The 66293-nt window shown below is 47.2% G+C and overlaps 5 protein-coding genes across 8 annotated transcripts in view; 2 read left to right on the top strand and 3 right to left on the bottom strand.

Moving 5' to 3' along the window:
• The window catches only part of tmprss3a (transmembrane serine protease 3a), a 16959-nt gene extending 15681 nt beyond the window's left edge, over positions 1–1278 (bottom strand). The window contains exons 1-2 of the mRNA XM_086221005.1: positions 1186–1278; positions 661–895 (exon numbers count right to left, since the gene is read on the bottom strand). Coding sequence (XP_086077131.1) covers positions 661–694 — 34 coding nt within the window. The 5' untranslated portion in view covers positions 695–895; positions 1186–1278. The remainder of the gene's footprint in view (positions 1–660; positions 896–1185) is intronic.
• Positions 1279–6139: 4861 nt separating this feature from the next.
• LOC147252640 (fibroblast growth factor 6-like) lies at positions 6140–10551 on the bottom strand. Its single transcript, XM_086219444.1, has 4 exons — positions 10380–10551; positions 7124–7255; positions 6943–7046; positions 6140–6316 (listed from the first exon to the last, which is right to left on the bottom strand). Exons 1-4 carry the CDS (start codon positions 10549–10551, stop codon positions 6140–6142), a joined length of 585 nt encoding a protein of 194 aa, XP_086075570.1.
• A 2180-nt stretch (positions 10552–12731) lies between these two features.
• On the bottom strand, positions 12732–34380 carry ccdc93 (CCC complex scaffolding subunit CCDC93). Of its 2 annotated transcripts, XM_086220997.1 has the most exons (24): positions 34227–34380; positions 33756–33869; positions 32540–32634; positions 28828–28939; positions 28544–28642; positions 27889–27945; positions 27692–27792; positions 27197–27214; positions 26846–26882; positions 26453–26551; positions 24835–24885; positions 24610–24696; positions 23710–23826; positions 22491–22553; positions 21580–21653; positions 19835–19916; positions 19010–19084; positions 18350–18421; positions 17298–17406; positions 17130–17212; positions 17014–17051; positions 16818–16902; positions 14657–14770; positions 12732–13780 (listed from the first exon to the last, which is right to left on the bottom strand). In XM_086220997.1, exons 1-24 carry the CDS (start codon positions 34311–34313, stop codon positions 13724–13726), a joined length of 1926 nt encoding a protein of 641 aa, XP_086077123.1. In that variant the 5' UTR covers positions 34314–34380; the 3' UTR covers positions 12732–13723. The 2 variants fall into 2 exon arrangements, with proteins under 2 accessions (XP_086077123.1, XP_086077124.1); XM_086220998.1 differs by lacking the exon at positions 27197–27214.
• A 1261-nt stretch (positions 34381–35641) lies between these two features.
• Positions 35642–38844, top strand: LOC147252638 (U3 small nucleolar RNA-associated protein 14 homolog A). The gene has a single exon (XM_086219417.1). The coding sequence runs from the start codon at positions 35695–35697 to the stop codon at positions 38269–38271; it is 2577 nt and encodes an 858-aa protein (XP_086075543.1). The 5' UTR covers positions 35642–35694; the 3' UTR covers positions 38272–38844.
• Positions 38845–45952: 7108 nt separating this feature from the next.
• insig2 (insulin induced gene 2) lies at positions 45953–59357 on the top strand. Of its 3 annotated transcripts, XM_086220994.1 has the most exons (8): positions 45953–46046; positions 46154–46321; positions 48252–48464; positions 49639–49811; positions 55054–55178; positions 55461–55627; positions 57062–57161; positions 57292–59357. In XM_086220994.1, the coding sequence occupies exons 3-8, from the start codon at positions 48343–48345 to the stop codon at positions 57331–57333; spliced, it is 729 nt and encodes a 242-aa protein (XP_086077120.1). In that variant the 5' UTR covers positions 45953–46046; positions 46154–46321; positions 48252–48342; the 3' UTR covers positions 57334–59357. The 3 variants fall into 3 exon arrangements, with proteins under 3 accessions (XP_086077120.1, XP_086077122.1, XP_086077121.1); XM_086220996.1 differs by lacking the exons at positions 45953–46046; positions 46154–46321 and adding an exon at positions 47497–47713; XM_086220995.1 differs by lacking the exons at positions 45953–46046; positions 46154–46321 and adding an exon at positions 47497–47737.
• Positions 59358–66293: the final 6936 nt, after the last annotated feature.

Below are 66293 nucleotides of genomic sequence, written 5' to 3'. Positions count from 1 at the left end.
GTACATTTACCGCATCGCTTTCAAACGACTGACCTGCATCACGTAAAGCAGTATTAATATACAGTATTAATACACAGTATTCAAATTAAAAGAGCAAAACTGCCAAACTGGTTTGTTTTGCTCAGAGCTTCGTGAAAAGGCCAAACGGAGCCGAGCTTTTACGTTGGCACTGGGAGACCTTCAGCAAACGTGGAGGAAAAAGAGGAGTTGTGCACAATTTGAACAAATTCAACTTAGATTTCAATGCAATCTCTCACTGCCTTCGGTAAAAGCAGGATCACGACGGCTCTGAGCTCCGTGAGCCGGGAACATTCCCTCTGAGGGGGAGGGGAAGACATCCATAGAACCAGAGACTAGAACACGGAACGTCATCTGGAGCCACCGCAGCGCCGTTCTTCTCACAGCAGAGCTTGCATTCTTATCATCTCGTGTTTCAAGCAGATGCTCCTCTAAGTACCTGTGAGTACCTGTGAGTACCTGTGAGTACCACACACCTCCATCAAAACGATGAAGTAAAATACAACTGACCCGCAGCAAGTTGTCCTTCATGAGCGTGATGTTCGGTTTGAGCTGGATCTGTTAGGTCTGGTGGATGTCAAGGCGGAGGCTCTACTTAGTGTTTGAAGAACATATAAATCCATGACACCAGGCAAACCTCACCGTTGATGAAGGGCTGCACCTTGGTGATTGGCATGGTGGGGCTGGGCGCGGCTGGAGGTCGGGGGTCGTCAGGTTTGGTGGGATCCTCCTCTGAATGTGAATCAGCAGCGAAGCTGCCCAGAGGGCTGACGTTGACTGTGTTGGGAGTCTGGACAGTGGGGAGGTCGTCCTCCGTCACCGAGACCACCTCTATCTTGGAGGGGTCCGGTTGCTCAGGTGCCTCCGACTTCACCTCCTAAGAAAGAGGAGGGAACTTGTGTCACAAACAGCTGTGGGATGATTAACTCATGAACACTTGCAGAACAGACAGAGATGAAAGCAAAAGAAATCAGGGCCTGGCATCTGAATTTTCCATTTAAAAAACAAACACAGGGCCTGCAGACGCTGCCCAGGTGGCCCTTTTCCTGTTTGCCAGTCTGCTTTCTGCTGTCTCCACGGGGGAGTGTCTTCACTCTCAGCTGTTCGCTCTGCTGAGTCGTGGAAAACTTGAACATGAAATCAATAAAAGACAACTTAGAGATTTACGTCCTTCTGGTGTTTTCTGTCCCTCTGAAACCACAGGGGTTCTCTGGCTCCAGCTCTCCAGGAATGAAATGAAACAATTGATTCATGTGGGTAGCTTGCTAGCAGGGAGTCACACTAATGCTAGCAGTGATTCACACTAATGCTAGCAGTGAGTCACACTAATACTAGAAGTGAGTCACTGCTTATGCTAGCAGTGAGTCATGCTAATACTAGCCGTAAGTCATGCTAATGCTAGCAGTGAGTCACCCTAATGCTAGCAGTGAGTCACGCTAATACTAGCAGTGAGTCACCCGATTGCAGCAGTGAGTGACGCTAATACTAGCAGTGAGTGACGCTAATGCTACCAGTGAGTCACCCTAATATTAGCAGTGAGTCACGCTTATGCTAGCACTGAGTCACGCTTATGCTAGCAGTGAGTCACCCTAATGCTAGCAGTAAGTCACACTCATGCTAGCAGTGAGTCAAGGTAATACTAGCCGTGAGTCATGCTAATGCTAGCAGTGAGTCAGCCTAATGCTAGCAGTGAGTCACGATCATGCTAGCAGTGAGTTACGCTAATACTAGCAGTGAGTCACCCGATTGCAGCAGTGAGTGACGCTAATACTAGCAGTGAGTCACGCTAATGCTAGCTGTGAGTCACCCTAATGCTAGCAGTGAGTCACGCTTATGCTAGCAGTGAGTCACACTTATGCTAGCAGTGAGTCACACTAATGCTAGCAGTGAGTCACACCAATGCTAGCAGGGAGTCACACCAATGCTAGCAGCGAGTCACACTAATGCTAGCAGGGAGTCACACTAATGCTAGCAAGGAGTCAGACTAATGCTAGCAGTGAGTCACAGTAATGCCAGCAGGGAGTCACTCTAATGCTAGCAGTGATTCACACTCATGCTAGCAGTGAGTTACGCTAATACTAACAGTGAGTCACCCGATTGCAGCAGTGAGTCACACTAATGCTAGCAGGGTGTCACACTAATGCTAGCAGTGAGTCACGCTAATTCTAGCAGTGAGTCACGCTAATACTAGCAGTGAGTCACACTAATGCTGGCAGTGAGTCACCCTAATGCTAGCAGTGAGTCTCACTAATGCTAGCAGGGTGTCACGCTAATGCTAGCAGTGAGTCACGCTAATACTAGCAGTGAGTCACACTAATGCTAGCAGTGAGTCACCCTAATGCTAGCAGTGAGTCTCACTAATGCTAGCAGTGATTCACACTAATGCTGGCAGTGAGTCACCCTAATGCTAGCAGTGAGTCTCACTAATGCTGGCAGTGAGTCACCCTAATGCTAGCAGTGAGTCTCACTAATGCTAGCAGGGTGTCACGCTAATGCTAGCAGTGAGTCACGCTAATACTAGCAGTGAGTCACGCTAATACTAGCAGTGAGTCACACTAATGCTAGCAGTGAGTCACCCTAATGCTAGCAGTGAGTCACCCTAATGCTAGCAGTGAGTCTCACTAATGCTAGCAGTACTTGCTAGCAGTGAGCGCAGGTTCAATTAAGTTTTGGTTTCTCCCACAACAACAGAGGTCTTCTCTCGTGTTTGACTGCTGTAGGAAACCTCTGTGCTGGTGGAGAACATCTAGATGATTTGCTGATGTGGGGCTCCTTTTAACCGTAGCTAGCCAGCCAGCTACTTTCTTTGCTTCACCACCTGCCTGGAACGGGGCGCTGGACACTGATGGTCCACGGCGAAGAACAGCTGTAGGTGGGTTCAACATGAAATGAAATGTGGGGTTCTGCATTTATGGTCCTTGTTTATGTCCCAGCCCTTCAACTTCCTCCACACTGGTGCTAGCTGACCAGTCTCACTCCACCGTGACATCCAATGCTGGCATTGGTTGCTCCCTCTGCAATGCTGCAATGTTCACACTAAATTATGAAGGGACACAAAACGTAATTCAGTCTGTCAGGCTGAGATCAAACTTCTCCCCCAAAACAAGAAATCCTCTGAATAAATCAATAAAACATATTGTGGACCCACACATGTACAAGCTTCTCCGGTTCATTTTAAATACCAAGCACCCACACGGACAATTTACAACATCAACAGGACTTTCCATCGTGACCCAGAAACCTGCACAAACGTGAGGCTGAAGCGATCCCAGCGTCCACCCCGTCCAGCTGGACCGTGCAGCACACGTGCTCTGTTGGTTTATGTGTCAAATGTCACCCTTTTCCTTCCCCGTTAGAACGGTTTTGAAGATTTTTTTTTTTAACTCTATACGAGGTTCTTGTCATAGTTGTATAAGTTGCACCCCCCTGTGAGTGCTGGCAAACACACACTACCCACAGCTGCTTTGAATTGACCCTCAGATTCATCCAACCTTCACTGTTTCATTTGGGCCCGCAAAAGTTCTGTTAACCAACAAAAATATTAGAAAATATTGGAAATTACATCGACATTTGAGTCTGTTTTTCCCATCTTAAAGTAAACAGCTGATACCACCACTGAACCAGTGACGTGAAGCTCATGCTCATCGTTACAAAGCTCGTCAGGTTGGACACTCACGGTTGGAGGAGTTGATGGTTCAGTCGCAGACGTCTTGGCGGCCGAATCTGCAAGAAAGAGAGAAAACCCGATGAGGTGATCAGGAGCAGGTCAGCGGAGGACAGAGGAGACTGAAATAAAGGTAGCAGATGATGAAGATGAGGAGAGATGAACACCCGGAGATCCTCAGGAAAAGGCAGGTCGGCTCTTTTCCTGGGTCGTGTCCAACCTACTGGTCTCCACTGGGCTCTTCGTCATCATGCCATTGTCCACAGGCAGTTCTGCTTTGTCCTGGACGTCTCGGCCTCTCTTTCTCCTGTCCTTCCTCCTGGTCTCTGCCTTAATGACTGCCCTCCTGCTGTGCCTGCACTTTGGCACAAAGAGACACCTGAGCAGGTGAGTGCTGCCACTCGGAGTGGGGATCGAGTGACCCTGCACCTCCCATGCCGTGGGTAGGATTACATTCTTGCGTGTCCCCAAAGTGTCCGGGGAATGGTTGGGGAGGGGGGAGGGGCCTGCTGCTCACAGAGGATTCACTGTCCACCTCCTAACTATTTAATTCTGCGTTTCGTGTCGTCTTTTTGAAGTCCAAACAGCTGCCGCCAGCCTCTCAGGCACAGGCTGCTCTTGCAGGGACTGCTGAGTTAGCGTTTTAAAGCAGTGAAAGATCGCACCTGAGCCGGAGCTCCCCCGCAGCCGCCATTCCTGTTTGGCCTCATATTCAAATACCACAGAACGAAATCTGTTCATGCCCTTGGAACTTGAGGTTCTTTTAATTTAGATTCACCTCTATGTTTCCCTAACAGTGTGTGTGTGTTTGTGTGTGCGTGTGTGTGTGTGTGTGTGTGTGTGTGTGTGTGTGTGTGTGTGTGTAAGTCTGAATCTAGACCTAGTTCTGCTCTCACTGATATTTTTTTTTTTTGCCAAAATTTTGTGGAAGGTTTGTGGGAATAAATACAACGAGGTTATGAAAATAGCTACTTTACTGAATATGTTTGAAAATTAAATAAACACACATATGAACAAAATAAAGAGATTTGACTTAAAATAAATCTGTAAATGAAGTCTGGCGTTCATCGAATCATCAGCAAGGATCAAGAGACAGCTCACGCCTTCACGGGACGACATGAACACCACGTTACTGCCAAGACGCCATCATTCTGGTGAACTACATCCAAACAAGTCGACTATCAGGCCTAATAGTAGCAATAATAATACAAATAGTAATAATAATAATAACAATAATGATCACAATAATATCATCATCACTTGATCTCTTAGGTGATGTTCATATCTGGAGGAACTCAAAACTCCCCCGGGTGTCTTTGCAGTGATGGATGTCCTCTGATGTACTCAAATCACAACAGGGGTGTAGGACTGAAGGAGGGGTGCCAGACTGTGCAGGACCCCAAGGTTCTGGGGCCCTCAGAGGATGCTTGGTTCAGGGTCCAGGATGAGGTTTAAGGGAGTGTGAACGCTCTGCTCGTCTGTCATGGGTGAGTCCCTGTTCCTGTCCCTCCTCCGTCCAGAGCTCCTCACCCAGTGACAGGTGAGGTGACAGGTGAGTCCCCAGCTTGATCCCAGAATGGGATCCTTGGTGTGCGCTGGTATTTCTGGACTTTGATCCACTTCACCTTTTGCATCACATCACAAACAAGCAGCTGAGTTTACTGTATTTGAGTCAAAATCTTAATTTGAGACACTTGTGACCCCAGCGCCCGCCGCCACACCGCCTCCAGTGCGTGCCGTTCCACCCACGGCACCTGGAAAGCTGTGACCGTCCCACTAACACGGCTGAAACTGAATGAGACTTCATCAAATGTTTCCGCAAGGGCACAATCATTCGAGCTTCGTGGCACAGCAGGATCGTGACAGGTGAGCGATGATTAAATAACTAAATAAATAAAAATGACCTCACATACGCCATCAGGTAGGTGGGGCTTAAACAGGGCAGCCAACAGAATCACACTGATGTTAGAAGCTCCAACATCAGTGTGATTATGATCGTTCTATTCCTATAAAAAACATCAATAACACTGAAATATGAATCGACAGATGATTTGAAGTGAGCCAAATGTTCTCCATGAGAACACACTTCAAAGGGTAGAACCACACAAACATCCATCATCCATCATCCATGTTCCCCCTCTTCTCCTGTTGAGGGTGGTGGGGGTGGAGCCTATCCCAGCAGCCTTCCCCCTGGACAGGTCACCAGTCCATGGCAGGGCCAACACATAGAGACAGACGACCATTGGCTCTCCCAGCCACGCCTACGTGGATAAACGTGGACTGACAGTTGAGCTGATTGTCCCCCCAATGCTGCAGAGATGGTTCCTGGATTTGTCTCTTGGAGTGACAGTCCCATCTTGCTGGTCTCTGGTCTGCTGGTTATTATCCAGGTCCCAGATCCTGGTGCAGTGAGACAGGCTCTGTTCTCATTTTGGATCCAGTGCTGAGAAGCTGTGATCACGGGGTCCTCCGGGGCAGGAAGTGGGTGCAGGACTGGTGTCGGCCCACGCTGCTGCCCCTCTTCAGTTCTCCCTTGTGGGAGAGAGCCAGATAGAAGCCCTGATGAGAGGAGTAGGTGGTGTAGTGGTTCTCCTCCAGGTTCTCCTTCAACAGGCAGTCGTCGGTGAACGTGTCCTGGAGCACACAGCGAGGGAGAGAACCGGTATGATCAATGTGTGTGTGTGTGTGTGTTGAGAGAAAAGTCTTTCATGGTCACTCTTAGAGCTGAGCAGACACTGGCTGATCTCAATGCAGCACAAACTGGAGTTCTAGCAGCACCGCTCAAAAACGAGCGTGGAAGAAGCTGATTTGAGTGGATTTTGCCTTGAAACTACGACACATTCATGATTGACAATTTGTGAAGAATCCAAAAGGTTTCCCTGCAACGACAATGACAGTTTTCAAACGTTTAACACGCTGGAGTAGGACGCGACTCTCATCCCTCAGTTTGGTCTCTAAATTGGCTCTTAATTCCCAAACATGGAAGACAATAAACCTGAATTCGTAGTCCTCAAAGTTCTGAACTCAAATCACTTAGAAAAGCGTTTGTTTTGTTTGATGGCGCATAAAAACCAGAACAAACGGAACTGATAGAAACTCCGGAGCGAGGAGGAGCTGAACGAGTCAACACCTCAGACAACACTCGCGCTGTTACGTCATCGTGACCGAGTTTGCCAAGTTGAATTTAAGCGGTGCTCATTTTCTCTCCTATCGTGTGTTGACGGTGTGTTCCAGCGCGGTGACGCAGCTGCGCTACGTACGGCTGCATACGCCACTCCGTCGCCGCTCATGCAGAGGTACAAGCCGGTCTTGACGCCTCTGATTCCCACCACGCCGCGTTTCATCGCGAACACCTGCAGCCAACCTGGAGGAGACGCACACATGAAGAAACACCGTCAGAATCCAGAGAGAGGGGACGCGCGCGCTGCGGGCGGGACTCACAGAACTCAGTGGGTTTGTGGACGCCCCCCAGCGAGCCGCCGGGCAGGATCTGCAGGTGGAAGCCGATCCCCACGCGACAGTAGAGCAGCAGTTTTTGTTTGACCCCTTCTCTCCCCGGAGGAGGACTGGAACCTGATGACAGGGGTGAGAGGTGACGGGCAGACATGGCATCTGTCATGAAAACCGAAAACAAGTGAGCGCCAACTTTGGTCTCAGCACAGCAGCTGCAGGGGGGCGGACGAGTCGGCAGGCCAGGTTTAAATCTCGGAGCTCATTTTCCTTTCCTGTCACTTTAAACCGATAATCCATCCATCATCCATCCATCATCCATCCATCCATCATCCATCCATCCATCATCCATCCATCCATCATCCATCCATCATCCATCCATCCATCATCCATCCATCATCCATCCATCCATCATCCATCCATCCATCCATCCATCCATCATCCATCATCCATCCATCATCCATCCATCATCCATCATCCATCCATCATCCATCCATCCATCCATCCATCCATCCATCATCCATCCATCATCCATCATCCATCCATCATCCATCCATCCATCATCCATCCATCATCCATCCATCCATCATCCATCCTTCATCCATCCATCCATCATCCATCCATCCATCCATCATCCATCCTTCATCCATCCATCCATCATCCATCCATCATCCATCCATCCATCATCCATCCATCATCCATCCATCCATCATCCATCCATCATCCATCCATCATCCATCCATCATCCATCCTTCATCCATCCATCCATCATCCATCCATCATCCATCCATCCATCATCCATCCATCATCCATCCATCCATCCTTCATCCATCCATCCATCATCCATCCATCCATCATCCATCCTTCATCCATCCATCCATCATCCATCCATCATCCATCATCCATCCATCATCCATCCATCATCCATCCATCCATCATCCATCCATCCATCCATCATCCATCCATCATCCATCCATCATCCATCCATCCATCATCCATCCATCATCCATCATCCATCCATCATCCATCATCCATCCATCATCCATCCTTCATCCATCATCCATCCTTCATCCATCATCCATCCATCCATCATCCATCCATCATCCATCCATCATCCATCCATCCATCCATCCATCATCCACCCATCATCCATCCATCCATCATCCATCCATCATCCATCCATCCATCATCCACCAATCATCCATCCATCCATCATCCATCCATCCATCATCCACCCATCATCCATCCATCCATCATCCATCCATCATCCATCCATCCATCATCCACCCATCATCCATCCATCCATCATCCATCCATCATCCATCCATCCATCATCCACCCATCATCCATCCATCCATCATCCATCATCCATCCATCATCCATCCATCATCCATCCACCCATCATCCATCCATCATCCATCCATCATCCATCCATCCATCCATCCATCCATCCATCCATCCATCATCCATCCATCCACCCATCATCCATCCATCCATCCATCATCCATCCATCCATCCATCATCCATCCATCCATCATCCATCCATCATCCATCCATCCATCATCCATCATCCATCCATCCATCCATCATCCATCCATCATCCATCCATCATACATCCATCATCTATCCATCATCCATCCATCATCCATCCATCATCCATCCATCCATCATCCATCCATCATCCATCATACATCATAAATCCATCATACATCCATCATACATCCATCCATCATCATCCATCATACATCCATCATCCATCCATCATACATCCATCATCCATCCATCCATCATCATCCATCATCCATCCATCATACATCCATCATCCATCCATCCATCATACATCCATCATCCATCATCATACATCCATCATCCATCCATCCATCATCATCCATCATCCATCCATCATACATCCATCATACATCCATCATACATCATCCATCCATCCATCATCCATACATCCTTCATCCATCCATGCATCATCCATCCATACATCCATCCATCATCCATTTTCTACTGCATATCTGTTAAGGGTGGTGGGGGGTGGAGCCTATCCCAGCTGGCATTGGGTGAGAGGCGGGGTTCACCCTGGACGGGTCACCAGTCCATCACAGGGCCATCAGGAGCAATTAGGTGTGGGCGGCATGGCTCAGGGGTAGAGTGGCCGTCTAGCATCCAAAGGGTCGCTGGTTTGAACCCCGACCCTGGTGACCATGTCCAAGTGTCCTTGAGCAAGATACTGGACCCATAATTGCTCCTGATGAGTAGGTTGGTGCCTTGCATGGCAGCCTCCACCATCAGTGTGTGAGTGTGAGTGTGAACGGGTGAATGAGATGACAAAAGAGCTTTGAGTGCCGCTAAGGCAGAGAAGCGCTGTATAAAATTGCGTCCATTTACCACTTCGGTTCAGTATCTTGCTCATGGACACTTGGACATGGTCACTGGGGGAAGTGGGGATTGAACCAGGGACCCTTTGCTTACTGGATGGCCGCTCCACCTCTGAGCCTCCTTTTTGAGATGTTTTTGAATGTCATTTTTCAGTGGTCACTTGGGACTGATCCACCATCCACGCTTCAGGGCCTCATTTTCTGTTGCTGTCTTAAAATTTCGGCGGCACGGTGGAGCAGTGGTCCTCACTGTGGCCCCCAGCTGGAGCACAGGGTCTTTCTGGGTGAGTCTCCATGTTCTCCCTGTTCCTGCTGGGTTCTCTCTGGTACTCCAGCTTCCTCCACAGTCCAAAGACATCAAGAGGGACCAGGTTAATCCAGACTCGAAATTGACCGTAGGCGTTGCTGTGAGAGCCAATGGTTGTCTGTCTCTATGTGTTGGCCCTGCCATGGACTGGTGACCTGTCCAGGGGGAACCCTGCCTCTCACCCAATGTCAGCTGGATAGGCTCCACCCCCCGCCACCCTTAACAGGAATAAGTGGAAGAAAATGGATGGATGAACTTAAAATTTCAATTTGAAATACGAACCAGACGGATTTGTTTTATTTGCTACAGAATCCCGTGTGACCTCCCCCAGGGTCACAACATGTCGTATTTATCACTCTCTCTTTTAATGTTCACGACTCTGCACTGACATCATAGGAAAATGAAACGAGACTTTGTTCACTCAATATTTGACGATACGATGCTCTGATCCAAAGACGTGAGAGGGTGTGAGAGTCTCCCTGCCAGCCGTATCGGTGCGAGTGAAGACTCAGAGGACATGCAGACGCGTTCATCAGGAGTAAAGCAAAACGCTCACCTTTTCCTTTCAGCTGGGCGTCCCTCACGTGCAGCTTCCAGAGGACTCGGAGCCGAGTGCTCTGGTCCTCAGTTGGAAGCGCTGGCTGGAGTTTCTTGGCTTCCACCTGCTGATCAGACACGGTTAACGTGAGGAGGAGCAGGAGGCCCGGCAGCAGCAGGGAGACACTCATGGTGGAGCCCGGTTATCTGACAGGAGAGCGATCATGTCCACGGGTCCCAGCTCTGGGTCCTGCAGCTCTTCCTCTTGAGCTCCACTGAGAGACTCCCTTCCCTGCTCACTTCTCCCTCCTCCTCCTCTTATCTCCTTCTCGTCTCTCTAAGCTGAAGCAGGGACACAGAGATACTCAAGAGTTACTATCAGTGACGCAGCAGGAACATCCAGCTGTGTGCTGGCGTTCTCTGGAGCTGCTGCAGGGAGGAGCAGGTTTCTCCTCACACTCCTCCAGGTTCTCCTGCTCTGACTGGTCCTCTTCAGATAAACTCAGACGATCAGGCCCAGAGACGCCGAGCAGCCAGAGCTGACATTTCACTGTCTGTGTGTTCCCTGCGTACATGAACTTGTTTTGAAATCAGCCAATCAGACGTGTGACGGCTGAAACATGCAAACTGTCGGTTTGGTATCACAATCACTGCGATTAGAGAGGCGGCTGATAGACGAGCCCAAAACACAGCCCTACAAATGCGGGCTCAGAGATAGAGGGCCCGCAACGTCGGCTCGGTCACGTTGTGGTCAGTTGTTGGTTGTGGTTGTTGTTGTTGTTTTTTTAAGCTCTTCAGTGTGACAGAAGCTGTCAGGCTGGGCCTCTGAACCCCAGCTTGCGGGCACGTTTTGAGATCAACGTCTGTATCCTAAGTCCATGGGGGTTTCTGCCTTACCTGAACAATCGTGCTCAGGGTTGTGTGTCGAATCATTTTGTGCGAAGGTGTGTTTATGTTTTTAGGCAACGCATCGTGACATCACTGCAGAAAACAACCAAAAATGTCCGTGGTTGCCCTGATCAGTGCCGGTAAATACCAGCCAGGGAGTTCACCCAGGACGGATTCCCTCGCTGTCTTTCTCACTGAAGACAAAGGTTTTGGTTTTTTTCCAGTGCAAAAGAGGTAAACGTTTTTATATCTTCATCACCAGAAAACCCTTTTTTATTTTTAAATTTTCATTTTTTCATAAATAGCTTAGCGAGTAAAAGCTTGTCCACCCAGGTCACGGTGCTGTGCGTCCAGCAGCCACCAGTGCAACATCGTCTTCGTCCGTCCGGGTTTCATCAACGGGATTTCTCTGGAGCATCGCCAGGAATTTTCTTCAAATTTGGCTCAAATGGATCCCCTGAACAGCTCCTGGTGGTCGAAGGTCAAAGTCACTGACAGACACACACGGCAGCGCGGCCCACAGATGCGGGTTTCTAGTTTGCTGCAGGAAACTGTTTGTTTTTCATGCTGCTGGAACGTGAGCGACGGCTTCAGCTTGAACCCACGTGGCTGAAGAAACGCTTCCAGACCAACCCGGCCTCAGTGTCACAACACTGGAGCTGATGCTTGTCCTTGGTCTCTGTTTACCTCAGTTTACCGCCGCTCCCTCCCTGTTCACGCATCAAACATCACAGACGTTTCCCTCACGTTTGACATCACTTCTTAGTTTCATATTTGAGCGATGAGTAACAATCACTTAGGCATAATTAACGCTTGTGAGCCTCTTGTGAAGTGTTGAGTAACTGTTCTCCCATCCATCTTTGCTGTAACTGGTTAAGGATTACTAGACGGTTAACCACGTTAACTAATGTGTCGATGGTGGCAATGTGTACCACCTTCTCTCTGTTCATTCTGCGGCAGCAGCTCAACGCCACATCCTGGCGCCTGAGCCTCAAACCACAGCGCCGGGCAGCAGAAGTGAGGCACTCCCCCGAGTTTTTATTTACTTCACAAACTGAACAGCTAAACGTTCATTTAAGCAATTTGCTGATTGTTTTACTGAGTTTCCTCAACTAAAGGCAGCCGTGACGCTGGTGACCACGCTGGTGACCACGCTGGTGACCACGCTGGTGACCACGCTGGTGACATCAGTGCGAACCCCTGTCACGGCCTCTGAAGGACCTCCCCTCTGAAGCGGGAGATAGTTGTCGCTGACAAAGCTTTTATACGGGACGGAAAGTTTCGCAGGACTCAAACAGGTTCCGTTCCCAGCACCGCTGGGAATTTTGCCTGCTGTGCACACGACACAGATCTGAGCTGTCCTGGTGACACACAGGACGTTTCCTTCACAGACTGATGGCGTGCTGACACCCGGGTGACTTCTGATAGCAGCTGACGGTGCACACGCTATCACAGATGAGTCAAGTCACAGGCACTTCCAAAGTTATTCAAGAGATTATTATTTATTTGTGATTCATACACAGTCACGTGGTGAGAGAGGTGAAATCAGACATGAGGCGGGTTCATGAGTGCAGTGTCACCGGCAGGCACGTCCATGTCCACACATTTAACTCAGCAGCCTGCAGAGACGCCAGGGCTTCACGTCGATGCCGGAGGTTTGACCGGCTTTAGAGAAAAGTCATGTAAACGTCTCTGAGTATTGCAACAAAGCTTTCATACTTGGCTTAAATGGAAATGTTTGTAGATAGAAAGAGGAAAAAAAAAGGCAGTGACGTGTCGAGTGTGACAAACGTCACTGGAGAGCGAGTGCTTGTGCGTCTGTCATGAAACACGCATTCATTTTCTGTCTCAGAAAATTCACTTCCGGTTTGCGCGAGATCAGACAGACTTGAGGACTCAAATGTTTAGTAGGCACTTAAGATTAGAACGTTTAGCCATGGCCGTGTTTGAGACACAGGAGCTAACAGTGTCCAACACAACGTGTTCCAGGGACGCCACGTCCCCCTGCAACCACCAGCACCTCCACCAGTCCAACTCAAGAACCACGTCACTGAAACTGGATCCTGAAAGCTTCCGTTGCTTTTACGAACATCCGCAGGCGGCCATATTGGATCATTGATCGAGTCACGTTCTTGAGATTTAGAGGATCGTTACAGGACTTCTACATTCGATCTACTGTAAAACTCAAAAGACTCTCCAGAGGAATTTGGAATTTAGAAAACTGATTCTTGCGGTTGTCACACTGCAGCTGACATTCATGACGGGGGACGTGGAATCCTGGCAGCTTCATGTCAGTCTCAGAGGCTTTCCTGTGTTGCAGCAGCTGCGTGTGGCACAGAGTGAATGTGATGTTCGGCTCATGAGCGCATGGAGGTTCAAAAATGTCTCAGTCACAAAGGATGGAATGTCCATGCTGAGCGATGAATGCAGAGCGACGACTTCCTTTTCCCGGCACACAGCTCGCCAGCGTGGCGGCTACGAGGCTCCTTTCGCTCGCAGCTTGGACAGCAGCATCTCGTTCTTACGGCACTCCTGGTGAGAAACAAACACCACTGAGCTCAACAAGTGACTCCCAAGGAAGACCTGCTGGCTGTTTGACTCTGCTCATAGGTGGGATTATTCTGGGAACGCCCACTGACCAGTGCTGCAGTCAACAGTGGAGCTAAACTACCATCACACCAACTCTTCGTTTTTAATGCCGTGATATGAGTCACTAGTTAGCATGTTTGATAGGTGCTAATGTAGCTGAATCAGGACGCTGTCAGCGCTGGATTTGCAGCGTTATTCCAGAATTGAACATTCCAATGCATTAATCACACCATTGAAGAAAGAAGGCATTTATTTAGCCGTGACCTGAAGAGTGAGTGGCAGCAGCACATGAAGGCCGATAGAAGGCGTCACATCCGAGCCGCGGTGCTGCACAGTTGAGCGGCGTCTTCATGCTAAGTTGCTAACTAGGTTGTGAATAGTAACAGTGCGGTGGTGGAGTCGGCTTCATGCTGGCTTCATGCTCGAAAGTTGATCAACAACGTTTGCAGTTTAGCCTCCTGTGTGGCTCTCAGGCTCGTCAGGCAATCTGCTGCGTTCGCTAGCTAGCTAACCAGCAAGTCCCCTGCCTTTCGGAAGCTAATATGTGACATTAACAGAGCATTATTGCCGTCTCACATGGGAGTGACACGGCAACTCTTAAGCCCTTGTGTGTGTGTGTGAGCTTTTGGTTGAACAAGGGCGTAGTAACCAATTAGTAGACCAGTCCAACAGGAGACTACAGCTTTAGTTGGTCGTGCCTGTAACCCAACTAAGATCATCAACCAAAGGAGATCAGCATCCGTCACTAAGAAAGAAAAACCTGCTTGTGTGTGTGTGTGTGTGTGTGTGTGTGTGTGTGTGTGCGCGCGCTTCTCTTACCTCTTTAAAGTCCTTGACAGTTTTGAAATACAACCTCTGCTTATCGAGCAGCTCCAGGTACTCGTCGTTCAGCTGATCTCTCCTCATTTTATTCTCCTGCTTCTTCTTCTCCATCTGCAGACGAGACGTCACACGAACACTGGCAGCTTATTTTATTACAGACGTGTTGTCGGTGTTCTGACCAAACATTACCTGATATTCCTGATTCCCAGCCCAGTGAGGACCGGAACCACCAGCCCACGGGACAGAGAACAGGAAATATTCAAACATTCTTCTTTCTTCAGAAGGACGTTTGAGATTCACTCTGGATTTACGTGTGTGTGGCAGCGTGTTCACACACTCATCTGCTGGGAACTGTTGTGTGTTCAGCTCCAATTACTGTGCAGACTCGATCCCTCCAGCAGGGTTTGTGACAGGAGTGTGAACCAACTGATCCAGATGCAGTTCAGACTGCAGGCGAATCAGATTAGTCTCTGAAACCTGATGGTTGCCTGATCGTGCACCGATGACCTATACCCAGTTTTACCACTAGGTGTTGCTCTTGCCTCAGTAGCTGCTCCCAGTAGAACATGTGACTGACTGAGTGTTCAGCGACTCCACACCAGTTTGTGGTGGTTGTGGAGGTCTAAGCTGTTGACCATCCCACAAGAACAGCAGATCACTTTAGGTTTACACGTTATAACGTTATATGACGTTATATTACATTATATGACGTTATAGTACATTATATGACGTTATATTACATTATATGACGTTATAGTACATTATATGACGTTATATTACATTATATGACGTTATAGTACATTATATGACGTTATATTACATTATATGACGTTATAGTACATTATATGACGTTATAGTACATTATATGACGTTATATTACATTATATGACGTTATATTACATTATATGACGTTATAGTACATTATATGACGTTATATTACATTATATGACGTTATAGTACATTATATGACGTTATATTACATTATATGACGTTATATTACATTATATGACGTTATAGTACATTATATGACGTTATATTACATTATATTACGTTATATGACGTTATATTACATTATATTACATTATATGACGTGAAATTAAGTTATATTACATTATATGACGTGAAATTAAGTTATATTACATTATATGACGTTATATTACGTGAAATTAAGTTATATTACATTATATGGTGTGAAATTAAGTTATATTACATTATATGACGTTATATTACATTATATGACATTATATGACATTATATTACGTGAAATTAAGTTATATTACATTATATGGTGTGAAATTAAGTTATATTACATTATATGACGTTATATTACATTATATGACATTATATGACATTATATTACGTGAAATTAAGTTATATTACATTATATGGTGTGAAATTAAGTTATATTACATTATATGACGTGAAATTAAGTTATATTACATTATATGACGTTATATTACATTATATGACATTATATGACATTATATTACGTGAAATTAAGTTATATTACATTATATGGTGTGAAATTAAGTTATATTACATTATATTACGTGAAATTAAGTTATATTACATTATATGGTGTGAAATTAAGTTATATTACATTATATGGTGTGAAATTAAGTTATATTACATTATATGACATTATATTACGTGAAATTAAGTTATATTACATTATATTACGTGAAATTAAGTTATATTACATTATATGACGTTATATTACATTATATGATGTTATATGACGTTATATTACATTATATGATGTTATATGACGTTATATGACGTTATATTACGTGAAATTACGTTATATCGTCTGTATAACGTATCGGACCTCTTTCATCTTTACTTCACTTTTAAACCAAATCTACCATGAATTCCATATTCCTGCTCAGATGTCTCAGTGGCACAAGAGGCTCTGTTATAAAGCTGTCCATCACCTTGTCGTATCGCTCCGTTAGCGCAGTGAGACTGTCGCCACCGGCTGCTGATGTAAGCTGCCTTTAAAGCTGCCAGATGGTGACTGGGTCAGCTGGTGTGCTGGAGTCAAACTGGTTTGAGCTGGTGCATCAGAGCAGACGGGAAACCAACACAACACACAAAGTGCAGCAGCACAGAGACCGGACCTGCCCATCGGTTCTGAAGAGACACAACTGCTGTGTACCTTGATGCGACTCTGTTTGATGCCCTCGACGATCTGCTCCATCTGTCGGAGGAACTGGTCCTTGGCAGCGGAGGACGACATGGCCCTGGACACCACATCCACACAACAGAGCTGACTGACACACTACACATGAACACGCAACCAAAAACCTGTTTCATCTGACAAACATTCAACCAGCAGCTGTGCTTCTACTCACTGTTGGAAGTTGTCATGAATGGAATTCAGCAGAGTAACCTGCAAGGAACAGGTAGAGTCGGTCACTGTCTCCCGCCGGCGCGCCCTCAGCTTCACTAACACGCATCAGTCACTCACCTCTTTCTCCAGGTACACCTTTTTGTCATCTAACGTGTTGTACAGAGTGAAGAACTGCTTGGTTTCTTTGTGTGTAGCAGACACTGAGAGGCACAAGACAAACGTTCAGAGACCCAACGTTCACGTCGATGCAGCGCCGGTGGTTCTCGGCGTTGAGGAGGAACCCACCTTGGCTGTAGAGCTCGATGAATCTCTTCTGGTACTGAGTCAGCTCGGCCCGGCTCGGCACCTCGTCGATCTTCCTCTGGAGGATGGCGATCTCCCGATTCCTCCGGGCCTGGACAGAGTGGAGCCGAGTTCTGAGAACTGTACAGTCCATTTATAAAAAGACCCAAACCGTAATTCACACTGATACACAAATTAGCTTCTAATTCACCAGTTCTGGAACGTTCATTCCTTTTTACTAGATTATTTTATGTTTATTAATTGTGATGGCAGTAAACAAATTATATTTTGGAATATACATTTAAAAAATATATATTAGGATTTTGAGCTGTGTCACACTGGTATATTTATAGACAGTATTGCAAAACATTTCAAATATCCTGATATTTTCAATCTGAATCTGAATCTGTAAATAAATGCTGGATTTAACCCCTTGAGCCGCATCATCCCACCAGTGTCATGTCCCCCTCAGTTCCTCACATACTTCACCTAAAATGTGACAATCAAACCAAGAACACGTCGCATTCATGAATTGTTGTTACGCACTGAAGGACCTTCCGGCCCTCGGTTCTCTCTTGCAGGCAGGAAGAAGCACCTGATGAGCAGTTGTAACTCCTTGGTAACTGTCAATCACCCAGGCTGACAACCTGGACATCCAGCTTTGATTCCTGTCCACAGGACTGAACTGAGGGCTAAGAAGGTTCTATCAGCTGTTGGAACGAGTTTGTGCGCAGGAACAGCCGCCGCCGCAGAGACGTCGGCAGAATCTTAGTGGTGAAGAAGAAATTTGGAGTGATGAAGAACATCTGAGCCTTCAGCTGCGATTGGAGATTTCAGGGCCGTCCTGACAGTTTACAAACGCCTGAAAAGCAAAGCAACCTCACACACGAGTCCAGGCACCTGAAGGTGTCCTCCTGCAGAAGTTGTGAATGTGATGAGTCTTTAATAACCAGGTGTTCCCAGAAGACACTGGCGTCCCCGGAGGTCTTATCTGCAGCTCTGACCTACTTGTTGAACACCATTGCTGCTGTCTATCTGTTTGGTGAGAGTGTTACCATGAGCAGACGGATCTTCTGGAGTTTCTCTCTGTCTGTGCTGTACTGTTTGTCTATCAGCTGGTTCCTCTCCTGAGGGAGGAAGAGAACGCAGATTAACATGCGATTCACCCTCGTCGACACACATTTCACAGAAACGCTTGAGTTCCTGCAGTCAGGAACCGGCAGGCTGGTGTCAGCAGTCGTATCAGAGGAGACGAAACAAAGTGAAAACATGAATCCAGCAGCCTCTGACGCAACATCCCGCCAGCGACAGAAATAAAGAGGCAAAAGATGGAGAAGCTTGGAGTGCTCGCGCTCTGAACTGGAGCCAAAGAGATGAGCAGCGCTGTGGCCTGGCTTTTTGAAGGCCTGGCCTTCACTGTTCACATTAGCGTCGTCTTCACGCTAGCAGGTCATTTAAAACACCTTGGTGCTCACAAACATGTATGAAAGGTGATTAACAAACACCGCTGGACTGATTGGGTGGCGTGAAGGTCCACAGCAGAGCGCAGCAGGAAGTCGGAGGAGCCAGAGAGGACGCCAGAGCTCCAACTGAACACTTCTTTTGTTGTGACAGAACCATGTTCATGGAATGTCTCCTGTGTTTGTGCATGAGGCCTCATGAGCACGTGTTAGATTGTTATTTCAGACTAGATTATATTCTGACTGGACATGTACCTTGTCCTCCTCGGTATCCTGTCCTGACGCCATCTTCAACTCCTCGATGTTCTGCTGCAGACGGGCCATCTCGTCCTGCACATCCACACATCGGAGAGGAAAGGTACTTGAACGTGCTGCCATGCAGGATTTAAGAAGCAAGTCCCTGCTCACACCTGCTACCAGGCGTCCGAGACCCCATCACTGAAACCACGTTCAGAGGCGGCCCACAAACAACCGCAGTCTTTCAGTAGCGTGAACACAAATGAGTCCTGGAAACATCCTGGGCCTCATCAGCTGATGTCCTGTTTAAGCAGAAATACCACGGCTGAGCTCACCAACAGCGGCGTCTGATCACGTGAAATCCGGAGAGAGATTATTATTATTATCATCATCATCATTATTATTATTGTTTTTCATTATTATTATTGTTGCAACAAACATCTTCGGTGGTTTGGTTTGTCAGGGACATGCTACAAAAACACACCCATGCTGTGCTGCTGTCTCTCTTACTGAGCCGACCATCAGCTCATCTCTCCCTCTCCCTCGCCACTCACATGTGCTGCTTGTAAGAACTATCAGAACTATCAACTGCTGTGGGTAAACACACAGATTAACAACATTACAAACAAATATACTCTATGTTTTTATTTGCATACTGTGGTGGTGGTGGTGGTGGTGGTGGTGGGGGGGGGTTCTGATCACAAACGATGACAGCAGTGACGCATGAACCAGCCCAGAGCTGACCACTTGTGCTCAGATCACATTAGGACAGATCTTAATACCATTGTGTGTTCAGTGTGTGTGTGTGTGTGTGTGTGTGTGTGTGTGTGTGTGTGTACTCACTCTGCAGTGAGTGCGGAACTCCTGCTCCTGCTGCTTCAGGTTTTCATTCATGGTTACCAGAGCCCTGAGCTTCTCCAGCAGGCTGTCGAGCAGAAAAACACATGATTAGAAACTGTCTATCACAGCGTTCATCCATGCAACACTCAGCACCGGTGACCCGCCTCCCTGTGGTAGCAGCAGCTCGTGTGTTACAGTAGCTCACTGGCAACAGTCTGGCTCAGCTACCGCCTCCTGTCCTCTCTCTAGGAACAGAATTTAAAATTCTTCTTCTAACATCAAAGTCCTCAACAGTCAGGCTCCTTCATCCCTGACAGAGCTCCTAGTCCCCTATGATCCAGCTAGAACCCTTCACTCCCAGGATGCAGGGTTCTTGTTGGTTCCAAGAGTTCTAACAGTAGAATGGAGCCAGAACCTTCAGCTATCAGGCTCCTTCATCCCTGACAGAGCTCCTAGTCTCCTATGATCCAGCTAGAACCCTTCACTCCCAGGATGCAGGGTTCCTGTTGGTTCCTAGAGTTCTAACAGTAGAATGGAGCCAGAACCTTCAGCTATCAGGCTCCTTCATCCCTGACAGAGCTCCTAGTCCCCTATGATCCAGCTAGAACCCTTCGCTCCCAGGATGCAGGGTTCCTGCTGGTTCCTAGAGTTCTAACAGTAGAATGGAGCCAGAGCCTTCAGCTATCAGGCTCCTTCATCCCTGACAGAGCTCCTAGTCCCCTATGATCCAGCTAGAACCCTTCACTCCCAGGATGCAGGGTTCCTGCTGGTTCCTAGAGTTCTAACAGTAGAATGGAGCCAGAGCCTTCAGCTATCAGGCTCCCCTCCTGTGGAACAGTCTCCCAGTTTCAGTCCAGGACCCAGACCCCCTCTCTAGGTTTAAGAGCAGACTTAAGACCTCCTTGTTGATCAGGCTTATAGTCAGGACTGCTTAGGCTGGCCCTTAGATCTGCTGCTATAGGCTCAGACTGCTGGGATCTCCCATGATGCACTGGGCTTCTCTCTCCTCCTCCTGTCCTCAGACGTGTTACTATCTCCTCTGCTTCTCCCCTCATCCCAGATCCTGGTACTGCTGGAGGAGGCTCCAGACCTCAAGAGGCTCCAGCTGCCACCCGTAGCTCCACCTGCTCACGTCCCCGTCTGTCCATCAGTCTCTCCTCCTTTCTCTCTCTCTGTCCCTCTCTTTCCTTCTGTCTCTCTGTCTTCCTCCATTCTGTCTTTGTCTCTGTCCATCAGTCTCTCCTTCTTTCTCTCTCTCTTTCTCTCTGTCCCTCTCTTTCCTTCTGTCTCTCTGTCTTCCTCCATTCTGTCTTTGTCTCTGTCCTGCCCCCCAAATTTCCCTTCTAGAATGTAACAGTTTTGACTCATTTGTCTTTCGAGTTATCAATAAATTATAAGTCCAAGGTGGCAAAAGCAAGTTGTATTTTCAGTTCTATTTTGACATTTTCAGTAAATTATGCAACCATACGTCTGGTGTCATATGGTTTTGAGATGCATGTGTTCTGATTGGTGGTGTACTGCCAGTACCCGGCTCTACCTGCACCCCAGGACACGGTTCTGCTTTGTGGCCTGAGAGAGCACAGCGGGTCCTGGTACTGGCACTGCTGGGTTCTAACAGAGCAGCTGCAGTTCCCAACAGGAATGGTTTTGTTCCATTACTGGACAAATGTCAGGACCCATTAGCCATTTTGTCACAAAGGGAGGTTCAAAGTGATGGGGAAGATTGAATGGTGAAGAGCCAAAGTCACCTGCTGTCCGTTTGCTGCTCCACCTCTTCGAGAGACTTCAGCTCCTTCTCCAGTCTCTCGGAGTGCTCTGTGGCCTGCCGAGACACCAACACAGACGACTCCAAGTCAGTTTCCCTTGGACGGTATGGAGCCTGAAGAGTTGGCCCTCCTGCCTCAGGCCCTGAATCACCCATCAAAGCCACCGGACCACTCCAGGTGGTGGCGACAGGTTGGGTGATATCCTGCCGGATGAACCTTACTCACATATTGTGAGTCATTCAAACCTAAAAACTAACGGGAAGTTTTACACCCAAATACTACTAACCCAGGTACTACTAACCCAAGTACGACTCACCGAACTTTCCCTACGACTCCAAACAGTTGACTTTGTGTGTCACATTTTCCTGAGAAACGCGTCGGAGACAAAAGACATTTTTCTGTTGGAGCGAGCAGAGCGGCATCGAAAGCTTCCTGAAGTCTGAAGCCATGACCAACGGCAGCTGGTGTGTGAGGACGAAATGCCGACAGTCATTCTCTGAACAAGAAAACCCATTCTAAAACCTAATTCATTCAGTATAATTTTCTGCCTTCACATGTGTCTGTTTGTTTGATATCGATTTTGCTCTGTATTTTATCCAGCAGAATTTTAATTCTTTTTTTTGTTGCTTGGACACAACTTTTTGGGGGGTTGTTGTTGTTAACTTAAATGGTAGAAAATTTCCTAGAATAAGAAGTGAAACAGAGAGGATTTCATACTTCTGAGTACAAACACTGATAGAAAATACAGCAGAACAAGAACTGGTCCGACGGCAGATGAGAGCGCAAGGGTGGGGGTGGGGGTGTCGCTCAATTAGCTTCTGTTCTGCAAAGGCAGGCCCTCACCGCACCTGCTTACAGGTAAGACATTCTCTCCTGCTGGAGGTGTGTGTTACCTCCATCAGCTTCCTCTTGGCCGCCTCACAGCCGGTCTTCACCTCTGCATGCTTGGCTTGTAGCTGCAACAGAAAGACTAATTAATATCACACTGTAGGTGTTCTTTTATCACTGGAAACCAGGCAGAACACTTCGTTTTCTGGCCAGGTAAAAGTGGAATATTTTTTACACAAGGACGCACATCGAGGGAGATCTAAATAAATAAAAGGGGCAACCATTGTTGGAATGTCATGGAACGTCTAATCTACCGCCCCAAAATGGCAGCGCAAGAATATTTGCTTGCATCAAATACAGGAACGGTTTTTGGTTTCAGCGAACACAAGCTGAGACTATTAGTTATCATTTATTATTATTTAGTGTCAACCATTGTGAAAGACAACCCTCCAGAGCTAGGACGATTAGCTACTTGATTTAAAATATAAACTCTGCTATGTCCTTACAGCAACAAATAAAGTGGCACATTTGGCAGCTAGTTGAGCCATAAATAATAAAAAGATGACAATGTAAAAACTGAGGACCTGGTTTGTATATTTTTGGTCTTTGTACCTGCCCATGCCACAATAATGGACACAGTAACTGAAATAATGTGCCAAAAATGTATTAGAAACCCTTATATTACTGCCTAAAAGTAAAATTACTATATCGCACAACCCCCAACGCTGGTGGAGTTCCACAAGGCTCTGTGCTCAGACCTCTAGTAATCACTTTATTTCTGATTCCTTGCACAACCGCATCAGGAATCCCTTTATCAACTTGATTGATTACACAGCTGGTAACCAACTACATTCACTGATGAGGTCACCTGAATCAGCGAGTCCAACTTCAAGAATGCCTTAATGTCTAAGACAAAGAATAAAAAAGGGAATGTTGTTTTCATGCATTTCTATCACCAACATCGTTGCTGCTGTTTCTGCTTTCGTGATTCTGATAGTTCAGCGTTTAAGCTGCAGTGGTTTTACAGGACCAAGGCAACACGGATCAGGAAATATCAGAAACGCTTCCTCTCATTGAAGGCGCATCTTTTTTACCGGAGTGAATACGTTTGCTTGTGTTCTGCTAGGCAAGTGAATACTAACTAAATAGTACTCTTTGTAATGTCATCTCTGTTTCCTTTACATGGATGAGATCCATAAGGGATCCCAGTGACTCTGAGTAAAGTCCTGGACAGTGGTGGACACACTCCAGCGAGGTGCGAGTGGACCACAGTGACCTGCTGACCTCCTCCAGTTGTTTGGTCCTCTGCTGGATCTGTTTGTTGAGAGAAGTGACGGCTCTGCGGTGTTGCTGCAGCGGGCCGTAGCGCTCTGAACGCTCCTCTGAAGACACCTCCAACTGCTGCAAAGCCGAACGGGAGACAACAAGTTGGTGTACCCCAGCTGGCGTAAAGTCCTTTTTAAGCTCCTATCACTGCAGCTGGCTTCAAACTTTCACCACCACTCAAGACAGAACCTGACTGCCAGTGTGCACAGTGACCATTAACTCTTTCCATGCTATACTGTTTAAGAAAGTTGCCCCCACCAGTGTTTTGATCAAAACAAATTATCTTTCACCCCCCCCCCCCAAGAACATTCAGCGCTATGAACATGTGACATGAACATATCAAAACAAAAAACAGTCCTAGGCCCAACCCCGTTTCTCCACTCAGCCACACAACAGCATCTTAGAATGCATGGAAGCTCAGTATATTTGCAGTGGAATAGCATGTCCTTTGAAAGATACTCATCATGACAGCTGAACTTACTGTGAGTGGCATTAAAACTGTAGACGATTAAAAGTGTTCGAAGGAATTACCATTCTTATGTCGAGCTCACCTTCTGGTTGAAAAACATACCAGAATAATAACGGCGTGATTTTGTGGAGATCAGTACAACAAATGTTTTCTTAAAGCTGTGCCTTACCATTTGCATGCTGGGATATCTCAGCAGCACAATACTGCATTTAGAATGGAAGTTTGACACACGCACACTCAGCATCACCACTTTGGATGTTGCCGGACGCATGGCTTCTCTATATGCTGCGTCCTGGATGACCCACTGAGCGTCGCCTGGACCTCCCTGGCTGCTGCAGCCCTGGTTTGTTGACTTTCAAACAAACAAACACAGTTTCTTTGTGTCCCACCTTCTCAGCGTATTCAGAGGCAATCTGTTTGATCTCCTCCGACTGCTGTCCCACGATTTGACCCACTGCACTCGCCGTCAGCTTCCCCTGCTCACGTACGCACACACACACACACACACACACACACACACACACACACACACAAAGCTTTATTCATTTACAGCCTAGAAAACAAAACTGCCTAACAGAAAACTGTGCGATGGATCCAGATAAAGCCTACTATACCTCCTCATTCGCCATGGCGGCCATTCCTGTCATCAGGCTTTTGATCCGCATCTCAGGGGAACAACAAGCGAACAGAGTTACTTACAGTTACTTAAAGTTAGTTACAGTTACTTGAGCCTTCTGATACAGTTTGTCTGTAGACTGGAATCTTTCAAGCTAATCAAAGGCAATTCCACACCAATGTTGACGCACCATTGTGACCGTCAGGTCCAAAGTCACAGTGTCAGATTTGCCGCCTCCTGAAGGCTGCGTGGAGCAGTGGGTTTCTCCTCCAGGCCCATCAGCTCATCGGCTGAGTGGAAGCGCCTAGTCTGCAGTGCGCCAGCGGAGTCACTCTGTACTTCAGAGTGGCTGCAGCAGCGGCAGGGACACAACCGCACAGCTTGGGAGAAACCACGGAGGCTGCTGGTAGGAGATGCTAAGTGCTGTCTTGTTATGTTTGCTGAGGAATTACCTGAATGGAATGGCCTGCTTACGTTTGACTTTCTCTTTGACTTAAGTTTCTGTTTAAAATACTCTGCTTATACTTGGTTTCACCCCTGACGATTACAGTCACCAATAACCTTAAATAATTATGAAATGTTAAAATATGGCAAATACTGCGAGTTAGGACCATTTAAGTTCGTTAATTTATTTAAAACATTTAAAAATGAGTCCAACATTGTTTCTTTCCTGAAGAGTGATTATAGTGCACTTCTGTTTTCAACCTGAAATACGCCTCTGAGGAAAAGAGCCTGAGGAGGAGAGCACTTGTTCCTGGGCTCGTGGGTGGTTTGCCAGGCCTGTTTCAAGCTGACAGCGACCTAAACAGCCCTCATCTAGAAGTCACCACGAGACTCAACTTCAGCTTCTGACTATCACTTTATACAACATATTGTACCGTCCAAAGAGAGATGTATGAAAACTTCATGTATATTTGCAACTCACCAACAGACCAAATGAATGCATTAAGGAAACACAGGGAAAGAATTTTAAAAAAATTCTTTTACCAGTAAAACAAATGTGGGATGTCGATTTTTTGTTTTGTTTTGCCGATATGATCCAATATTCCAGTGTTTTACAACTGCTTCTGCCGAGACCCAAAATGTCTACTCCTCCGTTTCGGTGTTACCATGAACAAGCGTGGAAGAGGACGAGCAAATTGGCTCAACTGAATGGGCTAACAGTTAGCGGCTAACGGGTCGTACGTTACCATGAGCAAGTGCTGAACTGGAGGGTTGTGTTTGTGTGTTATGTTTGTGTGTTATGTTTGTGTGTTTTCAGGTCAGTCAAATCAAAGTGTTTATGCACGACTGAGCATACGGCTGAGCAAAGATGTGGATAAGAACGAGCGATGCCAGTTGATGATGATGACAGTTCAAACAGCCATGTAGTTGCTGGAGGTGCTGTTACCCATCAGTCACCGTTAGCTTTAAGCTACATGTACGTGGCTGGCTCTTTCTACATTCTTGAGTCACTAAGAAGCAACACAGGGGGAAAAAAATATCTTCATGAGCCTCTGAATGGCAAAAAATGCACTACGTTCGGATGACGTACTGCTTCCAAGAGCTGAAGACCATGAGTTGTGTCGTGTGAACGCTGAATGTCCAGGGCTGTCAGCTGCGCTTCCTGTGCTCACCTCCTCTGCGGCCCGTAGGTCGTCCTCCTCTGATACCTCCGTCATCCCAGCAGGTGGCGCCTGAGAGCCGTTGGCCAGTGGAGCCTTCCTCGCATCAACCTAGATGATGTGTCCGTTTGAGGGGGATGTTGAAACATAATCCACCAAACATCGTGTCCAAAAAAATAATTCAATTGTAAATCGCGGTTTTTGTCTTTGGGAGGTGAAAATGCTCTCTGTGCTCATTTCTGACTGACTATTTTTTTCATAACTGAATCGTGTGTGCTTGGGCCTGCTGCCCACCACTGAGCTGGGGTTCAGCCCTGATGGTACTGAGGTGTTCTCATGGCCATCCTGCTTGTGTGGAGTGGGTGTGATTTCCAGCTGGTCTACCCGTATCACTCTATCACCTACCTTGTCTTGTTTGGACTGCTTGCTGAACCCATATCTCCTATGGAATAAAGAAAAAAAAAATCTTTGTGACATGAAGATGTGAAGGTGCTAAAGCATCTCCTTCACACCAGGACAAGCGCACAGTACCACATGACAACACCAACAACGCAGCAGATGGCAGTAAGCTGGCACGGGGATGCACGATCCCTCAGGGAAGGATGACCTCATCAAACAAAACAGGCAAAAAACAAAAACAACAGTTTACATCCATCATGCCAAAGATGTGCTTGCATTCCCTGAGTGACACATCAAACCACAGCGCTGTGAGACGCAGCTTGCAGGAAAGGCTTCACATGTCCGCACAGTACTTACAGGAGGAACTCTGACATTCTAGTACACAGGTGGAGATGGATGGATGAATGGATGAGAAAGCATAGTCAGAAAGATAGAAGACAAGGGGACTGAACATATCTGAGTTTAGATGAAGCTCATGGGTCAACAAGGCAAGAACAGAGAGAATTTAGAGGTGTGTCTATGAAAAAGGAGGGGACAATATCTATAAATGGCGTGAAATGACTCCAGCTGATAGGTGCACCATGAACTCAGTGGCGCTTGGAGGAGAATGTGACTCTCCTGTCATCGCCCGCCTGTCACTGCGGCGCAGTACACAAGAACGAGCTTCCATATTAATGAGGAAAATGAATTCACCTCTAAAAGAATCAATGTGCAGTTTACTCTTCCAACTGGCAACCCAATAAAAAGTCCATGAGCCCAAGTTTGGGAGAGGTACATCAAAAAAATGCACACACACACACACACACACACACACACACACACACACACACACACACGTGTGTGCAGTCTTACCTGCCATATTCCAGCAGTGTGGAGTGAACCCTGGACTCCTCATCCAGCAGCTCCCCTGCATCCCTCTGTCTCCTGTACTTCCTCTGGGGTTTGTAAACTTCCTGGTTTGTCGACAAGCAAACGCAGCGCTGTCACGTCTCATTCATACCTCAGAAGCTGGAAGGACAAACTGCACCCCTGCTGGTTCTAAAGCTCACCAGTACATTCAGAACTGCTCTCACTGCCATGTCCTTCCTCTGGAGAAACTCCTCATCCTGAAACACAAAGTGTTACAGCACCTGCTCTTAGTTCCAGGTCCTCCTTCAAACCCTTGGGCTGAGGGTCCAACTGCTAACAAGCCATTAACATTTTTCTAAATGTTAAGTACGTTGTAAACTTTGTGAGTCGTCCCTTTCACCCAGCGGAGCTGAGAGCCTCTGTGCCTGCTCATGAACCTCGATTTGAACTCTTCCAAACGTTCTAACTGACAAATGTTTCACCAGGTTTGCAGCTGGAAGTGAGAGAAGGCGTCTCGCTCCCCTGCTCTCCGTCTTACAGCCTCGCGATTTGGTACATGTTAGTAAAACACCAGCAGCACATCACCTGCCTGAGAGCTGATCAACTTCATTACAATTCTGAATAAATGAGTACAATTGTATTTTTAAGACAGGTTTTGTACAGTGCACCTGCTGTCATTTCTCACAGGCGAGTTTGTTTCTGCTTTGTGTCTTCTGACATTCTGGGTTCTCTTTTCGCCACCTTGGCCTGGTCCCCCTCAAAAAAAGCCATCTTACGCTCAAGGGATTTCCTGGTAGCAAGGATGGTAACAAAGGCTCTCAAGGAGTGTGTCGCTCAGACGTCAGGCGCCGTTACCTCTGGGAGGCTGTGGGTCTTCTGGAACTGAGATATGGAGTAGGCTCTCACGTAGTCGCCCATCTCCTCTCTGGTCTCTATAGCTCGCTTCACCAGCCACTGACAAGAGACACCACACAAAGCTCACCAAACACAAGGAAGAGGAGACGCGGCAAACCTGACAGACGAGCAGGCCGATGGAATAAAAAGAAACTTCTGTCCAACTGAACTGACAAAGATAAACAGCTTCATGAATAAACCAGAGGGAGAACTAATCATGATGCTGGACAAGTGCAGATAATCACCTGTATCACAGGAAAAATGTGGATAAAATCCAGCCCCTGGATTTGATGGGGCTCCAGGCGATGAGGACACTTCATCTTTGGTAAAACAGACACGATTTTCTCAGTCAGAGCTCTGCAGAGACACGCGACCCAGTGAGAATCAGGATGTGTGACCATGACATTCACTGACTTTCACAGCACCGAGAGAGAAAGAAGCTTACATAGCACCGGTTCCTTCCAGCCCCCCCCCCCCACTGTACCAGGAAGAAACGTGTAACACACAAATTTCCCCTGGTGGGATCAATAAAGTTCCATCTATCTATCCATCTATCTATCCATCTATCATCTATCTATCTATCTATCTATCTCTCTATCCATCTGTCTCTCTATCTATTTACCATGTACTTTGTCAACCTCTTAAGGGTTAGTAATAGTATTAAAACCACAACAACAATAATAATAAGTAGCAGTTGTAATAAATTTCCAAGGACAAAAACTAATAAAAAATTATTTCTATAAAAAGCAAATCAGTCATTGCAAACAACATCTGTGTTACATTTAGTTTGTGAATGAAAACAAGCAGAACAGAGTCTGTGGACAGGAAATAGTTAGAGCGCTAACGTTAGCTGTTGCTGTTCCCTCTTTGTTCTAAGCTAACGTTAGCTGTTGCTGTTCCTTCTTTGTTCTCAGCTAACGTTAGCTGTTGCTGTTTCCTCTTTGTTCTCAGCTAACGGTAGCTGTTGCTGTTCCCTCTTTGTTACAAGCTAACATTACCTGTTGCTGTTCCCTGTTTGTCCGAAGCTAACGTTAGCTGTTGCTGTTCCTTTTTGTTCGAAGCTAACGTTAGCTGTTGCTGTTCCTTCTTCGTTCTAAGCTAACATTAGCTGTTGCTGTTCCTTCTTTGTTCTAAGCTAACGTTAGCTGTTGCTGTTCCCTCTTTGTCCGAAGCTAACGTTAGCTGTTGCTGTTCCCTCTTTGTTCTAAGCTAACGTTAGCTGTTGCTGTTCCTTCTTCGTTCTCAGCTAACGTCAGCTGTTGCTATTTCCTCTTTGTTCTCAGCTAACGGTAGCTGTTGCTGTTCCCTCTTTGTTACAAGCTAACATTACCTGTTGCTGTTCCCTGTTTGTTTGAAGCTAACGTTACCTGTTGCTGTTCCCTGTTTGTTTGAAGCTAACGTTACCTGTTGCTGTTCCTTCTTTGTTCGAAGCTAACGTTACCTGTTGCTGTTCCCTGTTTGTTCGAAGCTAACTTTACCTGTTGCTGTTCCTTCTTTTTTCTAAGCTAACGGTAGCTGTTGCTATTCCCTCTTTGTTCTAAGCTAACGTTAGCTGTTGCTGTTCCTTCTGTGTTCTAAGCTAACGGTAGCTGTTGCTGTTCCCTCTATGTTCTAAGCTAACGTTAGCTGTTGCGGTTCCCTCTTTGTTCTAAGCTCTAAGCTAACGTTAGCTGTTGCTGTTCCCTCTTTGTTCTAAGCTAACGTTAGCTTTTGCTGTTCCCTCTTTGTTCTAAGCTCTAAGCTAACGTTAGCTGTTGCTGTTCCTTCTTTTTTCTAAGCTAACGTTAGCTGTTGCTGTTCCCTCTTTGTTCTATGCTAACGTTAGCTGTTGCTGTTCCCTCTTTGTTCTATGCTAACGTTAACTGTTGCTGTTCCTTCTGTGTTCTAAGCTAACGTTAGCTGTTGCTGTTCCTTCTTTGTTCTAAGCTAACGTTAGCTGTTCCTTCTTTGTTCTAAGCTAACGTTAGCTGTTGCTGTTCCTTCTTTGTTCTAAGCTAACGTTAGCTGTTGCTGTTCCCTCTTTGTTCTAAGCTAACGTTAGCTGTTGCTGTTCCCTCTTTGTTCTAAGCTAACGTTAGCTGTTGCGGTTCCCTCTTTGTTCTAAGCTCTAAGCTAACGTTAGCTGTTGCTGTTCCTTCTTTTTTCTAAGCTAACGTTAGCTGTTGCTATTCCCTCTTTGTTCTAAGCTAACGTTAGCTGTTGCTGTTCCTTCTTTGTTCTAAGCTAACGGTAGCTGTTGCTGTTCCCTCTATGTTCTAAGCTAACGTTAGCTGTTGCTGTTCCCTCTTTGTTCTAAGCTCTAAGCTAACGTTAGCTGTTGCTGTTCCCTCTTTGTTCTAAGCTAACGTTAGCTTTTGCTGTTCCCTCTTTGTTCTAAGCTCTAAGCTAACGTTAGCTGTTGCTGTTCCTTCTTTTTTCTAAGCTAACGTTAGCTGTTGCTGTTCCCTCTTTGTTCTAAGCTAACGTTAGCTGTTGCTGTTCCTTCTGTGTTCTAAGCTAACGTTAGCTGTTGGTGTTCCTTCTTTGTTCTAAGCTAACGTTAGCTGTTCCTTCTTTGTTCTAAGCTAACGTTAGCTGTTGCTGTTCCTTCTTTGTTCTAAGCTAACGTTAGCTGTTGCTGTTCCCTCTTTGTTCTAAGCTAACGTTAGCTGTTGCGGTTCCCTCTTTGTTCTAAGCTCTAAGCTAACGTTAGCTGTTGCTGTTCCTTCTTTTTTCTAAGCTAACGTTAGCTGTTGCTATTGCCTCTTTGTTCTAAGCTAACGTTAGCTATTGCTGTTCCCTCTTTGTTCTAAGCTCTAAGCTAACGTTAGCTGTTGCTGTTCCCTCTTTGTTCTAAGCTCTAAGCTAACGTTAGCTGTTGCTGTTCCTTCTTTGTTCTAAGCTAACGTTAGCTGTTGCTGTTCCCTCTTTGTTCTAAGCTCTAAGCTAACGTTAGCTGTTGCTGTTCCTTCTTTGTTCTAAGCTTACGTTAGCTGTTGCTGTTCCCTCTTTGTTCTAAGCTAACGTTAGCTTTTGCTGTTCCCTCTTTATTCTAAGCTAACATCTGTTGCTGTTCCCTCTTTGTTCTAAGCTAACATCTGTTGCTATTCCTTCCCTGTTCTAAGCAAACATCTATTGCTGTTCCCTCTTTGTTCAAAGCAAACATCCATTGCTGTTCCTTCTTTGTTCAAAGCAAACATCCATTGCTGTTCCTTCTTTGTTTGAAGCTAACGTTAGCTGTTGCTGTTCCTTCTTTGTTCTAAGCTAACGTTAGCTGTTGCTGTTCTCTCTTTGTTCTAAGCTAACCTTAGCTTTTGCTGTTCTCTCTTTGTTCGAAGCTAATGTTACCTGTTGCTGTTCCCTCTTTGTTCTAAGCTAACATGTGTTGCTATTTCTTCCTTGTTCTAAGCAAACATCTACTGCTGTTCCCTCTTTGTTCTAAGCTAACGTTACCTGTTTCTGTTCCCTCTTGGTTCTAAGCTAACATCTGTTGCTGTTCCTTCCTTGTTCTAAGCAAACATCTATTGCTGTTCCTTCTTTGATCAAAGCAAACATCGATTGCTGTTCCGTCTTTGTTCTAAGCAAATATCTGTTGATGTTCCTTCTCTGTTCTAAGCTAACATGTGTTGCTGTTCCTTCTTTCCTCCTGGAATTTTCTGGGATTACAACATCGACCCTCTGCAGACGGCTGGGATGAAGATGCTTTCTCTCTAAATGCTCATCTTAATAAACCTCATTCTTTGATGCTTGAACAGGCAAGAACTCTATTTATCCATATTTAAATTACTGTGTCAATCATTCCTTCAGCATGTTCCCACTGGTTGGTTTGCAGACTAGAGTTTATGCAACTGTGAAAAATGATGTTCAAACTCTGCCAGCACAGGCTCACCTAATTTCTCCCGTGATTATCAATTTTAGCCTGGCAAAGCCCCCAAAATCCCAGAGTCTGAAGAGGCACAATCACTCAGCCGGACTTACATTTTCTGGCCGATGGTTGAGTTTTCTTGAAAAAGAAGGTCGACGTCAATGTCAAAGTTACAGGTGGTGATGCACCAGGTCATCCCTCCAACCACCTGGAGCGCAGCGCCGAGGAGACAAGATGAGCGAGGGTTAGGGTTGATGAAGCAGCGGTGATCCCCCACCTCTGCCCCACTCTAACAATCCTGATCAAACTCTCCACTGACGCCAGCCGAAACACCGTCAGCATCCCAGGACGACTCACCGTGAGCGAGCAGGCAGCAAACGCGAAGATCTGCTGCCGTACAAGCCTCGTCGTGGGAAACCACACTTGCTTAAAGGGAAAAACGTTTTGTTTCCTAATTCCCGGATCTCTACTACATTACCCATAATCCTAAAGTCTGTCAGCCACGTCTTTTATGAGTGGAGAACACGGTTACCATGGAAATGCATTGTGAAACAGTCACTTTTGGCCATTTTAGATTTGCGTGAGTTCTTGTCATCTCCTGAGAGGAACCTGGCTGCAGGAACACGATTTCCATTTCAACAAGAAGTTCCACTGAAACAACAAAACCTGGTTATTCTCAACACTGGGCTGGAATATCTTTGATCAAGGCTTCAGGTAGCAGTCGTGGTTCTGCAACTCTCAAGGGCCTGACTGATACATCAGCCGATGTCACTGATAAATATCGTATCAGCATAAATGTTTTCCAATAGGCATGGATATATAAAAAACGACAACCCTGTTTTACGGCATAAAATGCAGGAAAAATGAATTGAAAATTGTAGTTTGTCCACTGAGAGACCAGTGCTGACACGGTTTAGTGTCTATTTTCAGTCCAGCACAAAAAACTCCCAATACTGGTTGTACATTTCAGTAACTGGTGATGCTTTTCTGCTTTAAAATCAGTAACCGGCTCCCAGACCCCCCACCAGTCCGGCACTGATAACTCGGTTCCCCTTTGCCCTCGTCTCCCGTCCCTGTTGTTGTCCCTTTTACATTCGTGGTCATGGTTCGTCTGCTTAGAAGTAACTAAACGTCAGTGGAGGAAGTGAATGAGAAATGTGCTCCTGGAGCTGCTCTGAAGGTGGGCGGCCCCGGTGGACAAGATCACCACAATGACCCAGACCTACCATACATTCTTACACATTAATAACACCCTCTCTTCAAAAGCACTGGGCCGTTTCCTTGGACGTACTGGGACCAGTAGAGACGACCCCGAGGCCTGGTGTGTACCTTATCAAAAGGGGACAGTCCCTTGATTCTGGCCCTGAAGTAGCCAGCAGCCAGCAGGAGCTCCAGGATCTCTGCCAGCTTGACGCTCTGCTCCTCATCCTCCCGGGTCTCCACCTGGCACACAAACACGCGTGAGCGGAAGAAAGCAGCTGCACCTCATCTCTACTCTCTAAATCACAACTCAGCTTAGCTACGGGGTGAGGAAGCAGCGGCGGCGTTGGCCGCGGCGGTCGGACGCTCCGCACACGCCGCCGGGTCGATGCCGGTTCTACACAGACGATTGATGTCCCCGAGTAAACTGTTGGGGCATCGGGCGTTTGCTTGATATGACAGTGAAATCACTCAGGCGATGAGCTGCGACGGTCTGAGTGAGCTAACGGAGGCTAACCAGCAGATCCCCAGAGACACTTCGCGCGAACACTCAGTTTCCGGCCCAGCGGCGGGCTCGACGCTGACGCAGACGACTGTCACCTGAATCAGGTTCCCGTCCTGGTCGTACTGGGCACCGATCTTCGAGCCAGCTCGCACCCTGTGGAAAACAGACGAAGACGCCGCCATGTTGAACTAAAGTGGGCGCGGCTACTGGCGGATCACATGACGGCATCACATGACGGCATCACATGACAGTCAAGTGGTGGACGTGAATAATTCTAGAGAACGATTCGAGGAGGCCTGCTGGTGATGCCCGACAGGTTCTCAAGAAAACAACAGGACTATTGAACTAAAACAACGCGTTTATTATTATGAGATTATGAAATAGTACCTTGAGAATGAGTCAGTGCGATACTACCATTACTACTACTACTACTACTACTGATAATAATAATAGTGATCATGATAATAAAGATGTTATTCATGACTTTCATCCCTAAATCTGGAAATGTTTGAATTATTTCAATCACCGGTAGAAGTAAAGTAAATGTACTCTTATATCACCTACATTTAAAAATAACCTAAGCCATAAAATAATAATGATAAAATAACCTAAGATAAGATGTGATTTAAAATGTATAATAATAATAATAATAATAATAATAATAATAATGATAATAATAACAATAATAATAAACAGCTTTCTAATTTACCTTAATAACTGAAGTAGTTATTTTGAATCATTTGGAAGCTGGAACAACTCAGAGGAGCTCCAAACATAAATCAACTGAAAAGGTTCATAAAGATAGGATTTACACCACCACTGTGATTACTGATTATTTATTCTTTATTGCCTTCTACTTTTCTTTTTTCTTTTGTAAACACTCCAACACTAGGAAAGGAAATTAATTAACATGATAACAGTAACAATAATAATATGAACTATGACTCATGAAAAAGAGGTGGCGATAAACAAGTGTTTACATGAGAACTTTGACAATCTGGTATTGTATTATGCTTTGTACTTCGTGTCATATTATTTTCTGTATGAGCATTTTGCTCATTTTATTATTATTATCCATCCATCGTCATCTTCCGTTTATTCCTACATATTAAGGGTCACGGGGGGGGGGGGGGGGGGGGGGCTGGAGCCTATCCCAGCGTCAACGGGCGAGAGGCGGGGTTCACCCTGGACAGGTCGCCAGTCCATGGCAGGGCCAACACATAGAGACAGACAACCATTGGCTCTCCCAGCCACGCCTACGGTCAATTTAGAGTCTGGATTAACCTGGTCCCTCTTGATGTCTTTGGACTGTGGAGGAAGCTGGAGTACCAGAGAGAACCCAGCAGGAACAGGGAGAACATGGAGACTCACCCAGAAAGACCCCGTGCCCGAGCCGGGTTTATTATTATTATTATTATTATTATTATTATTATTACTTGGCAACTGCATCTTCATCTCCATAAATCAACTCGTACTCACACCAACTATCGGTGATGTCTCAGGATTAAAATCCTCCTCTGGATTAAATTTTAACGACCGGGCTGCTGTTCGTTTCACTTGCGCATGCGTAAAGAGTATTTTGCGACAGTGCGACGCACGTTACGGCTGTGTTGCAGCACCATGTTCATTCGCGGCACACGTGTGACGAGTCCCGTCCGGTGCTTCGCTGTTTACCTCAACATGGCCAAAGTTACCAAGAAGAAAGTGAGCAAAGGAGGCAAAGTCGGTAAAGTGAGCCGCAAGAAGAAGTCGAAGGTGACGGAGAAGAGCGCGGAGCCGAAGCCGGAAGTGATGTACGACGACGACGACGAGGAGGAGGCTGATGAAATTATCACCAGCGAGGAGGATGAGGAGGACGGCGACGATGAACGAAGACGGCAAAAACTCCTGGAGGCCATCAGCGCCCTCGGAGGTAAGAGGAAGAAGAAGCTGGGAGAAAGATCCGAAGCGGCCGTCCAAATGTCCGAATTTACGGTCAATGCGGAGGGAGAGGGCGAAAAAATCAACCTATCAGACCTCATCGGGTCCATGGACAAGACCCCCTCCGTCTCCAGCAAGGCCAAGAAGCATCTCAAGAGCCTGCAGCAGGCCAACAAGACCATTGAAAGCCCCCTGAGCAGGCAGGAGAGCGAGAGGATCCAGAGAGACGTGGCCTTTCAGAAAGCATCGACCGAGGTGACTCGCTGGCAGAGTGTGATCCATCAGAACCAGAAAGCTGAGCAGCTGGTCTTCCCTCTGAACCAGGAGCCCCCCGGCCCCAAACCCATGGAGAGGGTGGTGATGGGTTGGCAAGCCACAACTCCGCTTGAGAAGGAAATCTTTGCCCTCCTGTCTGCCAACAAGCAGCCCATCAATGACCCCATTCTGACCCCTGCTGAGAAGGCTTCCATGAGAGCCATGAGCCTGGAGGAGGCCAAGATCCGCCGCGCCGAGCTGCAGAAGGTCCGGGCTCTGCAGTCCTACTATGAAGCCAAGGCCCGCAGGGAGAGGAAGATCAAGAGCAAAAAGTACCACAAAGTGCAGAACAAGACAAAACGCAAAGAGTTCCTGAAGCACTTTGACGAGATGGTGAAGAAAGACCCAGCTGCTGCTTTGGAGGAGCTGAGTAAGATGGAGCTGGCCCGCATGCAGGAGAGGATGTCCCTGAAACACCAGAACAGTGGCAAGTGGGCCAAGTCCAAGGCCATCATGGCCAAATACGATGAGGGCGCTCGCAAAGCCATGCAGCAGCAGCTGGAGGTGAACAAAGACTTGACCCAGAAGCTGGCAGCCGCTGTGAATGAAGAGGAGGAGGAGGCAGGAGACCCGGAGGTGCTGCCTGATTTCGTGAATGAAGTAGAGCAGGGAGCAGACGCTGCTAATCCCTGGATGAGAGGGAAGCTCTCTGAAGACCCTGCAGAGACAGAGGTGAGTGACACTGTGGATGGTACAGCAGAAGGAGCTGGAGCTGCCAGAGTTACAGAGGAGGAGGAGGAGGAGGAGACAGAAGAGGATGCACTGCTCAGGGAATTTGACCACAGGAGAAAACTGCGCAAGGTTCAGGAGTCTGACACAGCACCAGTGATACACATGGAGGATGAGGAGCCGGTGAGGGAGGGCGAGGAGCCGGTGAGGGAGGGCGAGGAGCCGGTGAGGGAGGGCGAGGAGCCGGTGAGGGAGGGCGAGGAGCCGGTGAGGGAGGGCGAGGAGCCGGTGAGGGAGGATGAAGCTGAAGACTCAGTTGTTTCTGACAACGAGGAAGAGGAGCTGTCAGCGTTCGTCAGCCTGTATCGAGGGATCACTGATGCCAGTCAGCGGGCGGCAGCTGACATCAGCCACACAGCGACCTCAGCTCCGCTGGAGGAGGCGTTGATGAGGATCCGGACCTTGGAGGACGTGGAGCTCCTCAGTCAGGAGGAGTCTGCACCTGCTCAGCCCCAGCAGCCCGAGGCAGAGGAGACCCCACCGTCTGGAAGTCAACAGACACAAAAAGAAACAAACAAAAACAAAAAACGTAGGAGGGGGATTGAGCTGAAAAAAGTTCTCACCAAGAATACAGAAGTGATTCAGGTGCCGCTCGCTCCAACCGTCGCCGAGGCTGAAGACTCGGAGGAGGAGGAGCTGGACCAGAGGGGGCTCATAAAAGAGGCCTTCGCTGGAGACGACGTTGTCTCAGACTTCCTCAAGGACAAGAGGAAGCAGGAGGACGCAGGGAAGCCAAAAGTGGTGGACCTGACTCTACCTGGGTGGGGCGAGTGGGGCGGGACGGGCCTCAAGCCCAGCAGCAGAAAGCGCAGGAAATTCAGGATAAAGACTGCACCACCTCCCCCCAGGAAAGATCAGAACCTTCCCAGCGTCATCATCTCAGAGAAGAGAGACAGTTCAGTAAGCCTCCACCAGGTCAGCTCGCTGCCGTTTCCCTTCCAGAACCACGCTCAGTTTGAGGGCCTCATCCGCTCACCGCTCGGCCGCACCTGGAACACCGAGAGGTCTGTCAAGAAGATCACCAAGCCCAAGGTGGTCACGCAGATGGGCGCCGTCATTGAACCCATGTCTCGGCAGGAGCTGAAGAAGGCCAAGAAGAGGACCTCTGGAGCCAGAGTGGACTCCCAAAAGGGACTCAGTCCCAGCAGCAGGGGTCACATGGTTCAAGTAAATTAGTTCAGGGGTTGCAGGGGTGGCCTGCTTTCATGGCGTGATGATATGAAAACTAACAATACGGCTCACATTTGCTCACCCAGATGTCATGTCAAGTTTCAGTTACTTCATAAAATCCGAATATTTTGTGAGATGTAATAAAGTGTTTGTGCGAGCAAAAAAAAACCCCTGATTTTCTTTCCGTCAAAGGTCACCGTAGCTGACGGTGCTAGGAGTCGTGCCGCAGCGCCGCGGTGACCTTAACTCTGACCGTAGCGTGGAACTGTTGAACTGCTGCACCCCTAGAAAGTCCAGAGTTCAACTAAAAAGGTGTCTGCTCAGTGATTCTACAGGGTGAAAGAGGAAGAGAATCTCATGCCATCCTTCATTCGAGGGGTTTTCCAGGCCGACACTAAAATGGAATGTCTTTGGCATCGTGGGTTTTTATTCTTGGGTTGAAACAAGCGCCATTTTCTAAGTACCAACAGCAGCTTTAGGGCAGACGGGCTGCTGAGTTCTTTAAATGTTTGTATATAAGAAAGTAAAACAAATGAAAATCATGTCAGTGTTTGTCATTTTATCTCAGTTTGAGTGTGAAGTGGAATGAAGGTGTGAAGCAAAATGATCCCTCAGACTTGGAGAAGCTCTGTAACGGTGCGTGTTGCCGGGCTGGGACGCCGGGCTGGGACGCCGGGCTGGGACGCTGGGCTGGGACGCCGGGCTGGGACGCTGGTGAGAGGCCCTGCAGTCGCACACATCAAGCCTCTGAACAGGCGGGTGAGCTGCTGTTGGCGGCCTCCTGAATTACTGTTCATCAACTGAAAAATGAATCCCGCCGGGCCTCCCTCAGGAAAGCGCCTGCACGCCGCAGCGGGCCACAGTTCAGAAGCCTGATGTTTCCTGTACCTCTGACGTGTGGTGCTGCTCTTGGCTGACTGACAGTGGCGAGGTGCACAGTTGATCTCAGGAGCAAAGTGCGAGATGTAGCCGTGAGGATCCGCTTCCTGTCCGATGACTCAGTTGAGGATTTAAAGAAATGGTTCTGCGTGTGAGAACGCATTTGTGTAAAAGAGCACCTGGTGAATGGAACAGTCCACCGAGTCAGAAACTCAGCGTTCTGTCCTGCGATGTCACTGATTTCAAACGGGGCTCAGCCAGGAGTCTTCGCTGTGTCGGAGGACGTAGTTGCTCCAACCACAGCCGCCCTTTCATCTTTCATTTCAAAGCAAATATTGGCTCATTCTCCATCAAACCCCAGATTTTAGCCATCGCGCCCTGACAGTAGAGGCCTTTGTCCAAATCCAGATGGAGATGTTTCCTAACCAACTTGGTCATTTTTTAATAGTAAAGTGGGTTCACAAGATGTCAGTGTGGATGGACTGCATGTCAGGTGTTGCACATGAGGAACAGAATCTGTCGGTCAGCCGCACTGGGACGTCAGCACGAGTCAGTCTTCATGCTTGTGTCTGAGTGGCTGTAGATCTGTGAGTGATGCCAATGAAGGTCCTCCAAACCAACTATCCTGCTGGGGTGGTTGGATAAAGGCACTTCAATTCCTGTCACGCTGGGTGTGGATTGAGAGTTGCTACCATAGTTCCATGACTCTCCAGTGGGGGGCAGTGTTGGCTGGGCCACAGTTGTGTTGATTGACACCAGCCTTGATCTGATTTCATCACTCTTTCATCATGCTGGTGTAAATACAGAAAATGTCCAGAGCTACGTATGAATATTAATTTATGACTGATTGGTTGAAAATTCAAACGCGGCTGCGTGGAGACGCGTCTTCGCTCCTGGAGCCTCTGACCGCTAGACTGGATTTTCTCTCTGACGTAGGGTTCTCATGTGTTTGTCGGTAGCCTGGAAGTCTTGCTCATCTCCAAGATGTGCTTCATCAATAACTTTAACATTTTAGGACTGAATAAAAAAGTACCATTTTATTAAAGTCATCATTTGCGTTGATGTTTCTATCGACCAATCATGGAGAGACAGTGTCTGCAACTGGAATTATTGACACACGGCGTGATTTTTGGAGGACATTGAGAGGGACTCACTGTCAAACAATCACAACTGTGGAATGTATATTTATTATTTGTTTTACTATTGTGGCGGTATTTTTGATTAACTTTTTTATTGACTGGCAAAAAAATATTTTATTCAACACACACACACACACACACACCCACACACACACACACTCTCTGACCAGGAACCTCCTCCACCTGAGCAATGTTTACATAACCAAAGGCAGGGGAATTATGTTGTTGATGTTGTGGAAATATACATTTTTTTACACATAAAAGTTTGCGATATTTTATGGCGTTAATTTCAGTTAGAATTAAATATGTAAATAAAACAGTTCTTAATATGAATTGACAAATAAAACATGATTTTTTTTGTTATTTGGGGTTGATAAAAATACTCTTGATTTGACCAAAAATAACAATTTCCATCTCAGTTCTCGTGCGGTGCAGATGTCCTAAAAAAAGAAGAATTTCCCAGAAGAAATGCAGCATTAATTCAGTGAGATGTTTGTGTCAATGAGAGCAAAACGCACAGCACGCCACTTTTAATGTTTATGACTCATAGCTGAGCTGTTTCTGTCCACCATGAATTTATCCTGATGCTGTAAAATCGAGGAATCCCCATAAAACCAAGAATTGATCCTCCTTTTATCACAAATGGCTGATTTGGCTCCAGGTACTAGCGCTAGCACTTGGACCTGTGTTTCTTGTGGTGTTGGGTCATTTTTGTATTTAGCTTGTGTCCTGAGAGTGTTTGTCCCTCGGGTCTTTGATCCGGCGTCTAAACGTAACTGCTCTTTAAACGTTATAGAATTGCGGATTGAAATTTGGAAAGTTTTGATATAAACTGGTGAAATGGTCCCCGGCCTTCATCGGGACGTGAATGTTTGGCCAGCCTGGGGTGTTGGCCGGTCCTGGGCCGGTGGACGCGCCGCGGCCTGCTCACCCACAAGGTGGCTGTGATGAATCATACAGCATCAAGCAACAGTATTTTATAAATGTGTGCTTGACTGCCTCTCGCTCTCTGTTGATTTTCAATACATTTGTAAAGCCTTGCAGCAGAGTCTTAAAGAAAAGCCATTACCGTTGGGTTAAACCTTCACACATGGGTGAGAGTGCATGCTTTGGCACCTGACGTCTCTGTATTTCACATGATAGACACTCTATTAAAGTAGGGGATCCCGTAATGGACTTTGCATCAGTTCAGGTAATGGTTGTCAGCTTGAGTGCCTGAGAGGCAGTGGAGAATTCCATTAGAAACCTTATAGTTACTAAATCAGTCACACTCCACCCTCCTCTCTATCGAACCACCTCTTTGGGGCAATTACTACAGCTTCATACAGCTTTCAACAATGAAAAGAGACCTAGTCCTTGGACTCGCTGCCAGCTGGACTGCAACCACATCAGACAGTGACTCTCCCCCAGATATATGAAGGCTACAGCGGCTGTAAATCTGGGAGCTGCTGAGGGTGTGAATGGCCTACCTCTTTTATGATGGAACGTGTTTTTCTCCATAATGCCCATTCGTGAGATCCTCTTAAATATTTGCTGTAGGATGAAAAAGCTTCATACCTGATTGGTTAGTAAGAAAACATTAAGGCCACCACACCGACTTCTTTATTGTTCCCTGTGGGGCTCCCGTTTTGTCGTGGCCATGTTAACTAACTGTATTTATCATCATGAGCGGTCGTTTGCCTCTGGTGGAAGAACAGCAAGGCAGAGTTACTTGTGCATATCCATGGCTTTTTCCTATACAAAGCAATAGATATTTAAAGCTGCAGTTTTATTTGTCACTGGCGCTTCATTAAAGTCCAGTTAGCTTGCAGACCTGCGCGTGAAACAGTTTGACAGAGGATTATTTCCCATTTCCCCTGTAATCCAAGGCTCTACTCCATTCCCACCCTGACAGGTGTAAGATTAACTTAGTTAGGTGCAGAGCTGCTCATGCACACCAAATTAAATTAATGGAACAAATTTCCCTCCTAATTAAGATGAAAATACGTGTCAGTTGTAACCTTGCTGAGCACTAATTATGTACAAATGATTTATCATCTGTTTCGTCCGGAATAGCAATGGGCTCACCTCTCTGATAGCCCTGGCTGGCTGTTAAGAGATGGCCGCTGATTAACACTGACAGGTTGTGCTGCGGAGAAGCTGCACGGTGTTGGCCAGCCAATCAGAGGCAGCCTGAGCTCAGTCTCTCCTCCCTTCCATTAACCTACATTGAGTGTGCAGCTGAGCATCACTGTTCCTCGGCTCTCCTTCTTGTTTCGCTCCTTGGAATGAAAATAAAGTGTGTTGAAAGAGGGAAGGAGGGCGCGGTGGTGTGACCGATGCAGGTTGATGGAGCAGTGGGAGCGAGAAACCTGAAACCAGGAAGAATCCCTCTTGATGTGCCTCGTTATCCAGACTGGATTTAAGAAGGTTTTTGTCATGCAACAAAAAGGAGGCAAGCCTCTCCTCCGCAGCCATGAAGAGAGCACAGTCAGTTTAGACGTCAGTATTCTCGGCCTTCTGCTGGATAATTGCCCCGGGATGTCTGCGGACAAAGACAAGCTCCTGTCACCCTGACGGCCTGAGACCACCAGGGGGTGCAATAGGTTAAGCCAGCCCAAAACTCCAGCCTAAATCCCACTGAGCTAAAACATCAATATAAACATGGACTGGTGATACAGTCTCAGCCCAACTGGGGTAGTCCATCTTATTTCCTCTTGCCTTGCCAGGGATACATTTCAATGGGCAGCAGCTCTGATTAGCATTAGAATAAGAGTCCCTTGTGATGCTGCGGACTCACCAGCCAATCTGTAATCATTGTTCCGCAGGCGTGCTCACAGGGGATATAGCCCACTTTGTCATTATCATTCACTGTGCCACACACATACTGGCATAGCTTCTGTGGCGCTGCCAGCAACAGGGCATTTGCATTTCCTTCTCATAGTCCCATGATTTCGCACAATGATGCACCACAAATGACTCTTCGCTGCTCCGGCTCCAGATGAGAGACGCCCGTCCTCCCCGACCGCCGTCTCATTGGCGTCCTGTGTGATTCTCCTCCAGTGTGTATTTGCAAAATGACTTTATGTTCAGGTGTCAGCTCCAACCATTAGGGATCATTTGACTTTCTATTGTGATATGTGGTTATTTAGCCGACACCTACTGTTGCCGCAATTTGCTCGCTGAATGTTGCATTGTTGTGGTAAATGTCAGAATGCCTGTACAATGGAGGTGCGCGTGTTCCTCGGCTCGTTTCTCTTTTCAGTCCAGAAGTGGCTGAACCTCCACTGCTACTGAGGATATGGCAGCGCTGTGGTGAATGCAGATTCAGGGCATGTCAAGTACACATAAAGACGAAGAGAGAATGTCAAACACTCGCAGTGAGCGGGATCTCCTCGCCGCAGCCGCGTGTCCTGAGGGTGCAGAGGTTGTTGCAACACGCTCGCCAACGAAATGAAATTCTTTCCTCTGACAAAAAAATGTGGAGATGCGTTGCAAATAAGTCTTCATTTCGATCATTTTGATTCAGACACACCAAGACAAAAAAAAGATTCCAAATTTGTGTGTACAGATTAAGATTTATAAATATACACACACAAAAATTCTTTATCAGTACATGGAATTCTACATTTGTACACACACACACACACACACACACATACACACACACACACACACACAGATATACTGCTGTGGTCTTCTCAGGTGTGACACATGAGCTGGACCTTGTGAGCATCTGCCATTTTCTCTGGTTCTTGCCTCTTTGCCACACCCTTTTCTCATTTCTGGTCTGTGTCTGGTGGGAGAGAATAGGCTGAGGTCTCGAGGCTCGTCTGCCTGGGGATTGGAGGATGAGGAAGGGAGGGAGGGGGTTAGAGGTTAATTATAGACAACAGAGAGGTCACAGGGCCTATTATTTTGGAGCCGGGACCTGCCACGGTCCAATGGGGATGACATTTATGACGAGGACTTGGCCACACCCCTCCATCACCATCCACAGCCACAACCCGCCCTGCACACACCATCACTCACATTTATACTGGCAGAGCCGACAGTGGGACTCTGATAATGAAATGGCCCTTAGCGTTTAGCACAGTCAGGATGATGAATTGTATCCCTGGCTGCTCTGTGGTTGTATCAGGGGGCCTCCAAGTAGCCCTTGACAACTAATTGAAATCCCCCCATACCCTCCTCTCACCTAGCAGACTTTCTTTATCACTCTAATTATTGGGGGTTAAGAGAATCTCTCATGGGACGGCGTACCAGCACAGCTCATCGCCTGTTGAGTCGTTCTGTTAGTGGGAAAATAAGGCAAAGCCTGATCAGATCAATGCAGCTGCGTGGTGTCCTGGCGAAGACACAGAGGCGCTTGGATAGCATTAAAAAGATATGACAACAAAGGCTTTAAAAAGCAATACTAATTTACTTACAAGTACTGTGTGCATGGAAAGATATATCTTATTCCTCAGTGCTGTTCAGAAATGATTATTGCATGCACGCACACACACACGCACACACACACACACACACACACACGCACACACACACACCTAACAAGGATACCTCCGTTGACGTCCATTGCATCTGGAAAGCCTAAACTGAACCAGGAACTCAGAAAAACTCAGAAATTATGTTGAGGCCCATTAGGATTTGTCCTCATAAGGTTAGTGTGTCAGTGTCTCTACCACTGAAGGTCCATGATGACCCCCCCCCCCCACACACACACACACACTCCTGCTGTCCTAACCAATAATGCACAGATCTTCTGTTGTAAACCATCACAACACCAAATATTCTTATTCATCAAAATAATCTCAGCTCCCTCCCTCAGCATCGACTTCGCTAACAGCCCGAGGAGCAGGACAGAGAACTCCTCCAGGAACCATACTGAGGGTTGTTTTAACCCGCGAGGAGCAGCAGCCACGTCCATGGAATATTCTAGGGTTTTCTTATTTCTGCCTTCAGAAATAAATTTGATCTCTTGCTTTTGTCGCTTTTTTCCATAAAAAATGTTCATGTCTTCCTGAGCTATCGACGGTGTCAAAGGCGTAAACGTCCATTTGTGTCTTTGTAAAACCAGAATCTCTAAAGTCAGTATGACGGATCAACTCCAACCCGATGGCAGGAGTTCAGAGAGAAACCCTTCTCTCTAAAATCCACCTTTACCTGTTCAACAGCGTTTGACGTCAGCAGCCGTGGCAGCAATCAGACCGGATCTCCTCTGCTCTCATTATCAGCATCCTCCCTGTTTCATAGGTAGTCCCTAGCAGGCGGTGAGATCAGCTGAGCTTCTTGAACTCGCTGAATGAAAACAAGTTGGCGCTGAGCGCGGACGGGCTGTTGATGTTCCAACATTGTGGAGCCGGGTATAATCCCTGAGCCCCGTCACGAGCGGCGGGCCTCAGTATGCTGAATACGAAATGGAGTGTAAATGGAATTGAGGATTAGAAGTGATCCACTCTGCACCGTGGCTTTCTCACCTCCGCATCTCTGTAAGCCTATCAGACCACAGGAGCAAATCAAATATGTTCCCGTGTGTGTGTGTGTGTGTGTGTGTGTGTGTGTCAACAACCCCAGCATAACTAGCTTCTTATTTTCTGTTGTCTAGACTGGAACAATTTAGCAGCCTATTCATCAGTCTAATTAATTTCATCTAAGGACCTGAGTAACGACGTATGATGACGTCATAATTTAATCATCTCAGCTGTTCACCCCTGGAGAGCCTCGGTCGTCATCTTGTCACGATTTCACAGCTAAACTCCTCTCGATACTCGTGCATGACGGGTAAGAATGAACACTTTAACTTTTGAAGGTCTGCGGATCTGTGGAGGGTTGATCTCCGATCATGTGATACGTCAGCTTTGTGTAACGTGGTTACGTCATGTCTTTAGAAGCGGATTGGCTGTCCATTCAGCTCAGACTGCCGGAAGTAGTCTCTGGCAGGGTCAGGAGGCTAATGGAGTGTTTCGTGTGTGGCGGCGGACTGTGACACGCCGAGCTGTTCCCGCTGCCCCGTGGGACGGATGAATGTGATCGCGGGAGGTTTTCATCGATGAGAGGTGAGAGTTCCCGCCTCGCACGCGCCGGCCTGCGGCGGAGAGCTGCCGCGGCCGCTTAGCTGGCTAGCCTGGTTCATGCTAGCAGTCCTGCAACTTCCCAGCAGGCTAGCCTCGCCGAGGGATGGAGGTCGATTCGTGCTGTACCAGCACAGCCGCTTCCCTTCATTCGCAGCAGGCGTCCCATCAAATGTGAGTGTTCGCAGCTGGAACCGGGAGGCTGAGGGCCGAGGCTGCGTGAACCCCGTCCGCGGGTCCTCTGCCAAACTCTGCGTCCTCCCTGCTATATCATCAGATACGGTGTTATTATACAGCGAGTAACACCAAGTACTACATGCCAGTACGGACGACCGTGAAGAGCCCCCCACGGCATTGGCGTTAACTTGTCCTCCATGAATGCAGGTCGCACCAGTGCGACCACCTGAGGCCTGCCTGTCGGGTGTTCACTGTGACAGTAACACTACAGTCGACACAGTGAGAGGGGTAGCACTGCATAGCACAGGTGTGTGTGTGTGTGTGTGTGTGTGTGTGTGTGTGTGTGTGTGTGTGTGTGTGTCCGTCCCTTACACCTGGACATGTCCTGGGAAAATATGAGTGAAAAACTCATTTTCTATGATTCCACCATGAAATCTGATCCTGGATCAGGTCGGTCTTGATGCCTTTGGGTTCCAGCTGCATCTCCCAACTCTCCTCATCTGCAGGACCTGTTTTCATTTTTATTTTCTTTAGCATTCACACTGATTTCAAAGACGGGGGAAACCCCAGTGTTCCCTCTCAAAAGAGACCAAAGTCAGGTGTTTCCAGCACATCTGACCTGCAGTTTGAGGGGTAAAAATGGTGGGTAGAAACGTTACCATCATCAGAGGACAAATCCTGCAGCAGCTCCTTGAATGTGGGAATAATTACAAGGCATTGTGACAGCAGGCTGTTGAACCTCAACACAGTAGGTTTAAACCAGGGGTGGGCAACCACGTGCCATGGAGGGCCGTGTGTGTGCAGGTTTTCCTTCCAACCAAACACTTCAACAGGTGATTCCACTGATGAACACACCTTCAGCCACAGGAGAGTGTTCATCAGTGGAATCACCTGTTGAAGTGTTGGGTTGGAAGGAAAACCTGCATACACACGGCCCTCCATGGCACGTGGTTGCCTACCCCTGCTTTAAAGGGACAGTAGTGAGTCATGTGAGCGTGAAGGAGGCTCAGCCCAGGACAGCCAGCTTACAAGATGGTGGTGTAACATGACCTGGATACAGGACGTGCACAGGAAAAGCATCCCTCCGTAATGATGTTCCCTGCATTCCTCACCTAACTCCACTCTGCAGGCTTGGTTGTTAATCTCTGATGGTGATTATTACATCACGGCCTCAGAAGCTGACTGTGGAGATAAGCAGTGGTTTGTTCTCCTTCAATGCTTTTGGTAAATGTTTGTCTCTAAAGTCATAAAAAGTCATTACGCACACGTCAAACATGGCCCACGTTCAGCCAGGTGGAGGCTGTCACAGTCTTTGATCCGCTCTGAATCGACAGCGCCGCTGCTTGTGTCCTGTTGATCCTCCAGGAGGCTGCAGACCGTCGACGACTGTCAGGCTCATGTCTGATCAGAATCCTGCGGCCGGCCCGAACTGAGGCGTTTTTCACATTTGTCCTGACTGCTGCTGGACTCTGGGCATCCAGAGGGAAGCTCGACATGAAGAATGTTGCCGTGACCATTGAGTTCCATTTCAGCAGCAAAGATGTGATCTTCGCTCCGTGAGCAGCTGCCACACCAGTCTGTCAGGGGTGCTTTGGGTCCTACGTTGAGACTCTAATCTCATTTCTGTTGATCTGAGTTGCTTGAAATCTTTGGGACCCGAGAACGTTCGTAGTCTTCAGCTTTACCTGGTGCTGATTTCCTGACTGCGCTTGTTTGTTTTTTGTTTTGTTTTTTTTAGCCCAGGTTGGGATGTCAGTGGTGGACTTGGAGCTCACAGGCGGTTGGAGGCCTCACACATCATTCCATAGTGTCCTGACTGATGCCTACGGATGTCCCGAACACTGACAGCCATGAGCGACAGCAGAGCGACCGGTGGCCAGCAGCTGAGGCCGGGCTCCGAGCAGATGGCACCGCCCCCCCGGGGCCCATACATCTCGGTGATCACCAACAGGTTTGATAACCTGAAGAAGGAATTTGTTTTGTAATCCACAATGAAAAATGTGTCACACTTGAATGTTTGAGTTCAGTCTTTTGAAAATCAAATGTCTCCAAACACCACATTGGATGAATGCTTCGGTGGTTCGTGTGTCACTCACGGCGCGCTCCGCTGCCGAGGGATATGATTGGTTGTTAGGTTAGGAAGGGCGCACGCTTGAGGTCTGTTACTGTAACGGACCTTAGCGCGTTTACGAGTTCCTTCATGTTCGTGTTCATTTGATTGATTTCGTTGGTCTTCTCCTGAACAATTATCTTCTTGTTGATGATGAAGTGTTTACCGCTGAAACACTCTGCTAGCGTTCTGTCACCAGTGTGGACCAGGAAATGGTCATCGGGAATCTTCCTTGCTGGCTGTTCCAACGATGGGCACCAGCAACGTTTTCCCGTCACGTGTGATCCCCTCACTTACTGGATGGGCGATCGATTCCTTTAGAGGGAGATCTATTTTTGAGAGCTTGTCTAGAAGCACAGCAGGAAGCACACTGTCAAATGAGATGATGACATCATCACTTCATATGAAGAATTTATCAAAAGTAACTCATCAATGTAAGAAAAAGGCATTGTATGAAAGAAATATTCCAGCCTTCATGGAGTCCTCTATCAATAGTGAGGTGACGTCAAGGAGCCTTTCTAACCGTCGCTGGCCGGTTTGTGGCGTTTCCTGAGCTGCTGACCATCGGCACAATCAGCGTCTATGAGGTTCTGCTGGGAAGACATGTTCATATACGACAGGGTTCCCTCAGACGGAAGCCAGTGGGATTCTTGCCTCATATTTTCTGTCGCTGCCAAAAATCAAACACTACAGTGAATGAGACACAAATGAAAACCTGATTCGTGATGTTTGAAGCGTGAATGCTAGCACAGAGCTATCGCTACGCCGCGACTCAGCTGTGCTGCACAACTTCAGCCTCGCTTTTCCACCGACGCCGTTTTCACTGTGATGCCATCTGCATTCTGGCTGAGTCTTTAGTTGTTCCAGATTCAAGCCTGTGGTTTTTACTAATGTGTGATAAATCATTCATTCAAGAAACAAACAGCCACTGACCTCATTCCTGCCGTGTCGTGTCTCTTCGGTGGACCGCAGGTGTTTACCCCCGTCGTCTCACACCTACTGCTGTCTGTTGCAGGACCACCAACCTGGTGATCCGAGCCTCGATGCTGTTCTCCGTCGGTGTCTTCCTGGCTCTGGTACTAAACTTACTCCAAGTACAGAGGAACGTCACTCTTTTTCCCCCAGATGTCATCAGCAGTATCTTCTCATCGGCCTGGTGGGTGCCACCCTGCTGTGGCACGGCCTCGGGTACGTCCACACAGACCGCACACACACCGCACACACACCGCACACACACGCACACACACGCTCACACACGCACACACACGCTCACACACCGCTCACACACCACAGGACTACATGTCTAGGTTTAGACTCCCAGTTGAGTCGAAGCCAAACGGGGAGCAGTGGAGGGAGGGTGAAAATAAATCAAATTAATCCCACGTTTGTAATTAATCTGGATCAATCACTCAGATTTCAGCCATGACAAGCTTGTAAAGTATTTAGACTCAAAGAGATTTGTGTCAAGGTGTGAATAAATGAATAGGTTGATGTTTTTTAATCGTATTTTTCATGCGTTAAGAACTATTCACTGCTCAAATGCGGTGATGGCTGTAACAATCAGAAACATGAGCCCATGATAAAATGATTCTCATTCTGGTTGATGATGGTGTGATTCAGTGAAAGTATACCACTCATATGATGCTATTAATATTTATAACCCAACAAAAACTGGAACTCCAGATGTTGCCTGCTATGCCAGATGCTGTCATCCTGGCCGGGACCACTGTGATGCTCAGTGTGGTTTTGTTGTACATTTTTTTTAAAGGGAAATTCAACTTTTACATTAGAAAATGACACACTTGTGTTTTCCCAGCATGTTCTTCATCTCAAAAGGAAGAAGGATGAGTTCCAGAGTTCAACCAGTGGTCACATGTTCTTGCTACTATTTGATAAATGTTGACACAGCAGATTACTGATCTTAAACTGTGGGATTATCGACCGTGGCTAATTTAAGGTTAAAGCAGCAGAGGCAACTTTCCAGCCCCGGCGCCCTCACACCAGAGGTCCACCGGCAGCTGCAGCAGTGGGGCTCAGGCTGCTGGCTGCTGGCTCCAGCAGCGGCAGATGTTGTTGATGACATCATGGTCTTCTTGTGGCTTTTATCAAGCTGTTCAGCCAGCAGGGACACCAGAGAACAATGACAAGAAGTGAGAGCTGATTGGCTGCTTCATTGCAACATCACTGCTCAGTGTTCGCCGCCATTTTGGACTGAAAAACTTACTAGACAAACAGGCAAATGCAGTAAAGTGTAAAGGAACTTCAGTCCGCCAGCTTTGACCTCACAGGTTCTTCTTGGTCCTCTGTACTCGTGCCTGAGAGGGACATGAACTTGTCTTTCGTACGTCGTGACAGTGAGGCGTTGTAGAGCTCCAGGACACTGGGATCCCAGTTTCCATCACACTACAGACCAGCGGAAAGGAAATCCTCATCTGCTATTGGTTGCTGCTCAGGTGGCGCTGCTGTTAGTGTCTTTATGAAGTTAAATTGATCAACTTCACCTTGTTGCTGTTGCCGCTGCGGCGCCGAGCCCTGCGTGTCCATGACTGGCCGTCTGGTGTGTGAGCGCACAGCTGATGGCCTTTCGAGTAGCAGCACTTTTACATTTTACTCCTTCAGTGCCAGCATCCCAAAGACAATCAAGACCAATTTGGAAAGAAGAACGAATAAAGACGTCTAAATTGAATTTATTTTCTTGTTCAGAGCAAGGTCAGAATAGTGCTGTCCGTGCAAACGAGTCACCCGCCGGCCTGAACGATGCTGCAGTAAAGATGAAGCCATGGATGAAGTTTGTTTCGTGACGGTTCGTAGTACCTGTCAGTGCAGCTGCACGATGACTCAAATTTGACTGAATTCACAATATGGCCTTCTACAATTTTCAAAATCAGGGACAGTGCGATAATTGTTAAAGGCTTTTTATGTGTTAAAATAACTATTATATCTATAACTATATAGATAAAAATATTCTGGGGCTGTAGAGATGTCCTGCCCTCAAATTATGTTTTTAGAGACCTGAGAAAACATCTTTGTTCAATAAAAGTTCCTGCAAAATCACATCATTATCATTTTAATGGGGTTTTAAATGAAGAGGAGAATAATAACAAAATAAATTAACTGTCCCTCTAGTATCACTCACCATATTGCAATTGAAATATTAATCAAAATTTTTGCTATTAAGATGGCTCCAGCCCCGAATCTGAATCTTTGAATATTCAGAAGGCGATTCAGGGTCTGGAGGGACTCCAGTCCGAGGCTTCTACCCGGGCTGGAGTTCCAGTGAGCCAATCGGCATCCGTGATTGGATGATGCAGTAACTCAGGGTGAGAGAGTCTAAACAGCAATGGAGGGAATTGATGTTGGTATTGAAGCTGTTTAAAAACAGCCTCCCTGGAATAACTGCCCTCGCCACCAGGGTGTCTACACGGGGAGACGTCCATGCTGTTCTCTCGATGTGGAAAAGTTCAGTAAAAAATCCATCAAAGGCAGCTGAGAGAGTTGCAATCTCTGGGTTCTTCTCCCTCTCTGAAGGAGAACATTAAATTCAACCACGTGACTGTTCCTCGGTTACAACTCTCCGCTTTGGAACAAAGTTTTTGATGAAATGAAAGAATTCACAGCAAACTCTAGAAAAAAAATCAGTAGCTCATTAGCAGTGCCGCTTGCTAATGCTAGCCCCAGGGCAGGCTTGTGAAAATCAATTTTGCTTACGCTAAAAGGAATAATTGTCATCTCATGTTTAACCAGTGGCAGGAGACATCTGAGCTGGCGGTGAACATCTGGATGATTTATCGACACCGGGCTGTTTTTGACGACGGCGCTGACTACAGCTAGCACACTGATTGCCTTGCTAGCTGGGCCTTGCCACTCACTTGTAGGTGTGCAGGGGATGCTGGCGGTCTGCCGCCAAGCCTTCCTGGGTGAATCATGTTGAGGTCGACTGGCTTGTGTGTCTACGGTGGTTGAACATGAGCTCTGAGCTGCTGCGAGTGGAGTGTAGCTCATTTATTGTTTAAATCAGTTGTTTCTCCTCGCTCGGTTCAGGCTAGCCGACCAGTATCACTGGACGCTGATGTCAGACGCTGGGATTGGTTACAGATGAGGACTCTCTTTCTCAACGCACGTCTGGGAAAAGTTCTACAATGGGAGCCGAGTCAGACTTAATAATGAAGTGAAACTGAATACAATTGAGTCTGAGGACCTGTTGAAGCGACTTTTGTGGCCACGTGTGTTCGGTTGTGTTCAGCTTCATTTTGATACTTAGGTGGGGGCTCGTAACCAGAACGCGAACCAGGGCGCACGGTGTAAAGAGGCTGTCATTACACAGCTAGTTACCTGTAGGTGTGTTTCGGGTGTAACGTCACTCGAACCAATCTGAGAGCCTGGCGTTCCCTTTGAAGCCCAAGTTGCTCCAGGACTTGGCGTGTTGCTATTTCAGCAGCGCACACATTTCAATCAGGAGTGAAGGAGCACAAGCACGTTCCTCAATATTAGTACAGTTTTGTGCAGTCAACATTTACTGTACTTCATAATGTGAAGTTTGAAACAAATCCTCTTGAGTGAGCTGGAGAAAATGAATTTCAGGAAGCACGAATGTCTCATAAATACAGACGGGTCTTACATCATGCAGCCATCATTCGTTGCATTAAAAACAAATGTATGACCACATCCACGTGAGTGTACACGCGTCACATGACCTCAAGGCTCGACTATCCAGCGTTATTGAAGTCTTGTTCCTCCAGAGCGGCGGCTGAAATGAGGCGCTACTTCCTGCTCCCAAGTGACTCAGCGCAAGGCACAACAGCCTGAAGCTGTCGTCCTCCCCAGACACCAGCCCTCCTCCAGGAGTCTGTCGCTTCCACTTGTTGCTGACACGCACGCACGCACGTGCACACACACACACACACGCTAGCTGTCTGGTCTCAGGGGAGGGCTTTTCTCATTTGTTGACGGTGCAAAAATTAATTTGTTTTGAAGCTACATTAGTTCGGTCAGGAGCTGTGATGCAAATTGCTGGAGTTGATTTTTATTTTCAAATAACCAACTGTCTTTGAAGTCATCTTCAGGCCAACTGTGGGGCTGGGAAATGGATCCACCTCAGGTACGTTAGGAGCTGGTGCTGTGTGAAGTGCGTAGGGAGCAAATGCACAGTTGTCACACTGATGAATTCATTTACACCACGTGTTTGTACCTGACCATGAAGCAGCGATCGGTTCTATGGAGCCTTCTGGTGTTCTGATGGAGCCTTCTGGTGTTCTGATGGAGCCTTCTGGTGTTCTGATGGAGCCTTCTGGTGTTCTGATGGAGCCTTCTGGTGTTCTGATGAACCATTCTGGTGTTCTGATGGAGCCTTCTGGTGTTCTGATGGAGCCTTCTGGTGTTCTGATGGAGCCTTCTGGTGTTCTGATGAACCCTTCTGGTGTTCTGATGGAGCCTTCTGGTGTTCTGATGGAGCCTTCTGGTGTTCTGATGAACCCTTCTGGTGTTCTGATGGAGCCTTCTGGTGTTCTGATGAACCCTTCTGGTGTTCTGATGGAGCCTTCTGGTGTTCTGATGAACCCTTCTGGTGTTCTGATGGAGCCTTCTGGTGTTCTGATGGAGCCTTCTGGTGTTCTGATGGAGCCTTCTGGTGTTCTGATGGAACCTTCTGGTGTTCTGATGAACCCTTCTGGTGTTCTGATGGAGCCTTCTGGTGTTCTGATGGAGCCTTCTGGTGTTCTGATGAACCCTTCTGGTGTTCTGATGGAGCCTTCTGGTGTTCTGATGGAGCCTTCTGGTGTTCTGATGGAGCCTTCTGGTGTTCTGATGGAGCCTTCTGGTGTTCTGATGGAGCCTTCTGGTGTTCTGATGGAACCTTCTGGTGTTCTGATGGAGCCTTCTGGTGTTCTGATGGAACCTTCTGGTGTTCTGATGAACCCTTCTGGTGTTCTGATGGAGCCTTCTGGTGTTCTGATGGAGCCTTCTGGTGTTCTGATGAACCCTTCTGGTGTTCTGATGGAGCCTTCTGGTGTTCTGATGGAGCCTTCTGGTGTTCTGATGGAGCCTTCTGGTGTTCTGATGGAGCCTTCTGGTGTTCTGATGAACCCTTCTGGTGTTCTGATGGAGCCTTCTGGTGTTCTGATGGAGCCTTCTGGTGTTCTGATGGAGCCTTCTGGTGTTCTGATGGAGCCTTCTGGTGTTCTGATGGAGCCTTCTGGTGTTCTGATGGAACCTTCTGGTGTTCTGATGGAGCCTTCTGGTGTCCTGCAGCAACAATGTGAGGGTATGCAATGTACAGTAGGGGGTCCAAACATTTGACAGGTGAGAGTTACCTGTTATCCGGGTGTTTGGTGCTCGTCAGCGTCCTATGACACCTGCTGCATCGTGAATATGAACCTGCTGCTGATGGTGTCTGCGTGCTCTGCTCATGTTTTCTTGCCTGTCCTCCTCTCAGCAATGATCGGGCTGTTGTACCCCTGCATCGACAGCTGCCTGGGCCAACCACACAAGTTCAAGCGGGAGTGGTCCAGCGTGATGCGCTGCGTGGCCGTGTTTGTGGGCATCAACCATGCCAGTGCTGTATCCTTGAAGCTTTATGCATTTTCCTCAAGCTACTCAGCATCTGCATTTTAGTGTCATGACCTACCAGCCCGTCTGGCACTTTGATGGGATATAATATTTCTCCTCTGTGAATGTTGTAAGTTCACTGTCACCTGTGTTTTATTCACGAGTCTAAATGCTTTCATTCCCACGATGTGAAGACGGAGCGGTCGAGCTCTACGTGCACCCTCGCAGCTCCACTCAGTCCAGCTGGGAGTCTCAGCCCCTGACCGCTTGCTCCTTGACCCTGGCTTCTGTCAGAAAGTGGACTTCGCCAACAATGTCCAGCTCTCTCTGACGCTGGCAGCACTCTCCATCGGTCTGTGGTGGACGTTTGACCGCTCCCGCAGTGGTTTTGGCCTGGGAGTCAGCATCGCCCTGCTAGCAACACTGGCCACCCAGCTGCTAGTTTACAATGGAGTCTTCCAGTAAGTTCATTCATCACCTCGAGTGCAGAACGACATTTTAGAAGCGAATGAATGAGAACAGATCCGTTAAAGATCTCATCTTCTTCAACGTCATTAATAGGAAAATAAAAAGATCGATAACAGACTAAAAAAACAGGATGCAGCCTCTCTGAGGGCGGGATGGTTGGAAGATTCTGTCTCTGAGTGATCCTGGACCCTGGAGACACAGAGACGGCAGCTGATGTAGCACGAAATAGTTATTAAAAAATTCTGAATATAGTTTTTAGATATGCACAGATATAAAAACAGAGTTTTTCATGTAGTATTGGGGCTCAAACCATCACGCACACAATACATTTATAAACAGGAGCTTTTTGGTTTGCAGATCTTTGTGTTTTTTGCTTTGCTCAGTTTTTACTCTCATCCAGCGCCCCTCCCGTTCAGGTGTGGATGCACGTCTTGTATATCCCTGAGAACCTGCATCCCAAGTGTGGAGCAGGAATGTTCCTGCGCTTCTTAGCACACCGCCATCTAGGGCTGCAACCGTTATTGGAGTGACTCGAATACCTCGAGTACAAAAAATGATCGAGGCAAATTCTTTACCTTGAGGCTTCGTTTAATTAACCTCACGTGATGATAGGGTAAGGAGAGAGAGAAAGCGATGAGGTGCGCGTGCGTCACCCGGAGTGTTGTGACTGACGGACACGTCCAAGCGATGCGGGATGGGTTGTTTTGAACACCAACAAATTGATTTATTCAAATTTAGTTATCATTCGTTAGAGTACTCGATTCCAAAAGTACTCGTTAGTTGCAGCTCCACCGCCATCATAAACACTGCTGCACTTAGCAAATGTAGATGCTTGGACTGGTGTAGCAACAAATAGCAGTGAAAGACACTTGAACAACATAAAACATGTCTTTGTAGAAGCAGTGAGATCCTTCACGTCAACATTCGTTGTCACCAACCCTTGGTACTACGTTGGAATGTGTCACAAACCATTTCTCACCTGGTAGTGTACAGCCTAGAATTATACCTAGAAGTTGTCAGTCTTTTTTCCACTCAGGTATCGGGATGGAATCATTTTCTTGGCAGCTGAACTTGCAATTTTTCTGAATGTATAATTATCAGTGGACAACAGGGTCACGTAATACTGTCACATATACATTTGGTTACAAGATTGGTTTGCTTTGATTCATTTTTCTGGTCCGTACTACGAACGTCAACCTGTCAGTCATACAGGCTGCTGCTGCTAATGCTATTGGGAACGATGAGCTAGCACCGTTTGCCGACTTGACCTAACCTGAGGGTGTCACGCTACAGCAGGTTAACACGCCTGTTTGCTGTTCCTGACGCTGCAACTCTACTTTGTCTGATACCAGCATGTAACATGAACTGAAGTACTGGTGTAGTCAAACGTCCTACAAGGTGGCGTAACATGCTTCTTCTCTGCGCAGGTACACCTCTCCAGATTTCCTCTACATTCGCTCTTGGTTGCCATGCATCTTCTTTGCTGGGGTGATAACGATGGGAAACATAGGACGGCAGTTAGCCTTGGTGAGCTCTGGTGTCCGTGAGGTCCAGCGTTTAAATACGTGCTGCTTTGTGTCAGTGTCCTGTAGAAAACTCTCTTTAACAGTTTCCTCGCTTTTGTGCCTGTGATTTGTTTTTCTTTCTTTTCTCTCAGTATGAATACAAATTCATCCAGGAGAAGACCCATCAGGACTGATGGACCTCTTGATTCCAGCAGACTTCGACTCAAATGTAGATCTACTCAACACTGAAGCTGGAGGCAGGTTATCAGAGCACATCAGCACGCAGGGACTTGGCTGGCACGAGGCCGGCCGCTCAGGCGTGTTGGACCAGTACTCGGCTCCTGATTTGCTGCCTGCTGCTCTTCGCTGGACAAGACAGTATTTTTGATTGGCTCTCATCAGGGGCTCCGAGCAGCCATTGGCTTCACTCTGATCCGAGCTGAGGCGAACAGCGAGAGTGGAGGTAGACGTGCCGTGTCTGGTGACGTTTATCCCCACCAACATGGAATGAGTCTAGCGGCGAAGCATCTATCATTCTTCAGATCAGTGCGGATGTTTGAAACCTTTGGCTCCATTGTGCCAAACCCAGTCACACAGAGGATCAGTTTGAAGCCTGCTCTAATCTCCTCGTCCTTCCTCATCCTTTTATCAGTGGAGGATACACAGCCGAATGAACTTCAATCTAGAAAGATCTATTATGCATCTATATACCCGCCATGATGGAGGGACCTGATGTGTGCGGTCCTCCTCGCCGCCAGGATCTACCAGCCACTCAGTATCAGCGGTTCCACGGAGCAAAGGGAGTGGGATCCTGATCCGGATGGAAGTGAAGGACTCGCTTGGAATTTACAGTTTGACAGAGGAAGTTAATCAAACAGTAAAAATGTCAAATTACAGTCTTATTTTTGGAAAAGCACTTGACCAAAACTTGATGGCGCTAATTTCTCAAGTAGAGCTGACGAACATGGATGTGGCGTCAGAGGAGATTACTGGCTAGAACCGACAGGAAGTAGCGCAACCATGAATGCCCCAACGTGGGATCCTGTTACTATCCAGCCTAACACTGACAGCAGAACCCGCAGCCTGGCGTAGACACTCTCACACAGGATTACTGATGGTGTCACGGGGGTTAATCAGCAAGCAAACTGTCTTGACTTGTTCTCAAGTACATTGCATATACTCTATAGTACTTAAAGTACTTGTATGTATTCCTTTTCACTGAGGGAGGTGGGATCTGCCACGCGATGAGTTGATGATCTTCCTGCAGGATCACGACGCCACAGAAGAACCCTTCAGTGTTTAGACTTTTCTGAAGCTCCTGCTGTCTGTCTGTCTGTCTGTAGTTGGTTGCAGGGCTACCCCCCCCCCCCGCCCCCCAAAAAGAAACAACTTTATTTGATGGAAAAAGACCAAATCCAACTCACAGACATACACAGAGAGGGTAAAGGACCCCAAGAAGTCGCAGGTAACGATAAACAGCTCACGTTAGCCTCTTAGCGTAGCCGCGCCGTTACCTTCCAGATGTGCCGTGCAGGTCTTGTGTTCTACACGTCCTCGAATGTTCAGTCCCGCGCTGCTTGTTGCACCCCTCTCAGAATCATTCCTGCTTTGGTGGATGTCGTTAGCACTTTGTATTTGCATTGGTGACATCGATGTTTTAAAGACAAATTGTTCCAGTTGTGTATTTCTGCCTAACGCAGCAGGGTGTTAACAACAAAGTTTCTTATTTCAATGTTCATCAGCTCTGGAACTCAAACCACCCACGAGTTGACTGAATAACATTGAAAATCATTTTGTGTGTGTGTGTGTGTGTGTGTATTGGGGGGGGGGGGGGCAGCCTGGAGAGCCAAACAGAATCCAAGCAGGGAGCACTTGTGTGTATCTAGAAGTACAACATCATCATTTAAGGGACATTTTTGTGAAACATTGGTGATGACGTGGTGGGAATTTGGATACTTGTACATTCAAACAGTGTTTTTATAAGATTTCCTGATCTAAAACAGATGTGGAAAATTTGTCAAACCTTTTTTAATGCATGTTTTTGGTAGCTTGGTTTGTACACGATAGCAACTGGCATTTACTGTGTAGAATGAGGAATTCTTGTTTTCCCAGAAGGATGAAACGTATGGAGGTTGAACTGGGATTGTAACTCATCCACTCACCAATGCCACCTCTGAAACCTCAACATGTGCAATGTTTTCTGGTGAAATAAAGACCATGGCCTTTTAAAGTGTGTGTGGTTCTCTTCATGCCTGACACAAGCCAGATGGCGGCGGTAGGTGTGTTCTGGTAGGTGGTCCAGGTACTCGGAGGTGTGGAGTTCTCCACAGTGTCCAGAGAACAAAATGCGTTGAAGAGGTTTGATAATTAAATTATAGGATGAGGCAGGTTTTACATTCCGTGGTTTTACCACAAAACAAAAGTATTTGTTTTTTCCATTGATAGTTACTGTATGTGCCTCAGGTTGTCGTGTACTGATGGAACTCAAACCACGTATGTCGTTGTGATGGCTGTGGAACAATCAGCAGTCTGCAGAACGCGGACCATGGGGTCAGGTAGGTTGAGCCACCTGTGGGCTAACAGCCACCGCTGAACACCAGCACAAAAAAATGAAGATGGTTTTGAACTCCGAGGCCCTGAATCCAACAAAGACAAAGCCGTCTGTTCCCGTCCACCTGTTGGAGGAGCAGGCTGAGCGTTCTGCCTTCGTCTGAATGGGATTTTGGAGTCCAACGTATGAAGACTGCTCAGAAGGAGGAGCTGCTCTGAGGCTCCTTCAGGGCTTCAGTCACGCCGGGTCAGGACCTGAGCTCAGGCGGCCTTTGATGGACTTGTCATGGCGTCTGAAACGTTTCTGTTCAGTTGAGAAGCAGGACTGACAACTTTAAAAACATGGTCAGTGACGGTGGTTCTCTCTCCATGTGTTTCAGTACTAAAGGAACTGAGGAACGCGATATGGAGTTCTTTGATTTGTAGTCACATGGCTCCTTTTGTTTACGGTTCCCTTGCACAGGGGTGACTCAGCTGGCCTCGTTCTCCCTGAGGCAACAAACATGGAGCGCTGCCGCATGAGCCTCAGTCCCCCACGTAGAGGGACTTCTTCAGGACCGCCTGAAACCTGCACCATGATGATGTCACAGGGACGAGGCCCAGTCGGGCTCTGGTTCACAAAGATCAGCCTTCAAGCTACCGTCTGAAATCCATCAATTCACTCGAACATTGAAATATATCATGAAAAAAAAGCCCTTTTTCATTGGAAACATCAGGATGTCAGCAGTGACACGACGCGTGTGCGGGTCCCTTCGAACCTCAGGTTCTCGCTGCTTTCAAAGCCAATCCAACCTATTCAGGGCACAGATGCTGCACCAAACTGTGGTGCCACAGCAAAACTGCACACATCAAATGGTGCGCAGTTCATTGCTAATGTGGATTAATGTGTCCTGTCTGGTCGCAGCCGCAGACACAGGCCCGTATAGACAAACGTAATTAAGATGAACAATCAGGATTTAAAGAGCTTTTGTTTGCATTCCTGCTAAATTCCGGGATAAGGACAGCGTTTCTCTCCGGTTTCCACGAGTGTATGAGGCAATTTGCTGAGTGAATGTTATTGTTCAAGGCTAACTAGCTAGTAAAACAATAGGCGTGATGTGTCATAGCAGTAAGCGCTGCTCCGAAGAGCTAAACTCCCCACCACTAATGAATTCATTAATCTCTCTATTTACTCCTGACAAGCAATTATCTCCTCACAGAATGAGGGTCAGGAGGCAAGGTTGAGAGCTCTCACATCTTTGCTGAGGAGGGAACATCGAGAGGGAGCAAACTGCTGCCTTCCCCTCACACCTGCCCTCACTGGATGATGGTTACTTTCTGCTGGGAAACAAACCAGCTCCCATCCGCTCCGACTGAAAAGTGGTTGTTGAGTTCATCAGCAAATTCTGAGTGTGGACGGAGCCAAAGGTCACGGGAGAGGTGAGCCGCTCCGCTCTCTCGCACCGTCACAGTTGCGAGTCTCCTCTCGCTGCGCCACATGGACATCAAACCCTCAGTTCCATCACTGCTGTACTTTTAAACCTTCCGCACGTGACTGAAGAGGTTCTGCACACCAGAAGGTTTCCTTTGAACAATAAAGAAACTCTGTAAGGACAAAACATCCAAGCTGATATTAATATTTATATATTGATATTATATATTGATATTATAGATTTATTTATATATAAATGTATGAAAGAGTCTTTTTCATTCATTGAAATTGGCTCATCTGCGGTTTTCAATCAGCTCTGAGCCAATGAGGTGGATGCTGACATCAGACCCCCGCCCCCGTCGTGGCGTGGGTCCGCTGGTCTCTGGTGGACAGAATAAATACAGCAATGAACGTCATTCAGGTGGAAACAGAGACTGTCTGCACTTTCTGAACCAGGGCTGTAACAGGTTGATAGCAGGGCGAGTGTCATCCCTTCCTCCGGTCCAGACTAAAGAGAGAGAAGCAGACACATGATTATCATAGCAGAGGAAGAGACTGAAACGCTGCGTTTGTAGCCCCGCTTCCCTCCAGAGCGGCAGAGTGACAGCAGTGGGACCCAGAGCTCATCCCTCTGCACGGGTGGAGCAGCTCAGTGTGGTAGCACGCAGCAGTTCTGGTGACTTCGTGTGAGGATAGTAGTCGAGTCGTTTGGTAGGTATTGTCGCACTCTTCTAATATTCACTCCTGAGAAAAGACACACTTTGAAGAAAAGGTCATGTGACTGCCGTGTGTTTATCACATCTGTAACTTCACTAAACCTGAAGACAGTGAGACGTGTTGTTCACTGAGTCAGCGTAGCGTGCTCCACCGTGTGGAGGGTAAATGTGACCAACGAGCATCTCACTACTTCTACCACTACTACTACTGCTACTACAACTACTAGAATTACCACCACCACCACCACACACTCACACTCAGGTGGGCCAGGCCACTTGCTTGGGGATCCTGGACACACAAAACGTCTCTCCCCGCCTCCCAGATCAGACGCAGTCGGCAGACACCAACTCTCAACACGTAGCCATGGAAACGATATAATCCTGGTTCAAGAAGTCTGTCTGTTGCACTGGAAGATTATTTTACTTAATTCAAGCAGATCAAATGATTGTGTTTCTTGCTCCACAGCGAGAGTCATTTCCAGACGCACGAGCTCCCCCGGGCCGTCACGCGTCCGTCCAGCCAGACGAAACACGCTTTGCGTTCTTACTGCCTCATTTTCATAGAAACAATCATCATCCCCACGCTGGCAAAAGCTCTCTCCACCCTTTTGACACCCCATGTGACACTTTCACTGGTGCTGGAAGTCATAAAGTTTAACCTTGTTCTCACTTATGCGTTTTTCACACATAACGGGGCACAAAACCTATAAAAGGCGCCCAGTAATCGCTGAGGACAGGCTGAATACAATGAAATAGGTCTTAGCGGGGAGCCACAGTGCTCCATCTCCGGCTCGTCTCTGAGGGATGACCGTCGAAACTGGAAAAAAACCCTGTTAAATGGTGTCACAACATGAATCACTGCCCCAGGAGACATCCATCACTGCTTTAAAGGTGACCACAAATGATCTGTGAACCACTAGATATTGATTACTCATGTGCTGCAAGTGTCAGGTTTAATGTTGCAGTGGCTTGATAGTGTCGCCTCTGACAGCCACTGCCCTAACTCTCCTCTGATAGATTTTAATGGTGAAATATTGATTTCTCTCTGGCCAAGGTCTGCCAGCAAGGGCCAGATCATTTGTTGGGGTAATGCAGGACACTCTGTGCCCTGGTCCCAATCAATCATTTTGACGGGGAGCACCAAAGAGAAAAGGAAAATCTGGTGAAGCAACAGCAGACACATCCAAAATCAGGACCTGCACAGCCGTGAGAGAGACGAGGGAGTGCAGACATCTCAAACTCCAGTTAATATGAATACTAATGCTCTGTTTATTGAGTGGGAATGCTCAGCAAATCACAGCTGACGGGATAACAGTCGGAGTGCCTTGAGCAGGGAATGAGGATCTCGGAGAGAGGGTCTATATTTTATTTAAGCGGCTCTCGGCTGGGGCTGGGAAGAGAGACTCAGGTAATGTGTTGTGTTACAATTCAGTGGTTGTTCCCCCCCCAGCCGCAGTGATAACAGATTTGCTAATGGGAAGCCATCAATCACAATCAGCCTCCTATTCCACCAGTGTCTCCCCTCTCCTCAGCTCTGGAAGAAGGAGATGGAATAGAGGCAATAATGGAGTTTTGTGGCTTAGCAGCCGCAGCGCGTTCCACAGACATATTTCCAGCCGCAGCAATAGATGCTTTGCCATGTCAGCACGTCTTTTAATAAGAGAGCCACAAACGGCCATGAGAAGCAGCTGAAGGCCTGCCGGGGCCTTGGGCTGCTGGGGGAGAGGAGAATTAATGTGAAGGTGGGATGTTAGGTGTTTGCTGCCAAGAGCAGCTAATTGGGTTTTCATTACACTCTGTTTAGTCTTCTGTTCCACCCACAGAGCCCAGACTGCAGACAAAGGATGGATGAATGGATGAATGAAGCAGCAGGGGTGTGTACTGGGCCGTATCTGCCTGTATGACCCCTGGAAATGTTTGAGCTCAGACTTTTTTTTCCCAGTAACCACAACTGGTGCTGCAGCAGAGGCGAAGACTGCAACAAAGTCAGACGCAGAGGTTCGAAGGGGAATAGTCCGACTAACTGAAGTTAGTTCACACTTTGAACCAAATTATCAAACAAAAACGGAGCAGACGCAGAACCCAGGGAACCGGTAATGGCAGGTGCTGGAGCGGACGACGACACGGCAGCTTCGTGACAGTTTCTGAAGGTCGATTCTGGCCGCTACTGTTTTAGCCTCTGCTCATAAAACACTCAGAGATGAGGCCTCCATCAGCAGGCTGGCGCGGGGACCACACCACCCTCCCTACATTTCAATACCAGTGCTGATGTGGATTCAGGATTGGTTTTATTAGTGAGGGGTCTTCATGTTTGTGTGTTAGGGAAATGTAAAAGTTTTAGTAAATATTTATTTAGCCTACTTTTGAAAACAGTTCCAGACACTTGATAGCTTCAATGATGGATTTCGATATTTTCCAAAAACACATTTTTACTTTGCATCTTCACGCATTCCTAATGGTCATTAAATCACAGGAAGCTCAAGTTTGTACGATAATCAGTGAGCCTTTTCACTCAAGAGCTGTACTGACATCCACCCATCATCCACCCATCATCCACCCATCATCCATCCTTCATCCATCCTTCATCCATCATCCACCCATCATCCATCCTTCATCCATCCTTCATCCATCATCCACCCATCCATCCATCATCCATCCAACATCCATCCATCCGTCATCCATCCATCCATCCCTCCATCCATCCCTCCATCCATCCATCCCTCCATGTTCCCCCTCTTCTCCTGTTCAGGGTGGTGGGGGTGGAGCCTATCCCAGCAGCCTTCCCCCTGGACAGGTCACCAGTCCATGGCAGGGCCAACACATAGAGACAGACAACCATTGGCTCTCCCAGCCACGCCTACGGTCAATTTAGAGTCTGGATTAACCTGGTCCCTCTTGATGTCTTTGGACTGTGGAGGAAGCTGGAGTACCAGAGAGAACCCAGCAGGAACAGGGAGAACATGGAGACTCACCCAGAAAGACCCCGTGCTGCAGCCGGGGCTCCACCCACAACCTTCTTGCTGGGGGGCCACAGGGAGGACCACTGCTCCACCCTGCTGTCCTGTACTGATATACAGTGTTGAGTAAATGTACGTGACTGAAATATTTGCATTTTCTTGTACATTTGACTCACTATTCTTGTCTGAATCTATCAGTAACTTTGAAGCAATGAATGCTTTAGTTCAGAACACACGGTAGAACTTGGTGACGGTGGAGGCTGACAACAGTCAGAGCAGCGCTCCTGCAACGCGCTGCTCGAACACAACGAGCGTGGAAGACACAGACATCAGGTAGAACGTGTACTTTTACTTTGAATACCAAGGAAAATTCAATATCAGATACTTTGACTTCAGTCAAATTTTGAATAGAGGCTTCGAGATTATTCAACAGCCTCCCACTCCCCCACCGCCTGAAGTTTATTCTCTATTCTTCATTGACAGATTTGCACCAACCCCTGCGCCACTTCAAGCTACGTCTGTCGTTCAACACTTTTTCAGTACTACTCAGTGTACTCAGGTCTGTGCTCATAATATTCTGTTAGTCTATTTGTGTTCTTTATTGTGTATTTATATTTTCACTGTACATGTGTGCATTTTTAGTGCACTGATTACTGTGTGTAAGGACAGGAAAAGCTTTCTATTTCTTTGTTTTTACTTTCACCAACGAAGCAGAGCTATTGGTTTGTTTTTGTCACATCTAGCAGCTCTAAATTAGCACTGTACCATTTTAGGTTAGAGAACAGCGGAGAGCACCAAGGCCTGTGGCTCAGTCTGGCATCAGCCCCTCCTGTTAGCGTGGATACACACCGGCGTCAGAGGTCCAAAATAAGAGGAACGCAACTGATCAGCAGGAACCTCTCCCCTGGCGAGCACCACGATGATTCTGAATCATGACTCATTGAATCTGCTTGACTTAGTTTCACTTTGGTGGTTCGTCTGTGGAGGTGTTGCTGTCGTTACCCCCGACGATGTCATGTGACCGGTTCACTTGGTAGCAACCTTATGTACAAATGAGTCCTTTTTCATGAAACTAAGGAGAAGGGTGGAGCACGGATGGAGAGAGACCACGACATTCTTTTACTTCAGAGATCCATCTCAGTCTGAGATGTTGCCATTAATTATTCATGAAATTTTCATTTCCCCGTATGAAGATATTTATAGTTACAGTATCGATTCTTATGTGAGTCCTGAGCTGCTTGGGTTCTCCGAATGTCCTTCTAGCGTCAGTTAACTAGTGGTGGTTTTATTGTACTGTCCTGATGAACCGAGGTTCCTGCAGCAGGAACGTGCACGCCGGTCGATGATGCAAAGAAAATAAAACATCTCATTACAACCCAGAACAACAGCGAGGTTCACCGAGGCAATTAGACGGTGTTTGGACAGCACAACACTTGATTTTTTTAAAGGAATATGCTGTTTATTTTGTTACATTTCATTGTAGTGTTACACATTTGATACATCTGTTTTTTTATTGAGTG

Source organism: Aulostomus chinensis, chromosome 12 (genome assembly GCF_037954235.1).
Source record: "Aulostomus chinensis isolate RoL2024-O1b breed Wild chromosome 12, RoL_Achi_v1.0, whole genome shotgun sequence".
NCBI lineage: Eukaryota > Metazoa > Chordata > Actinopteri > Syngnathiformes > Aulostomidae > Aulostomus > Aulostomus chinensis.
This window is presented reverse-complemented; position numbering and strand designations above follow the sequence as displayed.

Coding starts and splice junctions, on each gene's coding strand:
- insig2 (XM_086220994.1), top strand. CDS start 48,343: ATGTCCCGAACACTGACAGCCATGAGCGACAGCAGAGCGACCGGTGGC. Junction 49,812..55,053: donor CTGCTGTGGCACGGCCTCGG/GTACGTCCACAC, acceptor TCCTCCTCTCAG/CAATGATCGGGCTGTTGTAC. Junction 57,162..57,291: donor TAGGACGGCAGTTAGCCTTG/GTGAGCTCTGGT, acceptor CTTTTCTCTCAG/TATGAATACAAATTCATCCA.
- LOC147252640 (XM_086219444.1), bottom strand. CDS start 10,551: ATGAGTGTCTCCCTGCTGCTGCCGGGCCTCCTGCTCCTCCTCACGTTA. Junction 7,256..10,379: donor CGCCCAGCTGAAAGGAAAAG/GTGAGCGTTTTG, acceptor CCCTGTCATCAG/GTTCCAGTCCTCCTCCGGGG. Junction 7,047..7,123: donor CCACAAACCCACTGAGTTCT/GTGAGTCCCGCC, acceptor CGTCTCCTCCAG/GTTGGCTGCAGGTGTTCGCG.
- LOC147252638 (XM_086219417.1), top strand. CDS start 35,695: ATGCGTAAAGAGTATTTTGCGACAGTGCGACGCACGTTACGGCTGTGT.
- ccdc93 (XM_086220997.1), bottom strand. CDS start 34,313: ATGGCGGCGTCTTCGTCTGTTTTCCACAGGGTGCGAGCTGGCTCGAAG. Junction 19,085..19,834: donor AGTTCCGCACTCACTGCAGA/GTGAGTACACAC, acceptor GTGGATGTGCAG/GACGAGATGGCCCGTCTGCA. Junction 17,213..17,297: donor CATCGAGCTCTACAGCCAAG/GTGGGTTCCTCC, acceptor TGTGCCTCTCAG/TGTCTGCTACACACAAAGAA.